This window comes from Glycine soja, chromosome 6 (genome assembly GCF_004193775.1).
Source record: "Glycine soja cultivar W05 chromosome 6, ASM419377v2, whole genome shotgun sequence".
Lineage (NCBI taxonomy): Eukaryota > Viridiplantae > Streptophyta > Magnoliopsida > Fabales > Fabaceae > Glycine > Glycine soja.
Window position 1 is genome coordinate 43,353,118 of NC_041007.1, and position 72,089 is coordinate 43,425,206.

A 72,089-nucleotide genomic window follows, 5' to 3' on the forward strand; every position below is an offset into this window, starting at 1 on the left:
TCATGCTTAAGCATGGAAATTTAGGGGATTAAGCACAAGATTTTGGGGCTTAAGCATAATATATTTTTGGGGCTTAAGCACTATATGTTTTGGGAGCTTAAGCACAAAATTTAAGTGAGCTTAATTTTTCCTTACATATTCTAATATCATTCTCCAAATGGAATCCAAATGTAATTAACTTTGTTTTATCTACCAGTATGAGATGTATAAAGTTGATTTTATGCTAACTTTGCCACAATTTTTTTTCCTGATATTAGCATTATCGACAATACATATTTTAAAATTATCAAGTAAGCTACTACTATTTTATGATGCAAATTATATACAACGAAATTATTCAGTTTCTTATTATCATTATTTGTCCTAAATTTTCTTATTCGTTATTCATTATTCTCTTAACTATATCTAAATTACTATAGTAAAAATTAAAAATAAAATAATTAAATTATATTTACTATTTATATTGTAAAATAATTTAATAGTTATTTAAGTATTTATTGTAAATAAAAGTTCTATTATCTGATAAGTATGTAACGATGTTGATAACATAGGGACAAATAATTTAATTTTTTTTTTAAGATATTTAAATTAAAATGTGATATTTTTATGAAATATGTAATTTTGATATAATACTAATTAATGCAAATAAAAAATGAAAATTTAAATAAAATGCTGACAAAAATTAATTAAAAACTATTTATTTGATATATTATAAATTGTTATTATTATTTAAAATTTTAATGTACACTCCTTTGAATTTTAAAAAATAATTTACACAAACACATTAAAAAATCATTCAAATGCTTATTTTATTGAATATTTTTTTTAAAAAAAAAACTTTAAACTAACGGCCTAGAACTAAAATTTAATAAGATAAGTGGACATCATTAGAAATATTTGATTAAAATTGGTTGAAATATTTAGACAAAAATATCAAGCTTTTAACTATTTATTAAGGGGAATAAATGCGTACATTAAAGAACTTGATCATTAATATATTTTCTTCTCACACGCCGAAGAGATACTAAATACTTTTTTTTTATTTCTATGAATTAAATTCGATATTAGGGTTTTATAAGAATTACGTATTATGTTCAATTAATTCGTGGAAATTAAAAACATTATCAAAGAATTTATAATAATTCACATATCATTATTTAACCAAATGAACTAGACCCTTGATATTTCCTTAGTAGATTATTGACAAATAATTTTGATTAATAAAATTATAAAATTAATTAAAAACTTTAATAAAAAATACTTTATAGTAAACTTACAAAATTAAAGAATTAATTAACGTTAACAAAACTTAAGTTTTTTTCAATTTCTAAATATAATTTTGTCATATAATTTTATAAGTGTTAATGTTTCAAATAAAAGAAGAAATATGCATGAGACTAAAATGTAATATATCTCATAGCATTGGTCAAATTTACTCTAAGAAAATAGGACTTTATAAAAAGGCGAATTTTATTTTTTATTTTGGAGTCGATTTTAAATTATTATCGAAAATGGAATAAGTTATAATAGGTGTTACCATGTTGAAAGTCGTAATATTTGTTATCACTTATTATTTTTTTAACTAAAGTCGTAAAATTTTTTAGCGACTTTGAAGTCACATTTTTTGTAAGTTGAAAACTTTTAGTTTTAGGATTTTTTTCTTGCATTTTTTTCAATTTTTAAAAAAAAATTGTAAATAATTTTATTTATTTAATTATTAAATAAATATTTTTAATTTTTACTTGTATTAGTTTTATTTAATATCTTATATATATATATATATTTATGGCTTTATTTAATATGTTATATATATTTTTTAAATATTTTATATAATTTTTTATTATTGTTCTATTTAATATATTTTTTATATTTAAAATTTAGATAATTTTTTAATAATATTATTGAATTTAAAGTTTTTAAATGAAATAAAAAATAAAAAATAATTAAATTTTAAAAAACTAAAATTTTAGAACAAGTAAATTTAAAAGTCCAAGACATTTAAATGAAAATTATGCATTTTTTTAATATAATTATAATAATTGTTCATATAAATAAATAAACAACTAATATAGTTTTTACTTTTTATGTTTCTCTTTAATTTGTAATTTTTATTTTATATTAATGTATTATATTATTTTTAATTTAACAATTATTTTTATTATTAAATTATTAGACGTTGTTAATAATAAATTTCTTTATACAAAATAAATAATATTATTTCTTAAATTATAACTTAATATTAGTATCAAAATATGTTAAAAAATTCTATAAAATATTTAAATAAAATAATATTAAAAAATATATAACATACTAAATAAAATAATTTAAAAAATATATACGAGATATTAAATAAAACTAATAACAAGTAAAATTAAACATATTTATTTAATAATTAAACAAATAAAATTATTTATAATTTTTATAAAAAATTGAAAACAAAAGAAAATATAAGTAAATAAAAAATTCAAACACTAAAAACTTTAAACATAAAAAATAAAAAATACGACTTCAAGTTCATAAATTAAAAAACTAAATTTAGGACTTCAAAATAATAAGTTAAAAAAATATATAAGAATTTAAAGTTATAAAAAAAATTAAACTCATAAATTTTTTATGATATTACGACTTTTAATACATATCTGGGACTTATCTTATTTTTTTATAATAATTTAAAATCAACCTAAATGAAAAAATTGAAAAAAATTTACACCCATTTCGTAGTCCCTGAGAAAATCGTATCTTTGCCTTTGGCGGCATGCGCCAGAAACATGCAATAGGCAATCTGATTCTGATTCGATGCAAAATTCCTTAAATCTCTTCTCTGAAAGAAAAAACACTCAATCGAAGCTCGTCTCTTATCTCATTCATCCAGGTTTCTTCTTCTCCTCCTCCTCTCTCTCTCTCTGATTCGCTCTTGTTTTTCTTCTCAATCTATCTGTTTTTTATTTTTTTTTATTTTGAGAAACTTTTTGCAATTCGGAAAGTTCATCGGTTTTCGGATAATTATTTGACAATTTGTTTTTTGCTTCGCTGGACTTCGTATGCATGGCTCGCGTTTTTTTTTTTTTTTGTGATTTTGAATTTCGAGTATGAAATTTGTTCCTTTTTTCGTTTTATGTTAATCTGAACTGTTAATTTTAGGGCACCAAAAATTGTTAATCTTTCAGGGCACAAATTGGCATTGCTTCCTCCTTCTCCAAAGAAATGGTGGTGTATTTTATTAGTTTTGTTGGTATCAAGTGAGACCAACTGTTTCTCAAGAATATTAACACCGAAGTAAACTATAGCAAATTCATGGACCTATCAAGCATGTACTCTGTATTGGTTTATTAAGATACCATTGAGTAAAGATGGTTTCTTGTTGATCTTTCTTGGGTGCTTGTAATGGTTCATTTTTCATATTGAAAAAATGTCAGTGCCCTTCATTTTCTTTTATTGACAAATATTAATTGTTGGTCTATTAGTTTTTTATATCATTAGGAATTGAACTTGTGACTTTTTTTCCTTTTTCTTTTTTCTTTTTTAATCACCCTATCATCTTTATATCTCCTTCATTATTAGCCTGTGTTAGGTAAAGAGGAACCTGAGGTATTCTATATTTCAGATCCTGTATCACCAAAAGATCTAGATCACCCGGAAATATCTGATTTTTGTTGTTAGATAAAGGGGTCTATGCCTATATATATATATTTCCTCCTCTCTAGAAAAACACACACAAGTATAGAAACAATTTGATTTCTTTCTCTCTAAATCTTTCTCTTCTTTTTCTTATTAAAACTTATTTTTGAGATGATCCTTTCGTTGTACATGATCGGAACCAACGAATTGTTGTATCTTGGAAGATGAGTGTAATTATATTTTCTTACTAGTAGAACGTTTTCTCTCTAAGGATAACGTTTGCGCGCGTCAACCTAGATTAATTAAAAATTTCTCCCTTAAATTATTTTCCTTTGTATTTATTATATGATATATTGCATTGTTGATTCATGTTATGTCAACTGAAGTTATTTTGCTATTGTTTTTGTTATTTAGTTTAAGACTTTGCATTTTTTTTCTCATTTATTTATTTTATTTTAATTTTATTTTTCTAACAGTTTTAGAGAGAAAATCTACTTTCTTTTTTAATAGTCTTTTCTTCACTAGCATTTTGTTTTATAAAAAATGTGTGTCATGATATGATTGAGTCCCTTTCAAGTAAGCATTAAAAATTAATGGATAAAAACACAATGCTCCATTAAAAATATTTTTATTATATTATTTCATTTCTTTAAATTTTAAATTAGTGGCAGATTGTTGACAAATATTTTCTTATAATTTGAAATTTAAAATTAAAATATATTTTCTTTATCAATTATGTTTTTTAAAGATAAGATGCTTTTAGAACTAGTTTCCGTGAAAAACTAAAATCATCCCACTACTTGCATTCCTATGTTAGGAAACTATCTTTTACTTGATCGAATTTCCTTGTGAACATTAGAAGTCTTTAAAATTAGGAAGTCCGTTGTTTGATTTTTAATTTCTATAGTTTAATGTTATTGTTATTACTGCAAGTATTTTGTTACTACACATTGGTGATTGGTTGCCAATATATATATAGCTCCTTGCTTAAAAAAAAAAATAAACATGTAAAAATACAACACACAAAACAATAAAATGAACACTTGGGTGAAACTTTATATTTTGCATGTCATATTCTTGATATGATACCTTATAATTTTTTTGAAAAAATCCCTTATGAGTTATGGGAAAAAAAGAATCACATGTGAAATATCTTAAATTGTAGGGGTGTCTTGCAAATGTTAGCATTCCTATTAATAAGAAAAGAAAAATTGGACCAAAACCAGCTGATTGTTTGTTGGATATTTTTTGTATAGTACTACTTATAGATTCTTGGTTGTTAATTTAGAAGTGTTTGAAATTTCTAATGATACTATAATGAAATCTAGAGATGTCGCTTTCTTTAAAAATGTTTTTCTTTGAAAAATAAATTGTCTAAATTTGTTTGTGATACTTCTTGTTCTAATTTATCATCTAGTAGTAATGTTAATAAGGACATTATGTTTGAACCTAGGAGGAGTAACAGATTTAAAAAAGTTAAGGATTTTGGTTCTAAATTTTGTTTTTTTCTACTTGAAGATGACCCTAAAACTGATGGTAAGACCATGAGGTCTATTGATTCACATTTTTGGAAAAGAAGCTATTAATGATGAAATGAGTTCTCTTAAAACTAATAAAATTTGGGAGTTCTTACTAATGTTCCCCCTAGTTGTAAAAATATAGGTTGTAAGTGGGTTTTTCGAAAGAAATTAAGAATGGATGGATATATAAAAAAATTTAAGGCAACACTTGTTGTGATTGGTTATAAACAAATAGAAGGTGCAAATTTTTTTTTATACATATTATCATGTTTCTAAAGTTACTACTATTAAAGTTTTAATTGCACTTGCTTGTATTTTTAATTTAGAAATTCATCGAATGGGTGTAAAAACTGTCTTTTTAAATGGTGAATTAGAATAAGAAATTTATATGAGCCAATCTGAAGGCTTTGGAGAACCGGGTAAGGAAAGAAAAGTTTGCAAACTTGTTAAATCTTTATATGGTTTGAAACAAACTCCAAAACAATGACACAAAAAGTTTGATCAAGTTGTTTTTTCATATGATTTTCAAATTAATAATAGTGATAAATATGTGTGTGTGGAAAAATTTGATGATAGTGAATATATCATTGTATGTTTGTACGTGGATGACATATTGATATTTGATAGTAATATGCATTTCATAAATGATGTGAAGTTTTTTTTGTCTAGCAATTTTGATATGAAGGACCTTGGTCCTGTAGATGTGATTTTGGGTATTAAGCTTATAAAGAAAAAATGATGACATGGTTTTAACCCAATCACACTATGTTGAAAAGTTATTGAAAAAGTTTAATTATTTTGATGTGAAACATGTTTCTACTCCTTATGACTCACTCATCAATGAAGTTAAAGAAAAATTTGAATAAAGGAATTTCTTCACATAAATATTATCAAATTATTGGTTTTCAGTTGCATTTGACAAACTTTTCTAAGTCTGACATTACGTATACAGTTGGTAGATTAGGAAACTATACTAATAATCTTGATCATTCTTATTGGATTACATTAGAAAGAGTTTTTAGATACTTAAAAGGAACCATTAATTATGATATTCATTATACATATTTTCTTCCAGTAATTTAGGGGTTTAGTGATACAAATTGGATTTCTGATTCTGATGAAACAAAATCGACAAGTGGTTATATTTTTTCTTTAGCTGATGGTGTAGTATCATGGAAATCTGCTAAATAAACTAGTATTTCATGTTTAATCATGGAAGAAAAAATTCTTATTTTAAATACTACTACTAGTGAAGCTAAGTTTCTTAAAAATTTGTTATGTGATTTGCCATTGTTGAATAAGCCTCTACCTCCAATTCCAATGCATTGTGATAGTCAATTTGATATTAGTTACTAGCAAAAATTTTAATGAAAAAAGAATATACTTAACATTGAGACATAAGTCTATCAGAAATTTGATTTTTCATGGTGTCATTTCTCTTGACTTTGTTAAGTCAGAAAATAATATTAGCTTATAAAAGAACTGATGGGTCAACAAGTACTTGAGTCCTCGAGGGGAATGAGACTAGAGCCTAGTATTTAGTGACAACAATGGACACCCGTCTCCGTGTGATTGGTGATCCTATGAATAGAATTCAACGGGTAACAACAAAATTGCTTGTTGACCAAAGTACACTAAAATAAAATTTTATGGAATTGCTCAGTTTCTCATTCCTATGACTAGGTGTATTATAAATTAAGGCAATATTAAGGTTGATGTATTTATATATGTGTATTTTTTGGTAAAAAAAAAATCCCTGAATGAATTCGATGACAATTATTGTGGGGGTGAAGGTCACAGACCACTATTTGAGGATTCACCTAGTGAGTGTGGTGGTGGGGCCGCCACTGTGAGATATGAGCTAATCTCTAAGTGACACCCGCGAAATAAAATACATGCGCAAGATCGTGTAACGTGTTACCACTGATTAGAACCTAAATGAACGTCAATATTGTAGGAGTTGTGTACTGAAATTCGGTTAAAAAATGTGCAATTCAAGACAATTAAGTCATTACATTTTTCTCGGGTGAAAGTTTACAAACACTATGTATAAGACTCAAACCCGGAAGATTCCTTATACCGAAATACAATATCACATGCTCTTTCTTTTACGTTTCTATACAAATTATTTTAAATTTTAAATTATGTTGGGGAATGTTAGTAAATATTTGTTTTATAATTTAAAATTTATAAAAATATATTACTCATTAATTATGTTTTTATAAAATAAATTATTTGTTTTAGAATGTAAAATTAGATTTCATTCCTATCTTTTCTGCTAAGATTTTGCTTTAATGAGTCAATTTTATGTATTTGTTACGTTTGGTTTGATATCAATTTCTAACGGTCAGATTTTTGTTGTTGCATAAGGGGGTCTATGCCTATATATATCACTTTTCCCCTCTCTAGAAAAACACACAAGCAGATAAACAATTTGATTTCTTTCTCTCTAAATTTTTTTCTTTATTTTCTTATAAAAACTTATTGTTGAGAGCAAGAGCATTTGTGTTTAAAAGGTTCGAGGATCCTTTCGTTGTATAACAACACATTATAATATCTTGAGAAAGGAGCACAATCAGATTTTCCTACAAGTGCAGTAGGAACGTTTTTTCTTTAAGAATAACGTTTGTACGCTTCAACCCAGACTAATTAAAAAAAATTCTTAATTTTTTTCTTTTGTACTTATTATATAATATATTGCATTATTGATTCATGTTATGTTAACTGAAGTTATTTTACTATTGTTATTTTTGTTATTTAGCTTAAGACTTTGCATCCTCTTCTCATTTATTTTATTTTTATTTTCTAACCATTTTACACCAGACAAGAGAAGTTTGTTTGATTGGCATAATTTCCACACCATAAGCATCATCACCCATGTACACTTTAATATTCATAACCTTTTGTCCTGAAAATGCAAGGGCATTAATATTCTCCAGATCTCTTTTTAACTCTAAATATGGGTCCTTTCTTGCAAAACAGTCCATCTTGACGGTTCAAATTAAAGATCATGCAAAGGCTACAATATAGTAAGTGACAACGCATGAATCACAAGTTTCATCGAAATTAAGATACACAACATACCAACAGCACACAAGAAATTGCTTTCACTTCAATTAGCGACATTCTTATGATTCTCATGGAAAATACATAACAAAAACTACATTTTTCATATAAAAGCAAACACAAATCCAAGAAACTACATTATATATATATATATATATATATATATATATATATATATATATATATATTATTATGAGGTTAAACAGTCGAAGTATATAAATATTTTTTAATCTGCAACAAGATCTATCTTGATGCCTCCAATTTGGACACGCCCTTTCCCATACCTCGGAACCAACGTCACCACAACACTATCATCATCTTCTGCTTCCAATTCTTCCAACAAATCTGTCAGTCCCAGCCTCAAACAAGTGATAATCTTCTTATTTTTGTGCTTATGCGAATGAGGCACAGTCACAAAGCTTCCTGCATACTCCGAATCTTCTGGCTGAATCTGCTTATCATCTTCATCATTAATAAGCACATCAAATTTCACTGGTATGTTGCTGTCATACTCAACCCCTTCAATCACAAGAACCTCCTCTTCCTCTTCCTTCTCCTTCTTGCTCCTCGACTTTTTTGGCCTCTTCACCACTATGCTCACAACTGAATCCAACACCAATGGGAACTGAACATTCCTCGAAGTCTCAGCAGCACGTGCTACACCAGTATTAAAATGTGGTCCTAGTGCTACCTTTTGAACCCTCGACCTACGCGGTGAAGGCTTAGATTTTAACCATGGAATTTCAACATCTTGGTAAACATATCCTAGCTTTCTTGTGTCAAGACAATCCTTGACCTTCACACGCACAAGGTTCTTATTCTCATCGTAGAAGAGGAGCCCAGATTCCAACCAATCTGAGTCGGTGAAATCCCTTCTCTTCCCACCAAGTGTTTTCCATATAGACCACATCCTATCAACATTGGAATGGTGAGAATAGAAAATAGGATCTCTTGCAGCAGAATAGAAATCCCCCATGTTCTCAATGTTTGGTTGATTTATATCACCTGTCCATAGATGAACCGGACCATGTGGAACGCCCTCTACTGAGCCACCGCCAGGGTCAGGCGCATCCCCGGCACGATAAGGATTTCCAAGGAACAAAGTAGGAGTTTTTCCATTAGACACAAGTTGCCTATACATTATGGTGAGGTTGGTGGAGATTCTTCCATTGGAAATAGGATTGTCAAGATTGAAGTCAAAGTCCACAAGTGTTGGAGGTTGGTGATTCGCATTGCGAAGAGGGTCATAAAGAGGTGATTTGGGGTCTGCATAAATGGAAGGAAGTTGCATGCCCTTAGGAGCATCCCAGTTCCAAAATGGAAGGGCAAATGTTGGATCATTGATCAAGCTCCCCAAAATTCTCTCATAGAAATAGAGGAACCATCGGTGGTAGGGAAAGAAGAGCCAAGAGCTGTGCACTTGGAGCTCAAGGCCAGGGAACCCAACTTGGTCATATGAACCAGTGCAATAAGCGCAGTGCACGTTTGCTTGTTGCATGAAATTGCGTGGATCGTTAGCTGGGAGTTTTTTCATGAGGTCAATGGCTTTTTTGTATTTGGCTAGATAATTTTTGTCAACTAAATGTGCAGCTGGTCTTACACGCAAAGGTTTGTTAGAAGGAGGAAACTTGAAATCTATGATGGTGGATGAAAATGGGGGGCAACAATTTGTGGGTTCTGCACCTTCAGGTAGGTCTGGTGGACCACATGTGGTTAGGTCTGGAGGAGATATTGGCGCAGCAAATGCAAAAGGGTTGTTGTTAAGAGTAGCAGCACCACAAAGCCCTCCTAGGCCAAGTAGAATGTTCCTCCTTTGTTCTATATGAATATCTGGTTTTTCTCCTTTGTTTTGGTTTCCACTATTACATGTCACTCTAGGAGTGTGATGGTGTTTTGATTTTCTATATTTAGTGGATTGGGATTGTGAAAATGGATGCAGGGAAGAAGGGAGAGTGGTAGACTTGGAAGGAACATTATACACTGCAGACACGAATGACTGAGGAGGGATACATGCCATTTTTTTTATCGTAAAAATTTAGACCTTTTTTACTCCTTTTATAAAGAACTCACGAAGAACTTTCTTTGAGTTTGCTCGTAGCAAATTTCTAACACGTGCAGAAACAGTTAAGTTCACAGTCACGGGATTCAAATTTGTAGATGATAGTAGTTGAATTTAAGATCAACGTGTGCAATTTAAACTCTAGTATTAATTTCTGTCTGATAAGTGATACCTACTTCATTGACATTTCCTTGGCACCCAATTAAAGTCAAAATATATACATATCCAAATCAGGAAGGTTTACACTAACGCTCAAGTATGTAATATCGTTGAAAACCCTCACATGATGACTTGAGAGAATAATATGCATTCATGAATTTAACTGCACCCTCCTTAGAAGTTAAAAATTCTTTTGCACCATTAATTGCATGTGCTGAATGTAATTTTCTGTTGATTAATTAGAATCACGATGTTTAAATTTTCTAAAATTTACTTTTATCTTGTAACTTCTTTTGAATATTTTTTTCTCTTTCTTTTTATTGCATCACATCTTATATCTATAATATTATTAATTAGAGGTGCTCATAACGTTTTTCCTTGGTTCCTCGGATGGGCAAACAGTGAAACTCCAGATTTTTTTAATTAGGAAGCCTGCGGATCTGGGAATTTACACCTTTTGTTATGAAGCAGTCTGTTATTTATTATCTCTGTATAAATTCTGTCATAGTTGGTTCGGTTCTTTGCCCATCAGAATTCGAGGGCCACATCCACAAATTAATTTTGGATTGGAGCAACCTGTTATTTGTTTGGTATACTACGATAATTATACAGTTATACAACCAATAATGAGTTTGGCTGGTGGATTTTCATCATATCTATCTATCTATGTACAACCAAATAACATTTCCTTGTTCATTCACTACCGAGATATTTACTGAATATTGAATAATCTTTAATTTGATCTTCTCTGTTAGTTGTATTAATGAAATATTAATGTTAGGTCGTACCGTGTAAGTTGGTTCTCTGGTTGTGTGGTGCATCTGAAAGTTAGGATGAATAGTTGACTTGGTAAAATTGGTTGATGGTGTAATTGTTATCATTAACCCTCAAGAGTTGACTAGGTAATTGGTTGATGGTGTTATTGTTATCATTAACTCGAAGCTGTTACAATAAATTTTAATCTGTTTATGAATCCAACCAATGCTAACATAGTACATACTCTTCAAATTTTATAATTTTCAAGAAAAAAATTATTAACACTTAATTATGTGTTATGTAAAGATTAACATAGACTAATGATAAAAAAATACCTAATAATTTTGTGTCTATGATTTATTTTGTATAGTGGCATGGTTATGGGTCAGTGCTTCTTCTATAGGTATGGGACAGAAGTTAATTTATTGCCTTGTCCGATTTCAGTTGCATGATGTCATTTTGCGCACTTTAGCACTATTTCCGAGGATGAGGAGCCAATTGTGTTGGATGGGTGGTTGCAGTTGATGTGGTTAGAACTAAAAAAGTGATTAATATATGGTGAGATTGTGTTGATGTTTTGTTAATTAATTGTTATTATACTATGTTCTATATCTCTCTTTTGATTACTTGGTAGAGACAATGTTTGCACCAAAATCTCTTAGTATTCTATCAGGAGTTAAGGATAGAGATTGCAACATAAATTATGGAAATAAATGGGAGAAATTAAGCAAATAAAAGTGTTTTAAAGCGTGGGAAGAGAAAAAGGAAGAATGATTTAGATGCTAGATGTTAAATACTCGAATTAGATTTGCAGTAGAAGAACTTGACATACAAGCTACTACTTAATTTCTGGCTACCTTTTTTTTTCTTTACTTGATTTTTGGAATTATATATATATATATATATATATATGTATGAGAAATTAATTTACACCCTTAACCAATTATTAAATTATTTTATAACTTATCAATTATACTACTATTATAAAAAAAAGTATAATCTTTTTAGATTCTATTTTTGTTTTCGAACACTTAAATAAAGGCAACATAAAGTTACAAAAGTTTCTTTATTTTTTTTTACGAAATCTCACAAATTGATATAAACTAAAATAACTACTAATTTTATTTTTATGTCTTTACAAAGTTTTCAAAGTCTAAAGTCAAGTGAGCTTCAGTGCGGAGTCTGCGGACTTTATGTGTGCGATTTTATTATTGTACGTCCTTATTGGAAGTGTGTCCAAACTCCAAACATACACAACAAAATTGAAAAGCAAAGTTATGAATATAAGTTTTTGCATAAAACATGACTTTGACGTGATTTTGATAGATTAATAGAGTCGTACACGTGCTAATTAAGTGTGGGTTTGATAATAATTGATTTTGAGTTTAGAATTAGTTTTAAATAAATTTTTACATATTTAATTTTATGTTTATAAATATTTTAGAATTAGAATTAATTTTTAGTTTGATAAATTTTGAGAAATTTTTATGTTGGGTTAAAAAAATTATATTAAATTTTAATTTTAACTTGATTTTATAATAAAAACATTCAAATATAAATTATATTATTTTTAAGTTAATTTAATCAAAATTAATTTATTCAAAATTAAATTTGTCAACCAGCTAATCGAAACACACATTGAGTAATTGGTATCAATCTATAGAACCATGCGTCAAGATGATCCTTTTCGATCATTTTTATTATTATTTCAAACTATTTGTGGTTTTGCAATACTAAACAAATTATTTATTACCTTTTTCCAGTTTTATCCTTTTTCTTTTTATTAAACTAATATCTTGTTTTTAAGAAATGAAATAATATTTCAGGAAAAGGGTAATTTAATTTGATATTATATTTTTTTCTAAGTTTTAAGGCAATACTATTTTTTTTTCTTCTATTTCTTATACAATAGTACAACACTCAAACGATAATTATTTTAAAATAGAGAAAGTAATGTTTTTTTATATTTAAAAAAGGGATAAAAACGCAACCAAGAATAAGTATTCGTGTGACTTGGTCCACTTGGAGATGAATGTGCCTACTTGGCTATGGCTCACACTAGCTATAGCATTATTCATCAGATAATCGCTGGCCATGAACTATTTTGTGGTGATTGTTGACTGAGGCTTCTCACTTTGTTTGTTTCTGTTTACCTTGTAAGAACCTTAACTAAACTCGTGCCAAAAAAATTTTGTTAGTACGAGTACCAAATTTCCATCATTCTATGAATAATCTAGGCACGCAATCTTATGTGGTCCAAAGCGTTACAAATGTACATTGTTTTAGAAAGATATTGGAAACTTTGCTAGAGTGGTTTTGACTTTTAAGTTTTAAGTTTATCAAATAGAACGGAAAAAAACCTGCTAACAAAATTGACTAACATTTCACTCATCACTCGGTAAACATTACTTGATTCACAATACACATTAAATTTATGAAAAAAAAAATTGAGTTCAATTTTCACACAATATATCCTCTGAGAAGAATAGTAATTTTAAGTATAATACCTTTGATTAAAGATTAGTTCCTTAAACAAAATAAATGATTCAAATTTATAAAAAAAAATATTTTAAAATTTAATAGTAAACTAAAAATCATAAGGTTTAAATATGTTAGTATTCTTTAAATATATCCGAATTTTATTTTTAATCTCATAATTTTTTTTATTTATACTTCCTAATATTTAAAAAGTTTCATTTTTTATCTCTATTATTAGGATTTCTCATGTAACTAATAATATGACATTAACTTTTAAAAGATATGATTTGTGTTGGTTCATAACCGTCAAATATTCATTTTAAATCTTAAATTATAATTTTGGCGATTAAAAACTAATCTAAAATAGAAAGATTTTAAAGAAAAAGTTGTGCGTCAACGCTAACCCTTCTTCCACGTGGTGCACCAATTCATATTTTTAAATAGCTAACGGTCACACCAGTTAACGAAAAAATCATAATAACAAGGATAAAAAATAAAAAATTCAAATATCAAAAAATAAAAATAATTTTTTTATTAGAGATAAGAAATTATATATATATATATATATATAAACACTAACGTCAAATCTTAATTAAAGAACACTGACAAAAAATAAAAATACTCTAGCACCCAATTTTTTTGTCGGCAAACACACATTATAAAAGTTATCTTCGTTGCCATCACTAATTGACATCTTTTATTAAAAGAAAACAAAAAATGAAAAGCTGCAAATCCAAATTGAACTTGGATAACTATAACCATTCTTAACTTTTTTGTAACAGTCAAAATGCAATATCTTCTCTGAAAACTGAATAGAGATTGTGTGATTCTGAAAAATTGGCATCTCCAAAGTCTTTGCAATGAAGTGAATTTTCTTCCATATACATAGGCCAAAATGTTCAAAATCAAACTAACCATTATCAGAACTTGACAAATTACTACAACAACATCACACCACCTTGGTAATCACACGTGACAAATCAACCGACAAGGCCACAGTTACTCAACACGTGTCCAGCATTATCTAGCTAGGATCAGCAAGAGATAATAAACTTATCTTCTTTGGACAAAATTCAAAGATAATGTTTTAAATATTTTCACAATGTTTTTCAATTAAAACTAATATTTTACTTTAATAATCAATTTTTATCGTTAATGTAAATTTTTACTATACATATTTTTTTTACCAGTCAAAATGAAAATTTAGTAAGAAACCTTTGTATTTATTATGCCTATTAGTAAGATAAAATTCTAAATCTGATTGAAAAGTAGCACATAAAATACTCTACAAATTGTATCTGAATTTTATCTATCATGATTTACATTTGGGCTGGCAAATGTTGTTTACTTCACACTAGTGGTCCATGATGTGCCAAGGATAACAGTGACAAACTTGATCCATATGTAGATGTAGTTAAAATGAGATGAAAAACTGGGCCCATGATTATCATATACTAAAATGGGCTAAATTCATAGAATATTTTGGTAGCCACAAAGGCAATCCATACGTGGCTGACCAATTAGCACTACTACTTTTTATGTGACTCTATATAATGCCTCCATCCAGTACCCTTTAATCTGCACTTTACAACCTTTTAAGCAACTCCTTTTGCTTTATTGATGTATTCTTCATTTTAAGCACCATCATCTTCCTATTTTGTTTTCCAATATTGCTGTTTGTTGTGGTAAATTTTTCTGTAGTTCATCATCATGCTAGAAGGCAAGGCTGTGATTGGTGAGACTGACATGCTTCAGACCATGCAGCAAGATGCTATGGATTTAGCATCCAAAGCACTCGATTTCTTTGATGTCACTGAAGCCATTAAGATTGCTCGATTTATAAAGAAGGTATTTTGATGGAAAAAAAAGTTGCTAAATTTAATATACCTTATTAAATACTTTAATTACTATTTTAAATGTTCTTTTATAATTTTGACATGATAAGTTTGTTAGCAATAAATACTTTTTTTTGTTTGAGTTTAATTTTAGAACTTAATGACTATGCCATGTTATCTAATCATAAATTATCATTTAAATTATTTTAAGATAATTGTTTTAAAAATCAACAAATTTACTATATATAATAAATTGTGATTGAATGATTGTGTTATCAATGCATAACTCATTTTTCTCTTAATTTTAATATATTGGCATTATAAAGTTTCTTACATAATCAATTAAAAATCAGTACTCTAAATATATTTGAAAATCAGTCCAGGCTAGTTTATTTAAACTTATATGTGAAAAAAGTGATAATCAATTAAAAATCAGTCTAAACATATTTGTTTAAACTTCCAATCAATCAATACTATGGTAAAAGTGAGCACTTTTATCAAACATATGTTAATTCATGATTGAATAACTACACTTCTAATTAAATTTGTATTTTATTTTCTCAATCGACTAATTACCCTAGAACATCAGTTAACATTTTCTGTTGTCCTTTCTGTGTTGTTATTGCAGGAATTTGACAGGATGCATGGACCTGGTTGGCAGTGTATTGTAGGCACTGATTTTGGTTCGTTTGTGACTCACTGTTGTGGCTGTTTCATCTATTTCTGCTTAGGCAACTTGGCAATTTTGCTATTCAGAGGCTCGGCTGCTCCAGAGGCACATGAAAATCGGTTCTCAGCACTAGATGCAGCCAAAGCATAATTTCATTGCCTAATTAATTTTCCCTCTCTTTTGACTTTTCTATATATATTTTTGTTCATTCCATGTAATGTAATGATAATGTAGAAAGAAATGGAAGGTTTTAGAGAAAAGCAAACTCACTGAGCTCTATAAATCATCTGCATAAACCAATTTCTTTAAATTTTAATTTTTTTAAAAATAAGTATTTTTTTAAAAAAAATATTTTTTAATAAACAGATAAGATTTGTTTCTTAAAACAAACAAAAAATTATTTTTTAAAAACAATTTAGACAAATACACTAAATAAAATAGTTACTTATTTTTATTGAAATAAACAATTTTTTTAATAAAGAAGTTTAAATAAATTAGTCCGAACTAAAATTAAACATTACCATAATTTTTTATTAGACATATATATTATTATTTAATATCTCTATCGATCTATTCCATTTAAAGATTAAGAACATGCTTGTAAATTCGGTGCAAAATAATTTTAAGGCAAAAACAATTCTGCCAAAGAATCAAGATTTGTTTTTTTCCATTCATTATATTTGCATTGAAATGCATATCGTAATAATTTCAACGGCAAATCAAACATGCACTAAATTATTTATTTTTATTTAAATAGATTGATTTGTTAAATCTAAAAAAACTTTTTGAATTACTTAATTTTTTTAACTAAATAGGTTTTAATAAAAATCTTTTACTTGATTTATTTACTAAAGAAGCCTAGTCTTACTTAGGTAGATATAGGCTAGGTCATAATAGACTCTTATGGAGCAACTTACTTATTTTTATGCTTAGTCTAAACCCAATTCAAAGCAAAACCTTTTATTAAAATTAAGAGAAAAATGCATTTTCAGTGCAACATAACCGAAGTCCTTATACTACTGGATGGATAAATTTGTTTCTCAAATTTTAAAAAATATATAAATTTAGACAACTTCTAGCCAATTTTTTTACACCGCTAGATTCATCTGACGTACACAGTATATGGTGGGTCAGTTGCACTATTTTTTTTTTTTCTTTTCCCCTTCCTCCTTCAATTTCAACTAGTAACCATCTCTGCAGTTCTCCGATCTGCCATCGATCACCGTTGCCAAAGGTGATTTCCAGTGGACGACAATAACACTCCCTTTCTTTCTCTTAGTATTTTTCCCCTTTCTCTTGTTGTTCTGCACCAATGTTAGGGAATGATACAAAGAAGGAGAAAGAGGGGGTGCCAATGGCAAGGCCCAACAGAAAGAGCACAAGGCCAGAATACCTCAAAGACTACTTGTAATGGCTAGAGCTGACCTGACAATCTTGTCCCCTGCTTGCTTGCCAATTCCATAGTGCAGAATCCATTTTGATATGAGCATATCTTGCAAATTCCAAATTTTGTTACTATAATAAGCTACATATACAACTTCCATGTAATAAGGCAAGGGGATATGAATGAAATTAGCAATTGCCTTTCCTTCTCTTCTCTTTATTTCCCTCCGGAGGCACTGGTTCCTCGAAAACCAAATTATCTTTATTCACTGCACCTAACATTTTTCCTTGGCCCATAAAAAATACCTTGTCCTCAAGGTGTTGGGGCTTCAAACAATGACTTCCAACATCAATACCAGGATCCCAAGGTCTATTTTGACGAGACTCCTCTGGGTCAACAACCGTCCATAATGCAAATACAGTTGGTTGGTGCTTGCATGCAACCATGGTATTCAGTTCCTATCTCAAACAACGTCATGTTTCTCCCTTCGAGAGTTTTGTCATTAGGAGTTGTTGCACGGCTATACGGAGCAACAATACCGAAGAGCTTGTTGCATGAAACAGTGGCGCGAGTGTGGCAGAGATTGGGGAGGTAGGCAGCAGGCATGGGAAGTGGAGTCGACAAGGGTGCAGGGAATGGTTGCACGGTTGTAGGACATGGAGGCACAGTCGGCATGGATGGCGGAGTCGGCATAGGTGACGAAATCGGCATGGGTGGCGGGGTTAGCATGAGTCGTAGAGTCGATATGACAACGGCTGGTATCAGTGCTTGTACAAGGACGGAAGATGAAAAATGCAGAGTGAGATTGCGAAGGCTCAGTCGCTGAAGAAGGTCATCGATGGTGGTGGTCAAGGTGTCAACGACAACGGCGAGGTTGATTTGACTAAAGTTTGGCCAAGGCGGCCTCGAGGCGATTCACGCCAGCAAGAGAAAGTTTGAGGTGGTTTGGCAGGTGCTGTGGGTTATAGTGGTTTGGTCTGGAATGGCAGCCATGGGCTCTCAACGAGAGCACCAAATGTTAGGTGCAGTGAGTCAAGATAATATAGTTTTCGAGGAACCAATGCTTCCAAAGGGAAATAAGGAGAAGAGAAGGAAAGGTAATTGCTAATTTCATTCATATCCCCTTGCCTTATTACATGGAAGTTGTATATATAGCTTATTACAATAACAAAATTTGGAATTTGCAGGATATGCTCATAACAGAATGGATTATGCACTATGGAATTGGCAGGAAAGCAGGGGACAAGATTGTCAGGTTAGCTCTAGCTGTTACAAGTAGTCTTTGAGGTATTTTGGCCTTGTGCTCTTTCTGTTGGGCCTTGCCATTGGCACCCCTTCTTTCTCCTTCTTTGTATCATTCCCTAACAACTACCGTCGGAGGAACCCCTTGCTGATATCAACAACCTCAACGCCTCTGATGTAACTTTCACCACCGCCCTGACGGAGCATCCCGCGGTGCCACCACTGCCATCATTCTCGCAGTGTCTTTGGCATCAAGTTCGCCGCCCCATCGGAGACACCACCAACCGTCGGAACCCATTGTTGTTGCAAGCTAATATTACAGATCTATAAAGGATTTTAAGAATGCAATTACGGAACAAAATAAATATGGCAAAATAAGGTTTTCCTCGTGGTGGGGTCATCGACGTTGGAGAACTACCAGCACTGGAGCACCATATCTGCACCAAATAGTGGCACTGTCGAAAATCACCATCGGCAGTGGCATGCGATAGAAAGTGATTGTGGAGGGAATTAGGGTGTAGTATAAAATTGTGAAGCTCAAATAAATCCAACTTTTCATAAAAATGATACATGATAGATCACTTGTAAAACTTGTCCACCAACCATTGTATATTTCATAAGTTAAAATTTTTTGGTTTAATTATCCATTTAATTTTTATGATTTTTAAATTTATTTCTTTTAATCTTTATAATTAATAAATAATCGTTAAATTTTAAGAACTAAAAAATTTATTTATTAAACTTAAAAACTAAAAAATTTATTTATTAATTATAAGAATTAAAATAAATAAGTTTAGAAATTATAAAAAATAAATGAACCGTTAAATCAAACCCATTTATATTCAAACAGGTTGTGTTTGAAAGTGTGGTAGGGTGTATATTGAGTTGTGTGCCGTTTTAACTAACAATTGGGTTGTGAAATTAATTGGTATCACGATATAAATAATTAAAAAAAAATTATAATATAATTAGAAAAAAGCTAGTGTTAAATTAAGAATGACACGGAATATAAGAAAAATTATTCAAAAAGGTTAGGCAATTTTCTTTTTCTTGATTTAAATATGGTTCAAATGAAGTTCCCTCTCACGGCAAAAGGAAGAATAAGAATAAGATGCTTCTAAGTTAGTGGGTTGGCTTGAATAGCGCAGTTTAAGCTTGTATTTGGGCTGTATGAAGCGTTCTTTTTTTTTTATCCATCTAAACTTTTTCTCTCCATAAAATTTCTAAATTACACCACTTTACAGGTTAAATTCCAAAATGCATGAGTTTTAAGTTTCATTGAGAAGTCGGGATTTATCACCACGACCTCTGAACGATGATTTTTTTAATTTAAATTTTATTTTTAAATTTGTTTTAATTTAAATTATTAAAAATATTTTAAATATTATATTATATAAAAATTATTTTTAATTAATTTTAAAAATAATTTCTAATTAAAATAATTTTTATTTGTTTAAGAAAATAATGTTATTAAGTATAATTATTTTTCTTATATTATTTAATTTATACAAGACTTAGTTGATAATAGACTTTGTTTGATAATATTTAATTTATATAAGACTTTTGAAGAAATTAAAATTCTCAAATAATAATTGAAAATAATAAAATGAATTTGAAACATAATAAAACAAAAATAACGCAATATAATGACAATAACAATTTTAACATGAAAATGATAAAAATAATCTTAGTTTGAAAAGTGTTAATGCAAGGGGCATGTCTTCTTCCAATAGTTGGATTATTGGTTTGTTAAAAATAGTTAAAAATTTTATTGGACAAAAATGCTTCCACTAGTTAGATTCTATTAACACCTTTAATATGTTTTCATTCGTTATCAAATCTATTATTTGATGCTCAATTAATTTTTCTGAATATTTTATATGGCTTGGCTGTCGAAAGAACCATTGTCTGACTAGTTGTGATTTGTGAATTTCATAAGGGGGAACCCCTATAAGTGCAACTTGCTTGATGATATCCTTGAGTTTTTCGATTGTACATCTCGAAGGAATTTAAAATCTTATTGGGTTTATTCTAGTGAAAGAGTAACCCAAAAAATCGCCTTGTCGTGGTATCTTTCATTTGTCGTTGTAATACAACATTACATTATGAGTAGGAGTGACAGTGGATCAAAGTAGGTTGAGTATACAATCGGTTATTCTATTGATGATACATAATAATTCTATAGGACCAACACATGAGTATTGCTCATTGCACATTAACATTGTGCAAACATCATCATTATTTTTCAATTGCAGAGAATGAAAAAAAGATTGTTGACCTGCATCTATGGATGGTTGTTGATAGTAGATTTCATCCACAAATTGGTCATTGGTTAGTCGAAGGATGTTGTGAATTCTATTGTTCAGTGTCTCAAAAGAACAATTTTCAGGAACTTGTGTTGGTATTGGAGTAGGACATTGAAAATAAATACCAGATTGATTGTGAATGATTGATCCATTTGGGAAAATGAATGCTAATCTTGAGTTAGAAATGGTCTGAATGTTTGTTTCTCCTAAGAATGTCATAGTATTGAGATTGAATATGGTTTGTGAAGGTATGTTGTGCGGAAGTGTGTGACTATATTGAGGGTGTTTTGTGTTATTTATAGTTGTTTGAAGCTTCACCCTGTTGATTTTTATTGACACATGTCATTATTGTAATTTCGCTTTTATCGATATAGTGCATAGCATTGTGAATTTTTGACTGTGATTTTACCCTATTACTTGGTGCACCAGACCATCCATTATCACTTTGAGAATTGAATGTAAATTGTGAGTTGTCAAATCAATGTCAATTTTGTTGGTAAAACATTTATTGTTTTTTCAGAGACTTGGGTAAATTATAAAGTGTTGTCGATTTCGATTGTGATATTACCCGACTACTTGGTGCACCAAACCACCCATTATCACTTTGAGAATTGAATGCAAATTTTGAGTTGTCAAATCAATGTCAATTTTGTTGATGAAACATCTATTGGTTTTTCAGAGACTTGGGTAAATTAGAAAGTGTTGTCAATTTTGACTATAATTTTACCATACTACTTGGTGCACCAGATCGCCCATTATCACTTTAAGACTTGAATTTAAATTATGAGTTGTCAAATCAATGTTAGTTTTGTTGGTGAAACATTTATTATTTTTTAAGAGACTTGGGTAAATTGCAAAGTGCTGTTAATTTTGATTGTGATTTTATCCTGTTATCTGGTGCACCAGATATCCATTATTATTACTTTCATACTTAAATTTAAATTATGAGTTGACAATTCAATGTCAATTTTGTTGATGAAGCATGTATTATTTTTTTAAGAGATGTGTGTAAATTGTAAAGTGTTAATTTTGAATTTGGTTTTACTCTGCTATGTTGTGCTTCATATGTCCATTAATATTATTTTCAGACTTGAATCTAAATTTGAATTGTCAATTCAATGTCAGTTTTTTTGTACATAATAAATAATTGATTAATTTACATAGACTTATAAAAATCAAGTGTCTGAGTTTTAGTGAGTTGTCATTTTTTTTACCAAATTGTCAACATAAACTGAAACAAATGATTTATTTCATTAGCTAAATTAAGTACCACAAATAACAAACATGAAACGAAATAGGCAATGTAAACTCACAATGACTTAATGTTAAAACACTGAACACCGACATGGCACACCATTGGATAACCTCAAAGCAGAAACAACACTCGTATCATCCCCAGATTACCAATTTCGTTTGAATATTGGTTCGTGAGAAGGAGACATGTTGTATCCTCCGGCCCAAAAGAGCAGTCACTATCACTACTATGGTATTTGATCCAACAACTCTTGTATTCATATAACAAGTCACCAACATTGGAGGTTAAGTCATGTTGGTTGTTTGGTGGGTTATCGTTGTCACAAATTGTCGCAAATAACTCTACGAATGGTAGTGTTGGGTTGTTGTAAAAAATGTTGAACATTTGTCGAACGTCAACATCATCTCCCAGAATAGAAGATGTGTACATATATGGTTGTCTTGACTCAAATATGGGACATGGTGTGGTTCAATGTTTATTTTTTGGTGAACAAGTTCAAGTAATTGTGTAAGGGTTATGACCTTGTTGACCATGAAACTTTTTGTGTTGTTACTGATGAAGGTGGTGCCCTCATTAGTGTTACAGATTTCTCCATTGTAGTAAACATAAACATATGCAGTTAGGTGACACATTGTTGTAGGGGTTGAGGTGAATATTTAAAAGTTCTACGAATGTTTTCAGCTGATATTGGTATTTATATAATTTTTTTTTATTACAAACAGGTGCTCACGATTTAGTCACATACACAAGTAAATGGCATGTGAGAAACATTTTTTCTACTCTTAATTTGAAGTCTTTTTTGATGAAACTGTTACACGATATATATATATATATATATATATATATATATATATATATATATATATATATATATATATATATATATATATATATATATATATATATATATATATATATATATATTTGGATTATTTGACGTGAGGACTATGAAATAAACTTCCCATAGAAGTTTTTAATGTATTTGACATAAATTTAAAAAAACTGCATAATATGACCACTTAAACATTGTTTTAAAGGTGATAAACATACCTTTTTTTTTTTTATTTTTTACTCTTAATTTGAGGTCTTTTTCGATGAAATTGTTACATGATATTTTTTTTTATTCTTTGATACAAGGACTATGAAATAAACTTCCCATGGAAGTTTTTTATGTATTGGATATAAATTTAAAAAATTGCATAAAATGACTACTTAAATATTGTTTTAAGGGTGGGAAACATTTTTTTTATTTTCTATTCTTAATTTGAGGTTTTTTTTATGAAACTGTTACACGATAATTTTTTTTGGATTCTTTGATGTGAGGACTATGAAATAAAGTTCCCATGGAATTTTTTTTTATGTATTGGACATAAATTTAAAAAATTGTATAAGATGACAACTTAAACATTATTTTAAGGGTGAAAAACATACCTTTTTTATTTTTAATTTGAGGTCTTTTTTGATGAAACTATTACACAATATATATTTTTTTTTGAATTTTTTAACATGAGGTATATGAAATAAAGTTCCAAAGGAAATTTTTAATGTATTGGACATGAATTTAAAAAATTTCATAAGATGACCACTTAAATATTATTTTAAGGGTAAGAAACATATATTTTTTTTACTCTTAATTTGAGGTCTTTTTGGATGAAACTGTTACATGATATTTTTTTTTTTGGATTCTTTGACGTGAGGACTATGAAATAAAGTTCTCACGGAAGTTTTTAATGTATTGGACATAAATTTAAAAAATTGCATGAGATGTCCACTTAAACATTGTTTTAAGGGTAGAAAACATTTTTTTTATTTTATTTTTTACTCGTAGTTTGAGGTCTCTCTTTGATGAAACCATAACATAGGTAGTTAAATATAGTTGATCCCATTATCACAATATTTTATACTTCAATGACTAAGACGATGACCAGTCCCATAGGGCGGTGGACGACGATTACGTTGCGGGTTTCTTCTTTCTTGTATGATTGGTTCTCCTTCATGATGACGATGTTGTTGTTCTGTGTCAGTTTATTTAGTGTGGGTTGCTACAACTAAAAACCTTTTTCCTTACTCTCCAAACGAATATGGTGCATCGAACTATTGTAAAGAAGCTAAATATGATGTTGCAGAATTTGGTGTATTCAAATCGACACCAAATTAATTGGTCATCCATTCATGGCTAGGTGCGCTAATTGACTCACCAATCTGACCAAAAGTTTGATGAACAGGTGAAGGAGTACAATGCATTGACTGAGGATGTGGAATTTCGAAATGTGTTTGTTCAACACTTGTATGTTTATTCTGACCTTATTCCTCAACCACAACCACAATCTCCACAGCCACAATTACTGTCTCCATAGTCATCGTGTCCACAACTACAACTACCGCCTCCACACCACAACAATGACCGTACAACAACCTGGACCTCAACGATCTAGTGTCTTCATACAATAACCTTGAAACGCAAGATGCCTTTGACATTTATACTCCATACATATAACTATTATCCAAAAATGATTCTTTTTCTGATGCCAAACAAACATTCTTTGACTAACAAAACCATCATTCATCATAATATTTTACGTCACCCTCACAACAACCACAAACACAAACATCAAACCAAAATTAACATCCCATCACTAGCGAAGATCCCATTATACGATTTCATGAGAAAAACATGGATGATTTTAGTGAGGATGAGACAGTTCTTTGATCACATCAATGACCAAAGCGATGACCAAAGTGAAGACGAGGGTGTTGGCAGACCAACATCACCTTTATCACCTCTGTTGCAATATCATCAACCTAGGTGTCCAATGGAGTTGAATCTTGACCACCTACCACACTACATTGATCGATACCATTTCATTTAGCAACAAGATAATGTACAACCACTAACCGGTGCACTCGAGGTTGGCATGATCTTTGATGAAAAAAGCACAATGTATTCGAACAGTCAGAGAATACAACATCAGAAAATCATTTTTATTGCAGAACAATATATCCTAACCAGAGAAGGCCAAACATCGTGTGTAAATCACATGAAAATGGTTGTACATGGAGCTTAGGTGCATCCAATTCAAAGAGACATAAGAAATGAATTATCAAGAGTATCAATGTCATCACACTTGTCTCGCGCCAATGCTCACACAAGATCATCGACAACTCGACAAACACGTCATAGCACAGATCATCCCACCAATTGTCTAAATAAACCCAACCGTCTCCATCAAGATGTTGATTGCAGAGATCAAAACATTCATGAATTATACTCCATCCTACAAAAAGACATTGTTAGAAAAGCAAAGAAGGTAAGAGATTATTCATGAAAATTGGGAAGAATCATATACCAAACCATCAAATCTTTTGGGAGTTTTGCAATCTTGTGTTCTCGGGATTGTGTGGTTGTTGCTCAAACAAAATCTGTGTTTGAGGGGAGAGAAATCATACCTAAAAAAAAAGCTTAAATGTGTGTTTTGGTCATTTGATCTATGCATATTGCAAATCCATAATACAAGTAGATGGTACATATCTTTACTAGAAGTATACTGCCACATTATTGATAGTTACTTATTACTCCTCAAATTAACATTTCTCTCATCTCATATCGACACCCCTTGATTATAAGTGCGTACAACAATCCAACTAACTTATGATGGGTTCAGGACACATCTCATTTCTTCTACCTGTGCCACATAGCACAAAATTTCCTTCGCGATAACTCAAATGGTAAACATTTGAAGAAATCACTCATGCTGGCTGGTGAGAATCTATTTTATTTCTTCTTTAAACTTTACTTTGAATCAAATCTAATAACATAATAGATTGATTGAATATTTACAGGATACATATACACACGGAGAAGATGCACTAGTGGTATCTTGAAGATATTCGTGTGAATAAGCCAAGAGTGCAGCTGAATGACTTACCCACAAAATATTGGGTACAATGCTTCTTCAATAAAGGAAAATGTTGGGGACATATGACTACAAATTTGTTTGAGTCAGTTAATTCCATGTCCAAGAACATAAGATATTTACCGGGGGTCATTGTTGGTTGAAGAGACTTACTAGCAAAATTTTTTGTTATTAAAGGCCGACAAACCTAGACAATGATCAACCCCGACTCGCAGTACTCGGAAGTCGTCTCCTAGGCAATGAAGAATAGTCAACAAGAATTAAATATGCACATTGTTAACGAATTTTACAGACACAACCAAATATTTATTGTAACAGATACCCAAGCCCCACTTCAAACACCTAGACCAGGGAGGGGTCATGTTACAATTCTAAAATTGTGATTGTGGTTAGGCTAACACTTACCGTGTTCTAACGTCTAGGATAACTCATTTGGTTTACTGCTACACGAATGTGGTGCCAAGAATATGAATATGAAAGAGATCAAGGGGGGTCCTGATCCAAGGAGAAGGAGGAGTGCAAAAGGTAGTCTGATTTCAATTCGCATTCCTATCGAGAGGAAAGAAGAAGAAAATGAACAAAAAAGTAATACAAAATATGGAATTGGCCAACAACAAGACCATAACAAAAATAATTGTCTGAACATACTTCATGCTTCTCTTAGACAAATGTTATTGTCAGGTATTTTATTTATAATGTAATGTAATGTTCTTTTATAAGTAAATTGTTAAACAAAAAGTATTATCATTTTTTAAAAAAATCTAATAACAAACAAATAAATTATATTTAGTAAAATAATAATATTATAAGTTTTAATTTTTTTATTAATTCAATAATAATATTAAAAAAATTCAGATTTAAAAAAAAAAATTAAAATGCTAACTAAAAAAAGTCTTAAATAAATTAAATATTATCACACAAAGTCTATTATCAACTAAGTCTTGTATAAGTTAAATAATATAAAAAAAATATATTTAATAACATCATTTTTTTTACCAAATAAAAATTATTTTAATAAAAAATCATTTTTTAGATCAATTTAAAACCTTTTTTATATAATATAATATTTAAAATATTTTTAATAATTTAAATTAAAATATAAATTTAAAAATAAAAATAAAATTTATATTAAGAAAAAACCACCATTCAAAAGTTAGGATGACAAATCTGATTTCTCAATGAAACTTAAAACTCATGTATTTTAAAATATAATCTGTAAAGTTACCATATAATTTAGGAATTTCATGAAGAAAAAAAGTCTAAATCGATGAAAAAAAGACCCTACTAGCAATCTATTTCAATTCACGAGAGAAAATTGCACACAAATAAGTTCTCAAAAAGGCAAGATCGACAATTAATCTTTCACTGCGTTCTAGAGATTTGGCGGGGAGGAACCATATCAAGGTAAGTGATCATGCATGTCACTGCTCAAAATCATTATTCTATATTGTGATACAGTATTTGATAAGAAAGTCGATTTGCGCAAACTACATATAAAAAATATGAGAAATAATAAATTAAATGAAATGAATAATAAAGAGAATGAAGGAAGGAAAGATGAAATTTGACCTTGAAGAGCTAATTTCAAAAATTAAAAAAGTAAATTAAATTTAAAAAATAAAATAGAGGATAAAAAAAACTAATTTAATCTTATAAAAAAGGCAAGTGCAAAGTTAAGGCAAATAATTAAATTTGTCCTTAAGTGTGTGATGATGATAAATTATTTTCAATAAAAGTTAAAAATTTAAATTTAGATATGTAAAAAGTATGATGAACGGGAGGAAGCACATTCAATGCATCATAGAGAGGGTAAAGTACGAGAAATTGGAGAAAGCCGACATTCAATGTAAAAAAAAAAAAACTACAAAGGGAGTGTAAATAGTAGCTCCCTAACGCACAATCGAATACAAACACTTCCCATAGAGGCGAAAGCGACCTTCTTTCTCTGCAGTTTTGGAGATTGAACACTGAACAGGAAAGGAGGCAATATTATCGTCGTTTTCTTCTTCTTCCACTACTTTTATCTCTCTCTCATTCAGGTACTTTTCACCTTCATTTATTTGATATCTGTTCATTCCTCACTTCTCAATTCAATGCATCCATTATTTTTTTTTTATTTGTTGTGTTTCGCGCATCTTCATTTACCTATGAATCCATGTTCTGTTCTTAGTGTTCTCTGAATGCTTTCATTGAAGATTACTAAAACCCTTATTTTCTTTTAGGATATTTTTTATTTTTAATTTGGATATTAGATCTTGTTGACGCACAGAACTGCTGAATGTATATGTAATATCGATGATTTTGATGTTTTATTTAAGAGAAATTTGGGAAACAAATTAAACCAAAGTTTGAATGCTTACATGTAATGTTGAAAAAAATTATAGGCATTGCTGATAATTGGGGATGATTGGAGACTGTTCTTGTGGCTTGGGCTGCATAATTATTGCTGATAATTTATCACAACGATTTTCATTGAACTAAGCAATGATTGTATTGTTTATAGATGGTTGATATTAATATATATTCCTAGTTTTAAGTTTTGTCTGCTTTCTGGAATTGAACAAATATTTTGTGTTCTTATCCACTTTAGAATTTAGAATAATAATTTTAATTGGATTTTCATTTGTGTTTTGGTGTATTCTAATTGTGAGTCGTGACTTAATCCAACACAGAATCAAATCTCAAATATTAGGAGTATCAACTTAAGCCTGACAAGAAATCTTATTCCTCTCACCTGTTGGCATTACCTACTTTATGATAAGAAATTCTAGTCTACGGTTACACAAGTGTGCTGAGTATAGACGAAGCTACTTAAAGACTGAGAGTCAACACATCATTGTTTTTTTAGATGTAATAATATTGTTGTAGAGTGTTTAAATTTATGCAGACTATTTTTATTTATTTAAGGCTAAAATATGTTTGTGAATCTTAATAAATACCCAAATTTTATGTTTGCTCCCTGGTATTTTTTTTTCCATTTGTTATTAGTCCCTTTGAAAAAGTCTAATAATAAATGAAAAAAATTTATCAGGGAGCAAACACAAAATTTGCTAATTTATCAGGAAATAAAAAAAGTATCAAAGACCAAAAATAAACTTATTGTTTTATTAGGGACTGAATATGAAGATATACTATCAGGGAGCAAACATAAAATTTAGGTATTTATCAGGGATTGAAAACATATTTTGGCCTTTATTTATTGATGATTATATTCAATAATCTATTAGCTTAGTCTACACAAAGTTAGAGTGTAGGTCTATAGTAGAATTTGTACCCTATGACAGAGTGTTTCCACTTTACAGGGTAGTGAGGTGGTTGTTCATGGCTCTTTCCTCCAAACATCCACACCTGTTCAACCATATTAGGACTTTTGTGAATGCGAAGGTCAAATGGGTCCGAGATCCATATCTTGATAATGCAGTCCTGAAAGAGAAAGATCTTAAACAGACAATTTCCCTCAAGAACCAAATCATTTCATCTCCTTCCAAATCCCTCTCCATCTATGCTGCTTCTCAACTTAAAGCTTCTCTCTACCTTCCCACTACAGCTACCAAATTCATTGACAAATATCATTGCATTTTCACACAATTCCAACCTGGTCCTGGTCTTCCTCCAGTTGTCAAGCTCACTCCTCAAGCCTTGTCCCTCCACAAAGAAGAAATGGCTGTTTATAAAACTCCCATTAATCGTGAAGACACTGTTCAGAGGCTCGCAAGGCTTCTAATGCTTGCTGGCATGGCAAAATTGCCTCTTTATGTAATTGAGAAGCTAAAATGGGATATGGGACTTCCTCATGATTATGTGACAACCCTTTTGGCTGATTACCCTGATTATTTTGATGTTTGTGTTGTGGAAGATCCATCATCTGGAAAAGAAATGCTTGCTTTAGAGCTTGTTTCATGGAGAAAAGAGCTTTCTGTGTCTGAGTTAGAAAAGAGGGCGATGAGCTTGGGCTATAGTGGAGATAAAAGAAGGCATGATATTGCATTTCCCATATTTTTGCCAAAAGGTTTTGATTTAGAGAAGAGGGTGAAGACTTGGGTTGAGACTTGGCAAAAGTTGCCTTATGTTTCTCCATATGAAGATGCTTTTCATCTTGACTCAAATAGTGACCAAGCAGAGAAGTGGACAGTGGCAATTTTGCATGAGTTGCTTTCTCTTCTTGTGTCAAAGAAGACAGAGAGAGACAATTTGCTCTGTTTTGGAGAGTGTTTGGGGTTGGCCTTGAGATTTAAGAAGGCTTTGGTTCATCATCCTGGTATATTTTACCTTTCCAATAAGATTAGAACTCAGACTGTTGTACTTAGAGAGGCTTATAGAAAGGATTTTTTGGTTAAGAATCATCCATTGGTGGGTATGAGATATTGGTACATTAATCTTATGCACAAAACATAGAAGCACCAAGACCAAGCTGATTTGGTGGATGATCATGAGGTTAACAAGCTGATCAGTGATTTGATAGATGATCATGAAGTTGAAGCTTAGTTATTGAACCTGTAATTTCCATTCAAACTATCTCACACATCAATCAAGTTGGATTTTCAAAATTTTGATTGTTAAAATGTTTACTTCAAAAAATATCGGTTGCTGGTTCAAGTGCTAAATTGCTAATGTATGAAATTAATTTCCATAATATAAATGCATTTTTTTATTATGTAATAATGTCTTGTAAATGTGTAGTAGTTGGTAGTGGCACTAATGCTACTGGAGTTATCAATCAGACAATCGCAGGAGAGTGGAGTGGACATCTGCCATTCCTTGGCTAGCTAAAGTGTTATGTGAGCTGCAGCCACAATGGTGGTTGATTGCTGACCAAATTGTGGCTGTCAGGGATACAATTTTTCACAAGGACAAAATCTGTGTTTTAACATGCTGAATTTTGATCATGCATGGTTGATTGAGGGACTTATTTGTCACCTTCACCCATTGCATACATCTGAAGCATGCCGTGGTTAGTTCCTCGTGTTTTATTTCACACAGATGGTGCTACATTATAACTACTCACTTTTAGAGCTAATATAAGTTTGTTTTTATAATTTGTCTGAAATTTGCATTATTCTCACAAGTTTTAAGTTATATAATTTTTCTTTTTTGGTGGCTTAACTATATAATCTGTGAATGGAAAATTTTGCCTCATTTCTTTCATCTTTTGCTTATCTATATATGATTTCCTATTGCTAAAGCACTGTTCTAAGTTCATTTTGTATTCTGTGTAGCTGAAGTGCATGTGATTGCAGGACATTAGTTTCTTCCTCTTTTTTTGCTCGGTGTTTGTATTCAAGTGAACGTGCTTCAGGCATGAAAATATTCAGTGGATGGCATCGTTTTGTTTTTGGTCTTGCTTTGATTTTCCTCCTTACTCATCTGTTTTCTGGTGAGTAAGCCCCTCTTTTTGTAAGTATATTTCTGCATTTGATTGTGGCATATAGGAGTGTTTACAGAAGTTGTGTGTGATTATCATACACACACTGATTTATTTATAATCATAGGTTCAAAATAATTAAGGAAATAAACAAAAAGAAAACCCTACATATCCGTACAGATATACCTAATTTCCCTATTTACATTCAATCAGACCAAATCATATATTTAACAGTGCAGAACAAGTTAACTTATTTGTTTTTATCAGTCAGGGAACTGCACACAAACTCAAAAATGGAGGAACCCCCCCGCAAGCAACTAAACAAGAAATTGGATCATCTGGTTCTTGGTCCTGCAGCTGGACAAGGCTTGTCAAATCGTTTGCAATGTCAAGGTTCTTTTTATAAAAGTTATTTGAATTATGTTCCTGATTCTTGAAACGTTTTTGCTCAGAATAATATGATTTGGAATAGGGTTGTCTCAGAATCTTTTGTTGTATCAAATAACGCTACTGACAATCTGACATAAACCTACCACTCACTGATTTTTGAAAAAATGGTAACTTCCTTCAAGAATGTTAGTAACATTGGGAAATTTAGGTCATTTAGCATTCACAAATGTTAATAGATATTAGTGTTTTTTTTTTCAGCAAAACAAATTACTTTTTTTCTCTCAAAAACCTTGTATTAGATATAATCTCACGCATAATTTAAGACGCTAGAGACTAGTCGATCTTATATATTTTATTTAGTTTTGTTTATCTAATCAAGGAAAAAAATCCAAATTATACAATGAACTTGTGAAGAATGTGTATGGCAGAAAGATCTAAGATTGCATATTTATGGTAATTTCCTCAAACCCTAGTAGCGCTATGATAGAAATTGGATAATAATGATTGAATTTTATAGAAACACTCTGCAGGAATTATTCTTTCCAAAACAGAGACAAAATTACAACAATTAAAATCAGAATATTCACTCAAACAAGCCAAGATTTTGAGAGCTTGGTCCTCTCCCTCCCAAGGTCTAAACCACACATGTTCAGGACAACCAGAATATGATTCTGTTTTTGCTCCTTCCCTTGCTCATTTTAATTTATGGTTCCCACCAACTCCATTTATTAAAGGCAAAAAGGAAAAACAGATGCTTCATAATTCATAGAATCACAGAAATTGTAAAATGCCTTATAATAAGGACCACAAAGAGCATGATGAAGGAAGTAACTACTCCCGTCCCGATAGAAAATGATCTCTTGACTTGAACAAATGTCTCAGAGTCAAGAGGGACATCGAAATGACGCAAGAATAGAGTAATTAGATGAGGATAAGGAAGGGGTGCATTTGATTGCAATGCCTTTTGCATGCGATATCTAACAAGGTGGGCCCAGTCGATTTGACGACCGGCAAGTAAAACCCACATGACAACCAAGTCTTCCTCAGAAACCTGAGCAAGGTTAGATGACCGAGGAAGAAGGATATGCACAATCAGATAGTGCATGATGTCGCATTCAAATGCCAATGATCCGACAAGTAATATACCGGTCATATCCGCTTGATTGGTGCAAACCAACCTGCAGGCATCATGACTGGAGAAATCAAACTTTCAGTCCTCATCAATGGTGCCCTCAAATGGTACACCATCACTAGACAATTGGGTTAACTCAAAGAAAACGGATTCATCAATAACCATTTTAATCCCATATACCTCGGAAACTAGAGTACCCTCCTGAATTTCTAAATTTGAATAAAAAGCTCTAACTAATTCAGGATAGAAAGGAAGTTTCATAGACATGAATTGGATTAACCCAGTGTTCTGAAATGCTTGAAAACAGTCAAACATTTCATCATCAAAGAACTTCAAGTCAAGAAACTTAGGGTCTAGTATAGAACGAGAGGAGAAAAAGGAAGTGTACCGGATACGTTGTTCTTTCGAAGAAAACAACGTGGAAGATGAAATGGAGGGAGGAATTGGTGTTGTCTGCGCTCTAGAGGCTCCGTGGCTTCGAGTTCTGGTGGCCGCGGATGAGGTCGAAACGCCCTTTCTTTTCTATGATGATTCTGCCATTTTAGGAGTTTTTTTGAAATTTTTGATCGGTAGAGATAAAAGAGAATAAAAAATAATGAAGAATGGGCTTTGTGGGAGGTGATTTGGTTAAGAAATGAGAAAGTTATACGAATTTTAAGTTTTAGGGGTACGGAGTGTCGCGGAGAAGAAGAAATGCGACTCTGCGTTTCTGTCTAAACTTCGTATTTATAGGAAGAGATGAGTTGTAATCGATTACAACTTTCTTGAAATTGATTACGTAATCGATTACACAGTTCTTGTAATCGATTACTAGAACCAAGTCTGTTCTACTGTAATCAATTACACATAGTAGTAATCGATTACCAGAGAACTAAACACTAAATACTAAGTATCAAATAACAATCATCAACACATATCATGGTAATTCTTTACTTAATTCAATTATTTTAGCATATCAACAAAATTTAATCATATCAAATTATACATAATCAATTTAAGCATAATCAACTAAAAATTCAATCAATAATGTATATTCAATTTTTTTTTTTTAAACTAAATATAATTAATTAATCATAGTAAATTTTAATATAATCAAACAATTATTTTCTATTAGCCACAATAATAACTTAACTGAAAATACTAATCATACCTTAATTCATAGAGATAGTTTAGATGTTACCTCTTTTGAGATTTTACCGATAGTGTTGTCAAGTAGATGTTTTAAGAGACAATCTACATTTTTGAGAGTCATCCTCCTCACTTTCATAGTTCTTTGTTAAGAGGTTGATCTCTTCTTTCTCAGAGCCTTCAGATGAATCATTATCGTCCCAAGCAATGTAGGCTTTCTTAGCCTTTATCCATAATTTTTCTTTTCAGTTTTCTCAGTCCATTGCTCATTTGTTGGACAATTTGCCTTTATATGTCCAGGTTGATTGCACTTGTAACACCTTAGGGTTGGAGAAGTCTCTTGTGATCCCTTATTTTGATTGAAATTTTGAGGTCTATGATTTCTTCTTGTTTTGATAAATTTGTGAAATCTTTTCACAAATAGAGAGAAGTCTTCTTCATCATCCGAGTCCTCGTTGTCAATATCTTCTTGGAAGGAGGATGAGGCTTTAAGTGCTATTCCCCTTTTTCTTTTGTCACTATCTTCATTTTGATTGAGTCTTTGCAATTCCATCTCATGTTCCTACAACTTTCCAAATAATGTGACAAGAGACATACTAGATAGATCTTTAGATTTCCTTTGGCTGCCATTCTCTATTTAGACATCTTAGAACTTTATTTATTAAATCCTCATTTGGAAATGTTTTTTCTAGTGATGCAAGATGATTAACTATGTGAGTGAATCTTTTCTGCATATCTTGTATGTTTTCATTTGTTTTCATCCTAAAAAGTTCATATTCATGGGTTAGAGTATTAATCCTAGATCTCTTAATATCAGTTGTGCCCTCATGTGTGAGTTGAAGTGTGTCCCACATCTCCTTGGCATTTGTAGAGTTTGAGACTCTAAAATATTCATTTATTCCTAGGGCAGAAGTAATGATGTTTTTGGCTTTAAGATTATATTGAACTCTTCTTCTATCTTCTCCAGACCATTAATCTCTAGGGTTTTCTGTTGTTGTGCTTCCATCTACTTGGTTCTCTCCCTCCCAAGTTCTAAACCACACATCTTCAGGATAACTAGAATATGATTCTGTTTTTCCTTCTTATTCTACACATACCCATAACTGCCTAATTAAAATAACTTCCTAATAAACTGCTTCTAATGATAGTAACTGCTGTCCTATTAAAACTAACTGCTAACTATTCCTAATAAACTGTTCCTAATAATAGTAACTGCTGTCCTATTAAAACTAACTGCTATTGACAGCACATAACAATTATTTCCCCCCCCCCCCCTTCTCTTATAAACATTCTTTATAAGAGGTCTAACACTCTAATAGTCAACATCAATTTACTCCCTCTGGTCCTTTTCATAAGGTAACACTAGAAGGTTTTGGTGGTCCTTATTATAAGGCATTTTACAATTTCTGTGATTCTATGAATTATGAAGCATCTGTTTTTCCTTTTTGCCTTTAATAAATGGAGTTGGAGGAGCATGTTTACAAAATTAAAATGTTGATAGTGATATTAAGTTCATTGATAAGGGTAAAATTGGCATGTTTTACTTTTTAAAAAAAATCAAGAACATGGATGAACTTTAACTACTTCTATTGGTTTGTGTAATTCATTTAATTCATTTAAAAATTGTTAATTACAGAGTTGTTTATGTTATGCACATGTTATTTGGGATTGTCTGAAATTGTTTTCTCTATTTGGGTTGCTTTCCTTTTATTATTTGATACTGACTTACTTCTGAACTTAGTTTAACAAAATGAAATTTTTTACACCCAACACAAATATTTTACAATGTTGACATGTCATGAATTGGGTATTATTAACGTGTAAGTTATTTTTATACTTCACATTGGACTTCTAATATAGATGATATGCCCAAAACTTTTTGGCATAATAAGTTTGTAGGATTACCTTAGTCTGCCTTTAATTTTATTTTGGAGGTATTTATTTCTGCATGTTTGCAGTTTCCTCTCACTAGTTCATGTATGTTTATCACCAAAATAAAGATGTCTGTGAGGATTCTTTTGTTTCCATAATTTTCATGAGGTTTTTCATTTCCTCGTAATTTTCATGTTCATTTTTTTTTCAATTGATTTATATAATGCATTTACAAATTCCGAATTCACAGGGACAAAAGCACTTAATAGGATCCATTCTTCTAACAGCAGATCAGGCGTAGATGGAAGTATCACATTTGTCACTGTCTTCACCATTTATAATTCTTCTCTCAATGATGTAGACGATAAATCATCAAATACAGTTGTTGGCAATGCTTCATATAATAAGTTTGGCAGGTCCACGGCTTTGTTGAATGTCTTCATTAACTTCATTCAGGTAAATGTTAAATAAAAGTTGTAGGTTTGTCTTACTGAAAAGAGCATATTATTGCCTCTGATTATTGTGTATGAGAAATGTTAGCAACAGACTTTTTACAATTGGTTCAAATTTATTTGAAATCACAAAATTTTGCGGGTCCAACTTATTCAATGAGCTCTCCTCAAGATTTTGTACTTTTCAATTAATTTTAACCAATATTAGACAGTGTGTTAGAGAATATGTTGCTAGCAGTCTTATAGTTTATATTGTTTCTTTACTTTGTAGACATAAGTGTGTTGTCTTTGTCTATGATTTTAGACTTTTGGAGATTTTCAACATGAAATAGTAGAATATTCTTGTCTTCATGAGTTTTTCACCTTTTTTCCTACCTTGACACTAGTTTTTCTACCAATGTACCCAAATGTCATACATCCTTGTCTACATTTGGCTAATGATAAATTTCAACTGGTAAGCAAACAAGGATATCTTGAGTGATTTAATAGTAAATATACCTCTGGTATTGACAAAGTACAAACTGCACTGAATTTGCATCATTCGCCATAGGCCTTAGAATAAATTTCTCTCACCATTGGGAAAAAGAGAATATACCATAAGAATGTAGACCATAGCATGAAGTCTATATTTGAAATTGACTTTTGTCTATGATAGAAAAGCAGCAATGAGTTGTTAAATCTCACTAAATTAGTAAAATTATAGCAGTGACTTTGTCTGAAACATTTACATGTTTTTAAGAAAACTTGCTTAATATTACGAAGTATATCGGTAATATCTGCAAGTTGAAAATTTTCTCCTTCTGAAATTACTGAGAATATGTTATATATCTGTGTAGGTTAGAAAGGTGACAACTGAAGTGTAAGTTGCCTGAATTGCACTATACCCTTATTAACCATTGGATTCTACACCCCAAATAGAATCCATCAGTCAATAAAATTTCACCCAGTTGTCTGATATTACTTCTGTCCATCGATCAAATTACTATTATATGTGGTGTATACCTAAATGGAGCTTGAATCAGTCAGTTAGAGAAATAACATTTAGTAACTGTTATTATTACTCGAGTTACTTCAACAGGTGGACGCCAATTAGGGGGTTAAGGATGTTACTGAGAGGAAGAGGGTATAACTAGGGAAATAGACATCTTTTGGATGTTAGATGGTTAGCAAAGGAGAGGCTGGGCTATTGAGGATGGTCAATTGGCAAACTTGTTTACTAAATCCCTCAGGATATCAGGATGAATAAATTGTTTGACACATGACACATGCTCTAGCTTGGGAGGGAGAGTTAAAAGGCACATGTTGATGAGTTGCTAATATTTATTATGATTGTTTCTTTTTGTATCAACATGGTGTAAATATAATTAGAGTTGTGTGTGTTCTGTTTTAGTTGTACAATTACCCTATATTACAAATAATTCATATTGCTTTTGTCCTAGAGCTCGTTTTCTGACAATAATACCACACAGGCATCATTCATTTAACAACGTGGTTAATGTATGCAGGTCACAATGCCCCAGAGCAAAGTGATTATTCTGACCGATCCAGTGTCTGACCTTTCAGTGCTACGAAATGGGGTATCTCTGTACCCTATAGAAGGTGAATATTCACGAGACAAGTTGATGCTCCAAAGGATCAGGTCTTACATTGTAAGATTACATTGCATCCACAGTAGATAGAAGATTTTGATTATGAAAAATAATTTCTGATCCCTCATCAGTTACTAAATTTAGCAGAGCAGAATGTTTTTCTTGCTCTTCTATTATCTTTCCATCAATTTATACTACAGCTTCCTTTTCCCTCAACAATGCGCACCATAAGAGATCCGAGGTGCTTGCTAGTTTTCTATCTTTGTCTGATATTATTTTTACCGTATTGAGCTAGTAGTGCTTTTTTTTTTTTTTATCATTATAGGTGATGGTGTTTAGAATTTTAAAATTTTAATTCTTTAAACTAAATAACCTTATGTTTTCCTTCTTTACAGACCTTTTTAGAAACAAGGCTCCAGAATCTTTCTCAGAAGCCAAAAAATATCACTCATTACATCTTCACTGATTCTGATATAGCAGTGGTTGATGATTTACGGCAGATTTTTCGTGACCATCCTAATTTTCATGTGGCTCTGACCTTTAGGAACAATAAGGCTCAACCTTTGAATTCAGGATTCATTGCAGTAAGGGGTACCCCGGAAGCAATTTTAAGGTGATGGTCTGCACGCTCTGTAGTTTTTGTTTAACTGCAATTGTGTCATATAGGCACTATAAAAAAAATAGTGGAATGATTGTGTAATTGACTAGTCTCTATGCAGCTTCCACGTAGTGTTACGCATCATGCATGGACTTACCTTTGTTTAGATCACATACTTAACCTGTAGCTGCAAGTCCACAGCTAATTGCTTGGCATGCTCATTTCAGATTTCTGAGAAGAAAACCAATTTACTTTTGGTATTTAATTTTCATTGTTCTTAGTGTAAACAAGTTTTACAGTAAAGAAACACTTTATTTTGATCCCTGTGTTCCAGTGTCATTCTGAATCCTACTGACATTGTTATACTTGGAGGAAAGCAATGAGGAATTTTTAATTATTGTTCTTGCAAATTACAAGATGTGTAACACTATCCTACATAGATACCATGCAAATATCTTTGTTATGCTTCTCTGCTCATCTGTAAGCTTGCATTGGCAGTGTTATTTTTTTTGTGGCGGGTGTGTGCGTGTTCTATTTTGTGGATTCTGTTTCTCCAATGATCATCTGAAAATTAAATCCTTTTCAATTTCCATTTTTTGAATTTAATTAGAGAATCTATGCAGGGCAAAGCTTTTCCTACAAGAGGTCTTGAAAGTTTACAGCACAAAATATAGAAATGCTTCCCGCATGCTGGGTGATCAATTAGCTCTTGCTTGGGTAGTGAAGTCAAAACCTCATTTTGATGCCAGCAGGTTTGGCAAAGCACTTGCTTTCTCTGAAGATATTGGGGGTACCTCAGTAGTGTTCTTACCTTGTTCTTTGTACAATTGGACTCCACCTGAGGGTGCTGGTCAATTTCATGGCATGCCATTGGATGCTAAGGTATAATGCAGACTTATTACAGAAGTATTTCTGTCTGATCCTTCGCTGGATGCTTTAAGTTAGAATTTTGGAAATTTTCTTAATATAATGTTCCTTTAGCTTTAGTCCAATATTTTAAACTTACAACAACCTTATTTGTGTCTGATCCTCAGCTAAATGCTTGAAGTTAGAATTTGGGAAATCTTTTAAAGATGATATACTATTGTTTTAGTTTTAACATGCCATTTGATCCTGGTTTATTTTTGGGATGCAGGTTGTTCATTTTAAAGGATCAAGAAAACGTCTAATGCTCGAATCTTGGAACTTTTATTCCTCATCTCTTGAGGTTTCAGACATGTTATGTCTCATTTTGGGAAGTGGGAGAACCAAATATGATTTTTGAGAATTTTAATCCTGAAATGGTTCACTTATCATATATATATATATATATATATGCAGCAGCTTGTGGCATTAACGGCTCCATATCTTAGTACAGAAAAAACTCAGCCATAACCTTTTTTTGATTGGCAATATGGTATTGACAGCTGCAAACTAAAGGGCAGGAACTGGACCCTTGGATGAGTTGATTTATTCTTCTACTTTGGGAGAGTTCTTTTCAGAAGGTGCAATTTACCCGTTCCACCATATGAAGAGCATGTGGAATGTGATGTTATTGTTTTGAAATGGTACAGTGGTATGTACATTGTTGTGCAGTTTGAAAGGATATTTAATGAGTCTGAATTGCTTCCAAATGACCCATCTGGTTGGATTTGATTGACCGACCATTAATATTATAGGTCACTTAACGTGGTTGAACCACCCATCCATTGTTGAACTCACAATGAAGGTCGCTTGTTTCCATCAGCATGTGATATTGGAACAGCAAGGGCAACTGAAAAATTAGTATACTTAATAACATAATGTTATAATTAGATAGATAGACAGACAGACAGACAGACAGAGAGATAGATAGAGAGATAAAGAGAGGAAATTCACTTCCTCGTGAGTAAGTCTAAGAAGTTACTCTTAATATGAACCTTCTATTTTATTTTGCACCAATGGTTAAGATTAATCTGCTAGCTCCCCTCACGTGACTTCTCAAACCTACCAGATATTCTTGTTTTGCTATTTCTTCCTCACGAGTAGACCAGTAGCTCCCTCCGTTTACCTCATCGCAAAGAGCAAACATGGTGAATTAATAAATTAATTTGAAATTGGGTGATCCAATAAATCATGGGCAAAGTTGCCAAGAAAACAATAACTCCTTGAAAATATGGTGAAGAAAAGATATCTGCACAATTCTTAAGGATAGCTTCAATGTCCTTAACAGTAACCCAACACTGATGGTTACAAATAGCACAAGAACCACTCAGAATTCCAACTTAAGGCTTTGAGTACTGAGCAAACTGATCAGACCCATTGTTTGTTCAATGTTCAAGGTGTCTAACATTGTTTCCAGCTACAAGTCTTCTTTATATAGAGCTCCTGAGAAGGTATTCGTTGTGAGATAGAGAGCTTCATCATACTTCCTGTTCTGATTCTTTATACGTTTTTTCAGGTAACATGTATCGATCAAAGCGATTAGATAGAAAAGGTTTCATATTACTATGTGCAATAAATGATAGTAGAATAGGAATGGCTTCTAGTCCAACTAAGAAGCAAAATTTTAAGTGAAACTGATACATTCTTCTTGTGAGTAACTTGGCCTATATGATAATTTATCCATACTGGTAAATTATCTTGAAAGAGACACATTGGTATTTTATTTATAAAAATGATCAATCATTCTTGAATATATATCTTTTGGCTTATGGACATATCTGTATACTTACACATAACTTCGTAGATGTCCAAATATAATAATATTTATCATCAAAACTTTATGATATCTTTGAGAATCTTTGAGAAGTTAGATGTTTCATAAGTCTTTGGTTCCAATATTTGTCATATCACCTAAAAAAAATTAAATTAGTTAATTATTAAAATTATTGGAAAAAGATTATTTACGATCATCAAATTACAAATCGTCATATATAATAAATTTATTAATTTTTACAAAATTATATTAAATGTCATATTAATGGAAATCTATGATTAAATTATAATATCAAATTATTCTACATTATCCATGAATCACAATTAAAATCTAAAATTAGTTAGACCATAAACTAACTAATTATGTAAAGCAATTATTTTGACTAATTATTTTGGTTACTCATTTTGACTAAATATTTTAAATAATTATTTTTAATTAAATATTTTGAAAAAATATTTTAATTAATTATTTTAACTTGTTATTCTGACTTATTATTTTAATTAATTTTTTGACTAAATTTTTAAAAATATTTTTTCCTAATTATTTAAATTAGTGATTTTAATTAACTATAGTTTTTTCAAATCTGATATTTTTATTTTTTAAAATTAAAATTTAAAAATATAATTAATAAATACATAAGAACAAATGAATAAATTTATGAATCCAAATACTCATTAATGATACTATTAAAATCCATTATCCAATTCTCACAATAAAAAATAATAATTTTTCATTGAAAACTCATTATATTTTATATTAAATGTTTTATTAAATAAATAAATTAATTAAAAAGGAATTATCTAGAGTTTCCTTATTTTTTGGGCGGGAAAAATGAGCCAAAAGTTACTTTAAGAACATGTATTAGATTAAGATTTTAAAAGACTTTTTTATATAAAAAATATATTGTGGTATTCAATCAGAATATTTAAATGATATAAATAAGTCTTGTGGTATCCAATTAAGAATTTTAAAATTTTTTAATGAGGGCAACAAAATTTCACTTCATCGTATTTAATATTAATTACGCTTTTTTACAACTTATAAAAAGTCTTTTGGTATTAAAAAAATATAAAAATTTTAATGAATTATTTTTTAAGAAAAATTTTGATGGATTTTATAAGATATTTTAGTATAAAATATCTATCAAACAATCTCATCAAACCCTTGAGATTTTGTTAGACTCTTTTTTTTTTCCTATTATTTATCAGACTTTCTTTTCTCTCATTATACATACCTTCTTCTTCTCTCTTTAATATTATTCAAGATGCGCGTATTATATGTTTTTGTCATTCTTTTAGAGTAAAAAAATGTCAAATGTACTTCTCTCATCTGCACTTTTTCGTTTGTTTTCTAAATTAATGTTTCTCTTATGTGCTAAAATTAATCATGTTTTCCTTATGTCGATTATGTTCATCACTTGTTCAACTTAATATTTTTGTGATTATTACCCTTAATTTTGTTATCCATATAAGTCAGTAACTCTCCTACAAATTTTTCATCCTCACCACTCCCTTTTACCCTATTTAAACATGTCATTGGATTTATCATGAAATAATTGTAGTAATTAAAAAAAAAATTAATATATATTTTAAATCTATTGTTCAAATCCAGTAGTGAGAGTGAGAAAATAATATTGCAAGAAGGGTTAGTATAAGACATAAAATTAAAACCAATTTAACTATTAAAATATTAAGAAAAACATATTGATTTTACTTTTTTTATCCAAATTTCATCATTTCTTATTTTTTTCACTAACTCTTGTAACAAAAATTCATAAAATCCTTTCAAATCTTATAAATCTATAAAATAAAGTCCTTTCAAATCCTTTAAATTCTTATAATATAAATTCAATAAAATTCAAATTATCATAAAAGTCTTGTAAAGAAATATGATAAGTCATAATATTCCTATGTAATCTTTAAAATCCATCATACTTTTGCTAAAATAATCTTTTATCTTTATCATCCAATACACTCCCTAAAATATCATGTATGATTTTTTCTTTTCAATCTCTATTAAAAGGAAAAAACGTGTCCAAATTTTTTAAGGAAGAATGGATACCATCACAAAGGTTCGACCTGAAGAGTGTCTCTCAACCATTATTTCCTTCAGATCTCCTAAGGATGCATATGCAGAATATATCTTGTGTCTCCATCCTTTAAAGCAATTGCAGATTCAGATGCTGTGTGGGAAAACTTTCTTCCTTCCATCTGATTACAAAGAAATCATAAATCAGTCTTCAACACCAAACCTGAATTTGTTGTCCAAAATTTTTTTTACTCACACCTTAGCGACCATCATGTTCTTTGTCAATGGAAATATGGTAAGACTATATCACTCAAGTCAAATTAAGGTGATTTTAATCGGGGAAGGATCCAGAAGTGGATCAAAAATAATTTAAATAAAAAATTATAATAAACTAACAACTTAAACGTATTCTACTTTTTATTTAAATCATTCGTATCATAAAATTCATCAATAATATAATATGTATTAAATTTTTTTAGTAATTCTTCTTTCGATGTATCTAATTAAATAATCTGTTAGAAACTTACCTTTCATCTTTTTTTGGAGCCTATTTTTGACAATTTTTATAAAAAAAAATGATTTCTTAGTTGTGATAGTTGAATAAAAATACTTTAAAAATTCTAAACTAAACACCATATACATTTTAAATTTATGTAACAAAATATATTCTAATTTCTAAACATTTAAAAAACACACACCTACAATACCATATAACAACAATAAATCATGAATTTTGGATGTAAAACAAATGTAAAATAATGTATAAACTAAAATAAAGAGATTCATTAATATGTTTATCTTAAATCTATTTTTTTATCATCTTAATAAAAAATAAATAGTAAATAAATAGTGGGCACAAGAATGAAGAAAAAGTTAATATTACCTTGTTTTTCTCCAAACAAAGATTACAGATACGCACTCACAATGTTGAATATATTGGGCAAATTCAGCCGAAATCTAAGAATGAAAAAAAGAAGAAAAAATGATAATTGCAATATGAAATATGAAAAAAAAAGTCTCAAACGCTGTAGCTTGCCTAAAGAAATTGCAGCAAAGTAATGACATAATAAAGTTAGGAGCGTTAGGTATTAGTGTACGTAAGGAAGTTGACAAAACAAGAGTGTGTGAAAAACAAAAGTTGTGACAAATGAAAAAGTAAGACTTTGTGAGAAGTAATAACAAATAATTGACAGAGAAAGTGTGTAACTGCGTAAACATTTTACGTTGTCTTCTCCAAAAATTTATGAAATTATGGCTTAGCCTTGTCAATGCCCAATCGATCTCATCATCACTTCATGTTTCTCTACTCATTCACATATAATTTGAAATAATAAAATTGGTTTTGATGTGCAGATTTTATCTCTAGAGAGAGCTACGGGCAAAAAGTGCATCATGGTAAGTAGAAAGGGACTTAAAATCGCGGGGGGTGATACACCTTGTTATTGCTTTCTTCTCTCCTATTGCCTTGATATAAAGAATTTCATGATTTAATTTGTTATGTTAATTTTAAAAATATCATAACTTATTTTAGTCTGTGTAAATTTTTTATTTATTTCTAATTCATATATTGAACATAATAATGTGATTTTAATCTCTTGTTACATAATTAGACATTATGTTCGTCAATTACTATTTTTTTATTCATAAAAATTAAAATAATTAAAAATACATAATAATTCACACACTTTGTTTAATCAACTGAGATAAATTCTTGATATATGTTTACATAACTAGACATTATGTTTGTCAATTGCTATAGGTTAGTTCTTGAAAAGCAAACTTCTATGGTTTTGGTCTAGAAAGTGTATATCAATACAATTTGTCTCTGAAAATGTTAATTAATGGCCAAGAATTTTATCCGAGCAGAGCTTTATTTATTTATTTATTTTTGGTTTTGGGCGCATCCAAAGGCCAGGAAAGGAACAACTACAAAGAAACCAGTATGGGAGTAACATTTCCCGTACTATCAAATAAAAGCTAATTGCCTGAAAAAGCTAGAAATTGCTCTTTAATAATCAGATCTTCCTCCATGGAACATGCTAAATCAGCAATAGCTAGCACTAGTACATTGATTAGCTCAGTTGTTGATTGAATAGAATGTAAAAATATTGTAAATCCCTAATATCGAGTTTAATTTTTATGAATAAAAAAAACCAGCACATTGGTTAGCTTTCCTGAAAATGCTAAAAAAGTTGACCGTTGATTGTACGTTGAGCCAAAAGCTGTCTAATTCCTACAATAAGTCTCATCCCCATTACACAACCCTGCTTACCTCCCTTTATGCTAGCAACAACCGCTTTGGAATCAACCTGCACTTCCAAACACGAGCACCCTTCAATAAAAGCCAGCTTTAGGCCTTCATACACCCCCCAAAGCTCAGCTACAAAGGCATAGCAGATCCCAATCTTCTTAGCAAAGCCACCTCTCTAATTCCCCCTAACATCCCTCAAAAGACCCCACAACCTGCCTTCAAATTCTGACCCTGCACAGAACCATCAGTATTAAGCACTATGAAGCAAAAACTCTACTTAGGACACAGACACAATACGGATATAGACACTTTAACATGACTAATGTCTACGGACACACATACACTTCAATATGACTAATGTCTAAAATCTAAGACATGGAAATACCACATGCACATAAATATAGAGACTCTAATGAAAGGAAATATAAGTAACATATAATAAAATATCTAAATTGATGATATATTTATTTTTTTTAAAACCAATTTTTTTATGTTTTTTGAAGTGTATGAAATGTGTAAAGACAACAACTTAAGCGTTCAATTGAACAAAAATAATTTTTAAATTAGATACTTAATAAGAAGTGTCGAACAAGTATCTTGTTGTAGTAAAATTGATTTTTAAGGCAGAAAAATCGATTTTTAGACCAACAAAATCGATTTCCTTTAATTTTTAGGCCACAAAACCAATTTTTTAGATGCAAAAAATCGATTATCTTTGACAAAAAAAAATATTATTTCTCTTATATCAATCAACACAACATATTATTTTATTTCTCCTTTTTCAAATTATCTTCTATTTCCATCTATCTCATTTCTTTCCTCTAAACGAAACACACGCTCTAAGTTTCCTAAAAATTGAAGACTTACATGATATTTTTATCAATTTTTTTTAATTATTTAACACATTAATAAGAGTAACAAATATTTTAACTTTAGTAAAAAAAAATTAAACTTGGAAAAGTAAAATTTTCACCTATCTGATGAAAAACTTTTCATGGAAAAGTTGTTAAAAAACATTTTCGGGAAACATTTTTTTAATTATTGGCTATCACTACTAATGCTATCACTATGCCACCACTACTAATGCCACCTCTGTCATTACCACCACCACACCACTCCCACTACACCATCGATGCCATCGCCATAATTGATTGTCACCATCAACACCACTATCACCACCCTTATCGTCATAGTCACCACCGTCAATACCAACATCACCATCACCACTAACATTGCCACCACCAACACCACACCATTAGTACTATCGTCATTATCACTACTACCTCCATCATCATCACCACCAATATAATATCATTGTAACCATCACCATCACCACCACTTGGTGCTACCACCATCACTATCACCATCGTAACCACTGACATCAACATCATCATTAATATTGCTATCACCACCACTATCAATGTCATCACTATCCCCATTGTCACCACCACCACCATCACCACTAACATTGTTACCACTACCATCATCATTAATACCACCTCATTACTATCACCACCAACATTGCCACTACACATTGTCACTGACACCATCATCTACATTGCCACCACTACTAATATTTCTATCGTTGTCACTACGGTTGACATCACCACTATTACTATTCTCGTCATCACAAAAAAACACTCTTAAACTAATTTTAATACGATATGAAACTTTTAAAATGAGTTTACTTGAAATTAATTATATTTTAAAAATTATTATAATTTTTTTTGAAACTAAAACTAAAAAAGTCATTGTTATTTTTAAAATCTTCAAAACTTAAAATTAAGAACCACCCTAAACAGACGCTAAGTTGGTAATATCCATAACATGGTATGGAGCAAGATAAAAGCAAGTAGTAGCTAAAGCTTCTCACTGCAATTAAAGTTAATTAGAACACTTTCAAAGCTCTAAAGTTGTCAATTCAGTTGAGAACAAATAAAAAAATTTAAAAAATTATAACAATAATTAGAATAACCTAAATGAGAATAAGAGATTTACCCCTAAAATTAGTTGCAATATGTCCCCACAGAAAAGAAAATGGAAATTCATAATCACTATTCAAGCATAGGTAATTAAGGGCAAAATTGGTGATGGAAATATCACTTACATACTTGTATGAATGTATTGGCTGGTTTATACAGGTCTAGGGTTTGCTTGTATGGGATGGAAGGTTGAAGGAGGTCCATAGAGGCAAAAACATTGAATTAGTTAATTATTAAAATTATGAGAAAAGACTATACACTGAACATCCAATTACAAATTAAGCATTGTGTATAATAAATTTGTTAATTTTTTTAAAAATATCTTAAAAGTCATAAAATATGATTTATGATTGGATGAAAGTGTAAAATTATTTTATCCCGTTAGTATATCACCCTTAAACTCTAAAATTAATTAGACAATAGACAATTAATGATTTAAATTAATTATTTAAAGTATTTATTTATTACATTAATTATCTAAATTAATTATTTTGACTAATTATTTGAATAATTTATGTTGACTACTTATTTTAAACAATTATTTTGACTAAAATATCTTAAATAATAATTTTAATTAAATATTTTGACAAACTATTTAATTAATTATTTCATATAATTACTTTAACTTATTATTATGACTTATTATTTTGAATAATTATTTTAATTAATTTTTTGACTGATTTTTAATTAATATTTTACTCTAATTATTTAAATTATTTATTTTAATTAAGTAATTTTTTTAAAATTAATATTTTATTTTTTTAAAATAAAAATTACAAATATAATAAATAAATGTATAATAACAAATTAATAAATTCATGAATTCAAATACTCATCAAATAAACCATTAAAACTCGTTATCCTTCCCACTATAAAAAATAATAAATGTGCATTGAAAACCAATTATACTTTATATTAAATGTTTCATACTTTCATTAATTAATATGGTTTAAAATTCAGTAAAAAAATTAAAAATTAAGAAGGAATTATCTAGAGTGCCCTTACTTTGAGCGGGAAAAAATGCGCCAAAACCTACTATAAAATTCCATCTATGATTGTTTTCCTTTCAATTACTATTAAAAAAAATTAAAAGGAAAAAAGTGTCCAAATTTTTTAAGGAACAGTAGTATCAGCGAGTGTGTCTAGAGAATAATGGATACCATCACAAAGGTTCTGCCTGAAGAGTGTGTCGCAACTATTATTTCCTTGACATCTCCTAAGGATGCATGCCAATTATCTCTCGTGTCCCCATCCTTTAAAGAAATTGCAGATTCAGATGCTGTGTGGGCAAACTTTCTTCCATCTGATTGTGAAGATATCATAGATCAATCTTCAACACCAACCCTGAATTTGTTGTCCAAAAAACAAATTTACGCATACCTATGTGACTATCATGTTCTTTTTGACAATGGGAATATGGTAAGACTATCTTTCAAGTCAAAAGGTGATTTTAATTTGTCATTGTCTCATGATTTGTAGAAATTGGGATTCAGATAGAGGAATTTGGGAATTTAATTGGGATTGAGGGGAAATTAGATTTTGTATTTTGTAGGTTATGAAATTATGGCTTAGCCATGTCAATGCTCAATCTCATCACTTGAGGTTTCTCTACAAATTCCTATATCATTTGAAATGATAAAATTGGTTTGGATGTGCAGACTTTATCTCTGGAGAAAGCTACGGGCAAGAAATGCATCATCGTAAGTGCAAAGGGATTTAAAATATCGTGGGGTGATAAACCTTGTTATTGGTACTGGGAATCTACACCAGAGTCCAGGTTTTCTTTCTTTCTCTCCTAATGCTTTGATTTAAAGAATTTCATGATTTCTTATGTTAATGGGATTATATAATAATAATAATAATAATAATAATAATAATAATAATAATAATAATAATAATAATAATAATAATAATGCTCTGTTTCAGAATTTTAATCGCCTTAAATTGTTTTATCTAGAAAAAAAGATAAAAAAGAATAATAATTTTATAAAATTAACTTTATATTATTATTAATTTATTTATAGGTTTTCCTTTCAATCACTAATTATTCCATAAGATATTTAAGTAAAAATATAATTAATGTTATATTAAAAATTAAAAGAATAATTATTTTGAGATAATTATTTTTCTTATTCTGACATTTATAATAAGACTGATTTTTTTTTTTAATTTTACGTATATTTTGTTATTCATTTCCAATCCCTATAGTTAACACATAATGATGTGATTTTAATCTCTCGTTACATAACTAGACATTATGTTCATCAATTGCTATTGGTTGGTTCTTGAAAGGCAAACTTCTATGGTTTTGGTCTTGAAAGTGTGTATATCAACACAATTTGTCGTCTCTGAAAATGTTAACGGCTAAGAATTTTCTACGAGCAATGATTCTTGAACACCTCACTTTTCTATAATTCATACTTAGAATTTCTTTGTATTATACATGTACTTTTCTCTATTTTATCTTTTTCTCACATGGTCTCAATTAAATTTGGGTATCCAAAAATCAATTTTGATTTTATCCTATAAAATTAATTGTCAACTTTTAAACAATTTCATCCGTTATAAAGGATTAATCTGCATAGATAAATAGCTTCCAGGGACAAATTGTTACATTATATTCAAACTATTCAGTATGGCCAAATTATATATTAATTCTTGTTTGTTTTCACTCAAGAGCAAGTATTATTATGCATATGCAGATTTTCTGAAGTAGCAATGCTCAAATATTTGTGGTGGCTAGAAATTTTGGGAAGTTTAGAAGCTAAATTTTTGTCAGCAAATACAACCTACGGTGTATACTTCATCTTTAATTTTGAAAATCACGGATCAGAGTTCATATATTTAAATCAAAACTCGCAACCTAGAACTTATGGGGATTTGGTTGTGTGCGAAGGAAATATAAACGGATATCGTAAAAGAGTTTGCCTAGACCCTCCTGGTGAGGAAGTGCATGAGAGAGAAGATGGATGGATGGAAGTCGAGATGGGAGAGTTTTTCAGTGGAGATCATGAAGATAACTTGGTGGATTTTAAGCTACGGGATATCAACTCACAACTTACACACTTTCTTGTAGTTGAAGGAGTAGAGTTCAGGCCCAAAAACATGTGAAATGGAGAATCTTTCTGTATGTGTTTGAACTAGAGTTTGTGGATTTTATTGAGTGAAAGTGGGTTATTGAGTGAAAGGATTTATATTTAGAAACATTTATATATATGAAAGTTTTTTTTTTAATAAGGTAAACAATAAAGTATGTTTTTTAGTTCTTAATTTTTTTTAAATTTATGATTTTCGTTTTGAACTTCTTGGCTATGAATCTTAGTCTTTAAACTTTTATGCGGTCAACTATTTTAGTTTTTTTTTTGTCTATTTTAAATATTAATTGATGACCTGACGTTTGTTTTTTTAGTATTTTATTTTGTTACATTTTAAAAGGCCTTAAACTTATTTTAGGGTTAAAAGGAAAAAAAATTCACTAACTTCTAAATTCTAACAAAAACATGGCAATCAATATCTAGGATGAACCACTTAATTAAATATTTGTGGTCTATTATGGACCAACAATTTTTTTACCATTATTTATGTTAATAAAATATTAAATGACCAAGGTTAAACTTTTTATTATTCTTCAGTAATGTATGTTTTTGCTTTTTTTTATCATATTATCTTCTTCTGTTCTCTAGTCACTATTGTATGCGTTGTGTGCCAGCAGTGGCGTTACATTTCTTTACTTCCCCTTCTTCTCATCTTTCGCCCTCTTCTTCCCTTCTCCTACGCCCCAACACTCCTCCCTCTCCAAACCCTAACCCTAACCCTTCGTGTCTATTGAAAGAATCCCAAAACCCAACTTCTCTTCTTGGCACCTCCACCTTGTCCAACATCCACTTCGTGCAACGCATAAGCATGCAAGGATTTTCTTCTTCAGCATCCAACAAATGAAGGGGAAAATAAAAAAGAGAAAGCATCAACAAAATGCCCACTCCATATTTCGTTGCGATTAGAAGGTCATGTGATGTCCATATTAGAGGTTTACATTTGTGCTGAAATTTATTTGGTCTGTCTACAATACCCGTTAAATCACAAACATATCAATTAATAACGTCTTTCTGTGATGGTGGTTTCGTGGGTCCTCGAAGGACTCGTCAGTGACGAACTTGAAAGGGTAGAGCTAGATGTGAGGTTCAAGTGTATGGTTGTTGGTTATAGGTTCCTTGCGAACATAGTGCGCTAGAATCGGGATCCATGGATGGAGATACCTTACTTTCATCTTAATTGGATATTGCGGTTATTTCCTTTTTGTTTCTTGATTTATTCACTTTTTACTTGCGTTTCTTGATTTGTAATTTCTGATCTGATATGTAATTTCTTAAGCTTTTTCTCTATTTCCATGAATCCTTATTATCTGATTTGTAATTTCTGGATGTTGAATTTTATTCACTTCTTGATTGTGTCTCTGAATTCTGGAATTGATTTGCTTGGCTCCAAGTTCTTACTTTAATTTGGCTCCAAGATTTTAATTAAAATCTTGGTCCGTAAACAATTTTGAGGATATGAAGATTGAAAGTTTGAATGAGTTTTTTTTTAATCTAGGTTCTTGTAGTTTGTGGTGGTTATAAAATGCCACAAATTTATAATTCTTTGAAAATTACATTATTTAAGTAATTTTTGATGATTTTAGTAGTAAAAAATATAATAAAATAAAATAAAATAAAAATTAAACAAACGTATAATCACTTATTAACTTAACAAGCAAAATAATAATTTATATTTATGTTGTTGGCTGGTCATAAATATTGAGTAACCATGCCACTAGTGCATTGCAGGGTTATTTTGGCACTGAGATATATGTACAGTTTTATTTTGGTTGTAACCGGTGGCATCCCTGATGTCTTTTCATTTTATATATATATATATATATATATATATATATATATATATATATATATATATATATATATATATAAAGATATTTTTTTGTTGGTAAAAGGGAGAGCGAGATAGCGCTTTAGATAACTAACTGAAATATGGAAAGTAAGTTGCCAAGAAAAATCACATGTGACAAAAATATTATGCGAAATTACCAAGTCAAAGTAGAAAGATTTGTGAAAAGGGTTTTTCAAAACTATTCTATTTTGTTTGTAAAAAAAATTAATTTTCAATACTACTAAAAAAATACTTTTTTACATCATTGATTCTACGACAATTCTAAAGGACCGTCTTAATAAGTGTGGCGGTGACATAATTGTAATTAAGAGAAACACAACGACGTCGTTTCTGGAAACCCATCGTCGAAGCACAAGTGATTAACATACAAAGACGGTCTTGTCTCGAGAACCGTCTTTGTATCGTTAATTGCTGCACGTGGCGCACACGTGATTTTTCTTTCGTGTTTTTGCATTCGTGCCTGTTGAGACATTATCACTTCTCCCATTTACTATGCGCCCTAGCAGCCCCTTCTATCCTGTGCCATCCGTTCTACCATTTGTCGTGCTGTGCGCTTCGAGGTTTGTCCATTCTTTTGTTTTCTGCCTGAGCTCCAATGAGGTCTTGAAGGACAACAATGCCGTCGATGCAACTTCCGTTACCACTCTTTACCTCACTCACAAAGCTCTTTCCGATGTCAGCTTCAAGTCAAATACCCTTTTGTTTTCTGTTTCCCTTTACACTTTTAACCACCAAAAATACTTACTTTTTAACTTTGGAAATTACCCAGATAACGTGCTTGACCGTGAACTTGGAAAAGCTTGACCTCAAGCTCAACAATCTCACTTCACTTGAGGTACTTTTTCCTTTTTTTTTTATAAAAAAAATGATTTCGATTTTTAAAAGTATAATTATTGGCTTTTGTGATTGATTTGTTGTGCACGCTGCTACACCAGGGATTGAGATCATGTGTTAATTTAAATTGGTTATCCGTTGTAGAAAAGAAATTAGAAAGCTTGGAAGGAATTCAAGGACTTACTAAGCTCACTGTAAATACCTCTGGGTTTTATTTTGTTACTTTTTAGTTCTAGTTTAATTGTTAATCCAATCCTATTTATGTGTACTATATGTTTGAGTGGCTTAGTAAAATACTAGTAGTAAATTGCATATCAACTTGAATGGTGTATGTGTTGTTGATAGATTTTAGCTTGTTTGGTGCTCTTACTGATGTGTTAGTTGTAAGAACAATTGTACATATGTTTTCCTTTTAACAGCTAACGCATGCGGAAAATTTCTTTTTTATTTCTAGAATTCCACGTTTTGATATCTTGGCTCTCCCTAGGACTACTAGGTTATTCAAATTGCATTGTAAAAGCATTGTTGTACAACTGTAGGAATAACATCTTGAAGAGTCTTATCTTGAGAATGATATGATTTTTACCTCAACTTCCAAGTATTATGACACCCCATTTGAAACAGAAAATAGATATAACAGTATTTGAGAGACCCTTCGCCCTCCTTCACTCTTAACTTATTTTTTCCAACCAGTTCCCTTGATTGCTTCTCTTGCAATCTATTTTATCAACATGCCCTTCTTGAGCCTTAGATTCTCTGTGCTCCTACCTAATATGCACCTTAGTAATAGGTGGCTTCCTAATATATTCCTATAAGAATCTTATAGGGAGTTAAAACCAAATAAGGAGCTAAACTTTTCCATGTAGATGAGCACATATAGGTCCATTAAACATTTGGGACTTCAGGTAAGTAATTACTAAATGAATATGGTGAATTCATGTTTAGTTAGAATAAATGAAGATTGAATAAGCAAAACTGACTGTAAGAATTGATGCTGGTAAAAGATATGCCAATATGATGGAGAATATTAGACATGCATACCCTTTCCAGAAGAAATTGTTCTTCTATTGGTAATCGTGAGTTTATGTTACATCTTCCACTGATTATTTCCACAAGGAGGATGCCAAAGCTGTAAATGTCTGCTTTTCTTGTTAGCTTCCCCCTTATCGCATACTCTGGTGTCAAATAACCTCTGAAAAAAAACCATGCATTGATGCATCAGCAAATTTTTGATATAAAATAAGTGATTAAATACTGTTACATTCTTATGAAAACAGAAAAAGAGAAGCATTCCTTTTTACCAAGTAAGAAGGGAAAAATATAAAGTAAATATTCATATATAACATTTCCTTTTGGCAATTACATCACTTGGTTGTAGTTTATGTGTATCTTGTATAAGTGTTATTTATATCCTTGGTGAAAAAGGAAAACAGAGGCATGTCCAAGAGTTCAAATCTCTAGTATGACACCAAGAGTTAAGACAACCTAAGGGGTTAAAAAGGAAAACAGAGGCATTTCCTTTTCAGCAAAACAAAAGATCACTGCATAGGAATGCAGGATACCCCAAAAAATTATAGGCAATCTAAGGGGTTAAGACTTTAAGATTTAAGACACCAAGAAGAGTATGAAATGAATCCTTTTTTTATATACAAAAACCATTGTCAAGAAATTTTATTGTCTTGGAATTTTCGATGAATTTCCTGAGGGAAATGACTTTGTGTCTTGGAACACTTTGGTGGGTGAGTGTGTTTCTATTTCTCAGCTTTGTTTGGTTTTTGGTTTGTTCCTAAAGATGTGTTGGGTTGGGCTTGAAGCCAGTGTTTCCACTGTCTTGAGTCTCTTGTCAGCTACTGGTTACATAGGGAACTTTGGTGTGGGGAAGTCTTTCCATGGATATTGCATCTAAATTGGATTTAGTTCTAATTTGAATGTCATTACTGCATTGATTAATTTGTATGCAAAGGTAGGTTATATCTTTTTGGCACACCAAGTTTTTGATCGCGTTGCCAAGAAGGATGTTGTCTTGTGGAACTATTTAATAGGGAATTATGCAAGAAATGGAATGGTTGGAGAAGCACTGGCTTCATTTGAGCAAATGAGTGTTTGAGGAATGAAGCCTAATTCTTCTACCTTCTCAGGGCTGCTCTCTGCTTGCCCTACGTCTGGAGCAATACAAGTAATTCGTCATGTTTCTAGTTTATTGAAGTGCAGAAACTAAAACTGGATGCGGTTCTTGGAACGACTCTTGTTGATGTGTGTGCTAAATGTGGCTTTCTAGATGAGGCTATGGACATATTTGATAGGATGGAAGATAAAGATGTGAAATCTTGGACTGCCATGATTTCGGGCCTCGGAGTTCATGGGCAGCCAAATAATGCCATTAGGCTTTTCAATAGGATGGAAAAGGAGGGGTTTAAACCAAATGAACTCACGTTTTTGGCAATTCTGACTGCTTGTAGTCATGGAGGGCTTGTGGTTGAGGGGATGTAAGTTTTTAAGATCATGGTTCATGAATATGTGTTTTCACCACAGGTTGAGCATTATGGATGTCTTATTGATCTCTTGGGTCGAGCAGGAATGCTATATGAAACACATAAACTAATTGATAGCTTCACAATAAAGGGTGATGCTACTGCATGGCATACATTGCTTTCTGCTTGTAGAATCTATAGAGATGTTAAATTAGGAAAGTGCGTTAAAGATGTGCTAAAGAGCATTTATGCAGAGCATCCTACAAATTCCCTCCTCATTTCTAGCACGTATGCAGTCGTTGGAAGAATCGTCGATTTTACAAGAATGCAAGAAATGAAGCAAAGGAATACCAAGTTTAAGTGGACATTATTACATGATAAAATAGATTGAAGGCTTCAACTAGGGTGCAAACACTACCCAAATAGGATTTGAAAAGGGTGTTTTATCTGATTCATTTGTAGTGATAGCTAGTTTAATAGATTATGAACAATTTTGGATGAATTGATAAAAAGACAAATTAGAAGTATTTCATATGTATGTAAATTCAAATGAATCTTGGAGGGCTTCCATACCTGTCTCAAGAGTGGTACTTGTAATTTATGATTTTTGTCGTTGTTCCTAGTCATATTATATTAGCTAGTATTTGTTTGTTTTCATATGGGAAACAAATGTACATATTATATTAGCTAGTATTTGCTATTTTCTTGTGAAATTTCTGTTTCTGCTACAATTCTGTGCTTTACTCTTTTATTGCTACAAAGGTTAGCTATCATGGATTGATATACTTGTCCAATCTCTTTGCATTAAGCTAATACATCTAGTACACTTTGTAGAAGCACACTATGTGATCAAGTCAGACACCTTTATTATAGGATTAGATCAAATGGACGACTTGCATATACTAGTATTTCGACATCAACAACCAATTCAATCCATCAGGTTGGTTTTCTATTTTGTGTTCTAGTTGAGGATTTGGATTCTGCCATTCAATGACCTCACATGATGGAATCATTTGATGAAAGATAAACACAATGCCTTACGTTTCCCTAAATCCCTGACACTGAGTCCCACATTCTTTCATGCACAGAAAGTTATGTCTATATGACTGTCTGCCATCAAATGACCTGGTCATGTTATGGCTTCAAACTAGAGAATGCATATCCTCTAGTTGGATGCACTTAATGCTTAGATTTATGTATTTTCAACATACTAATTTTTGTTTGTATGGTGTCTAGCAGCTCTTAAATGGTGCTCAGAACAAGGTTCCTGCATATTTGGGTGGTATTTTTGTCTGTGTCTCTTTTGTGGTTGCATTGGTGTCTCTGGGACATAGTTGGATGCTCTCTTGATTGTTCCTCTACAAGTGATGCCATGGATTGGATTGCTTTTGATGTATGAATGGGCAATCACAGCTTTCTTGGTTGCATTTTTGTCTGCATAGTTGGATGCTCTCTTGATTGTTCCTCGGCAAGTGATGTCATGGACTGAATTGCTTTTGATGTAAGAATGGGCAATCACAACTTTCTTTATATTATTTGGAGGTTATATCCATTTGATTTATCAGTGGGGAAAACTAGTCGGATCACGAGTAGCATCATCCTTGTCACAACTTGGGTTTGATTATGATTCAGAAAAACGTATGTTCTCAAGAGTAAAACTTCTTTTGTGGTTGTTTTTCATTTAATTGTGATGGTGAGATACTTTTTTTTATATATAAATTGAATCTATATTATCTATATTTATAGGTCATCAGCGATAGATATCATCTTGTGATGTTGCTACATGGTACTTTGTTTTAGGGATGGCCTTGTTGGGCATTGTAGCTCCATCGTTGCCTTGTCTTTTTGGAATTACTGCCTTGTTTTTAAGGTAATTTATGCTCTAATATATTATGGCAAGTCTAGTTAAAATACTTGTAATTTTTTTTTCTTTTTGGGGAAGCTTATATCTTTGTTCCCAATGGCATGTCTTTTTATTTAATATTGACTAGTGGGCAAAAATGAAATGTCAAAATTCAACAATAACCCTCTTTGTGTAAATAAAAAAAAGTAGGTCCTATTTTTTTTTTTTTTTAAAAAAAATGGAAATCTACATCAATTCTGAGAGGACCGATGTAGAATGGTAACCATTCTAAGATGGTCACGTGTCAAAGACCATCTTAGAATGCAATGCATCTACATCGGTCCTTCATAAATGACCGTCGTAGAATGAAATGCATTCTAAGGTGGTCGTTGGGACATGATCGTCTTAGAATGCTAAGCATTCTACATCTGTCCATTAGACGAGACCGTCATAATATACCCAGCATTTCTACATCACTTGTTGAGCGACATCGTCTTAGATTGCCTAGCATTCTACGACGGTCTTCTAGGAAAGACCGATGTAGAATGATGACTATTCTATGACAGTCTCGTTTGAAGGACCAATGTAGAATGCTCAATATTCAAAGATGGTCTTTGGCAACCATCCTAGAATTGGCTTCCCCTTTTTACGACGTCTCCTACGACGATAGTCGTAAACCGATGTCGAATGCTTCAAATAACTGATGTAGAATCTTGATTCAGTAGTAGTGCAAACTTATGTTTTCATGTTCATATAAAATTTTTTGTTGTCATTTAGTTATTTTTATTGAAAGGAATGTTTCACACTTCTTTATATGTAGTATATTTTCATCATATATCAATTCACATATTTCAATTTTATTACCAAAATTAATGTTAATCATATGAAATGAAACAACAAAACCTTTAACATACAACCAAAAAGAAAAATAGGTAGCATGTTCAGTATGAAGTAAATATATATTTAACTTTTAACCCATATAAAGGTAATAAATTTCAAGAATCTCATGAAATTGAAAAATCGAATTAATCATTAAACATATTCATTTAATACTATATATAGATAGTCTCATTCTCAATTACATTATTCATTAGATCTCAAACATCTAAGTACTCATTCTAATTAATTACAAGGGCATGAATGCATGTGCCAACTCTTACATAACAATATGCCTTATCGTATGATTACAATAGTATATTGTAATTTCCTTCACATTTAGATAATATATATTGTGATCCAACTTTTACATCGTAATTCTAGCAATAACGGTTTGTTTTACATCAGGCACACACGCAAGAACCATTATGACAAATTGCATTTCCTTCACATTTAAGCAAAATAGAGTTGCTTTCATCATTTTCATGATATTTACCAAGACCTGTCGTTTTCGGTATGCTCTTGAAACCATGACCGACAAAAAGATGTACAAATTCAGCAATGATGGTTCTTTCCTAGAACTATATGTGTTTTCATAAACTCAACCATGAATATTACAAGCATTTAAAGCAAGAAAGACAACCACAAAAGCTATCTTGACTATAGTCATCCCGTGTCTTGTTTTAGTGTGGTGTTTTTTAGGTTTAGAGTTAAACAATCATTTTTTCCTTCTGCTTATACAATCTTTTCTCGTAAATGGAAATTTGATATCTATTTATATCATTTTTCCTATTTTAAAAATACATTTGTAATTGTTTCATCTCTGGATTTATATATTAAATAAATATATTTTGATTAAAATAAGAAATTCAAATTAAGGTAATGAAAAAATATTAACATTATATTTAATTACTAATACATATTTTCTCATGTTCAAATAATATTAAGTGAGAGAAAGATTGACAACATAAAACTTAAGGTCTCAAGTGGAGATGATTGCGAGTTTGCAATTTTTTATTTTAAAATGAATTTTCAAAATGGAAATAGATTCAGCTAAAATTATTATGAGTTGATTTTTTTTCTTTTCAAAACAGATTTCACTTTATTTCAAAAATAATAAAAATAAATTTCTTCTTTCTTGTTTGTATTTTCAATTAGAGAGTTTTATGAGGGTTATCATAGAAGGAGGGGACAAAACACATTTCCAAAGTGCATCTCCAAAGCCCGGAGGAAGCTGGACCATGGCAAAATCTGGTCATTGCGAAACATCTCCTGAAACCAACTTAAGGCCGATCCATCCAAATAAAAGGAAGCCACCTGGAGACACTCGTCGTTAGGAGTTTCATAGTAATCAAAGAATTGAGAAATTTTTAATATCCAGGACATGGAGTTAGAACCATTGAAATGGGGAACCTCAAGCTTCATACGAGGTGGAGTCTTTCGCGAAGAATGGTTGGGGGAGGCAGTTTCGAGGGAGGCAAGTCGAGAAATGACCTCGTCGAGTTTGGAGTGGGGGGAGCTCTGCGCGGAGATGAGGGCGCTATGGTTTTGGATCAAAATGGTGATGGCTTCCTCAAGCAGCAACAATGACATCTTTAAATACCTCAACCACCAATGACGATGGCATGCTGAAATTCGTCGGTAAGAGCTTAGGTCACCACTACTTCACGACATATGCACCTTCATTGTCCTCCGACGTCGAAAAGCCACAACCATTGTTCATTCATCCATCACTAATGAAGCCAAATCTTAGATTGGCTCCACGTGTGTGAGAAACATCCTCGACACAATTGTCGCATTCCTCCTAGTCACACGTGCGAAACATTATTTTGTAGCATCTTTATGGTTCTGGTTATGTGTTTGGGATTTTGGGTAGATTGTTTCAATTTGGGAGTTTGGTGGAGTTTTCTTTTACATTGAGGAGAAGGCATTGGATTAGGATTTTGAAATATTATTTTAACATAAAAAAGTCTTATGAGTTTGATAATTTGAATTTTAATGGATTTATATCTTAAGAATTTAAAGAATTTTAAAGCATTTTATAGATTTATATGAATTGAAAGGATTTTGTGAATTTTTAAAAAAATATTCAAAATTGCAAGAGTTAATGAAAAAATAATAAGAAATGATGAGGTTTGAATAAAAAAATTAAAACCAATATAATTTTTCTTAATCTTTTAATAGCTAAATTGATTCTAAATTTATGTCTTCCTATGCTAATTCTTTTTGCAATAACATTTTTTCATTCTTACTTTTAGATTTAAACAATATAGATTTAAAATTTTATATTGTTCTAATTTTTTTAGTTACTATAATTATTTCATGATAAATTTAATGATACGTATAAATGAGATGCACATATATAGTAGAAGAGAGTAGGGAGAGTGGAAAATTGGTAGGGGGTTACCGAGTTATCTGGATGACAAAATTAAGGATAATAGTCACAAAAATAGTGCGTCGACCAAGTTATGAGGATAGTCCGTATAAGGAAAACATACTTAGTTTTATCACATAAAACAAATATTAATTTAATTTAGAAAATAAAAAAAAGTGTAGAGGGAAGAAATATATTTAACATTTTTTTATTCCAAAAGAAAATAAGAAATATATATGACACATTATCTTGAAGAATATTAATGAGAGAAAAGGATATCCATAATGAGAGAAAAAAAGTCGAATAACTAATGAAAAAAGAAAAGGAAAAAAATTCTAACAAAATATCAAGAAGGGTTTGAATGATACTATTTGATAAATATTTTATACTAAAAATTTCATGAAATCTATTAAAATTCTTCTTAAAAAACAAAACATCCAAATTTTTATATTTTTGAATACCAAAAGATTTTTTTATAAATTATAATAAAATCTTAATTAAATATCATCGAATTTTGTTGTCTTCCTTAAAAAATCTTAAAAGTTATAATTAAATATCACAAAATTTATTTATACTATTTAAAAATATTACAAATTTTATTTTATAAAATAAATTTTTTAAAATCCTAATTCAATAGCCCTTCTAAATTTACAGTGAACACCACTGCCCGCACCAGCGTGCACGTACTACACCATTGCTGGATAAAGATTTTTCGAAATTGTTAGATTCAATGGTTTTTATAAGCGTAACCTTGCTGTTAGTAGCACCAAATAACTGCAATATATTTGAGTGATTCTGCTGATAATTATGCAGCTGAAATATTACTGTTAATAGCACCAAACCATTTAGTTTTAAATCCTCTTATATGTCTATATTTAGTTGTAATCTTTGTAATAACGGTAAGGAAGAATTATAGAGAATAACTAAATAGTACATTATCTTCTATAGATTGGTATCAAATCAATGTTAAAGAGCGAGATTTAACGGGTAAATTGGATTAGGATTTCAAATAATTTTTTTTAGAATTTTTTTAAAAAAATATTGCAATATTTAATTAGGATTTTTAAATATTATAAATAAACTTTGTTTTCATTCAATGACTATAAAAAAAATTAAAAGGAAAAAAGTATCCAAATTTTTTAACGAACAATAATATCAGCTAATGTGTCTAGAGAATAATGGATACCATCACAAAGGTTCTGCCTGAAGAGTGTGTCGCAACTATTATTTCCTTGACATCTGCTAAGGATGCATGCCAATTATCTCCCGTGTCCCCATCCCTTAAAGCAATTGCAGATTCAGATGCTGTGTGGGCAAACTTTCTTCCATCTGATTGTGAAGATATCATAGATCAATCTTCAACACCAACCCTGAATTTGTTGTCCAAAAAACAAATTTACGCACACCTATGTGACTATCATGTTCTTTTTGACAATGGGAATATGGTAAGACTATCTTTCAAGTCAAAAGGTGATTTTAATTTGTCATTGTCTCATGATTTGTCGCGTGCATGTTTTGTAGAAATTGGGATTCAGATAGAGGAATTTGGGAATTTAATTGGGATTGAGGGAAAATTAGATTTTGTATTTTGTAGATTATGAAATTATGGCTTAGCCATGTCAATGCTCAATCTCATCACTTCAGGTTTCTCTATTCATTCCTATATCATTTGAAATGATAAAATTGGTTTGGATGTGCAGACTTTATCTCTAGAGAAAGCTACGGGCAAGAAATGCATCATGGTAAGTGCAAAGGGATTTAAAATATCGTCGGGTGATAAACCTTGTTATTGGTACTGGGAGTCTACACCAAAGTCCAGGTTTTCTTTATTTCTCTCCTACTGCTTTGATTTAAAGAATTTCATGATTTCTCATGTTAATGCGATCATAATAATAATAATAATGTAATGTTTAGACATGCTTTTTGGTATTTAAAAATATCATATTTCCTGTTCCAGAATATTAATCGTCTTAAATTATTTTATCTAGACAAAAAAGATAATAAAGAATAATAATTTTATAAAATTAACTTTATATTATTATTTTATTTATAGGTTTTGCTTTCAATCACTAATATTATTGCATAAGATATTTAAGTAAAAATATAATTAATGTTATATTAAAAATTAAAAGAATAATTATTTTGAGATAATTTTTTTATTATGACATTTATAATAAGACTGAAAAAATAACTTTTTTTTTTTCTAATTTTACGTATATTTTTTTTTATTTCCAATCCCTATAGTTAACGCATATAATGATGTGATTTTAATCTCTCGTTACATAACTAGACATTATGTTCATCTATTGCTATTGGTTGGTTCTTGAAAGGCAAACTTCTATGGTTTTCACTACTAGAAATATTGTATTTTACGACGCACATTCTACGTCGGTCATACATTACCCGACGTAGTAATGTACACGGTGGCATTTCCGTAAATATATAAGTTTTATATACGGCGCCTTTCGTATACGACGACGTTTCACTTAAACGCCGCGTTTGTAGCTTTGGTGGAACTAATCTAAGACGGTGTGTTTGAAGACACCGTCGTAGTTGTGGTCAGAGACAAAGACGGTGTTACGTGTGCACCGTCTTTAATTTTGTTCTTTAAATACTCCTTGTTTCACGATGATTCAACACTCTCGCGTCCTCGAAAAAGCTATACCAAAACCCTAATGCGCATGCGCTCTGTTGCCTGAAGTCATCCCAGCGACGACTCCGTCGTGCCCACCGTGACATTGCCTTTTCGACCACCAAGAGCAAAACCCTAGCCATTGTTCTGACCACCACCACATATCCGATCTCGTGCCCTTTGGAGTGGTGTCGTGACCTTGCTTGTGTGAAGGTAAGCATGTCGAAGTTTTTGAGTTCTTGTTTCATAATATAAGACTTTTAAAATGTGATTATCGACTTCTTGAGTTGCCCTAACAATGTCATCGTTGAATATGCGAAAAGGATTTGAAGGCCAAAGGGTTTAGTTAAGTCAGAGTACTAACGAAGTTGATGTTGTTGGTTGTTTTGGTTTCGCGTTTTTGTTATCTGGATTGGTGCACTTCGAGCATAGGTTGTTGGATTTATTACATATGCAATTGTGGTTTCGATTATTTTCTTCCATTATTACATATGCGAAGCATGAATCAAATGAGAAGCATGAATCAAATGTGCCAAAATGTTCTGGAAATTTGGGTGTTAAAAACTCTTACAGTGTAATTGGGTTTTGTTTGGCAATTTTTGTGCAAAATTTATGTTTGTTTGTTTCTTTACCTCTCTTTGCTTATAATTTATGATTCAAATTAATACATAAGATCAGTTTTCTCATCTTCATTTTTTCATAGCAGATAAAGAGGGAAATATCCACCTTGAAGCTGCTGAAGCATCCGAACGTGGTTAGATTATAAGAGGTAACATCCTAACCTGTTTTTTGTTTTTTTTTTGTTGACCATGTGTTTTTTCTTTTTCTTTTTCTTGTTTACGTGTAAAAGTGCAGTTAATGCAGTTTAAAATCATTGATTTTATAAGTATTTCCATTTTTTATGTGTTGTTTTGGCATTTCTCTACTTAGTCAGAAAAAGTTAGCTTCGCTTTTATTTTCTTTGTGGAAACATGTGTTACTTGGTTATCGGATCAACAATGTATATAGGTTTTTCACTCATTTACATAGTCAGCAAATTGGAGTAATTAAGCTTTTTCTCAAACTAAGAGTCCAATAACTGCTATTCGAGTTGGATAATTATTTGCGTTGTGTACTTTGGGTTTGAATTATTTTTGTTACATTTTTCAGAGGAACTTAGATCAATTGGAAGACTTACTCAACAAGGTTAAATTGAAGACCATAAGGACTGAACCACCTTCTGCATCTATTGCTGGCACAAGGTACTTTTTGATTATTAATTTTGATTGTGCGTTTACAAATGATTAAAAAAAAAAATTCTTATGGGGTGTTATTGGTTGGTAAGTTGGTGTATCTTTGGTGTTTCTGTAGATTCTGTAGTTGCTGCGTTACAATTTGTGGCTCCCTCTGCAAAGGGATTCTTTTTGTAAAATCATTTTGACTTAGATCCTATTTGAATGTTTCAACACGACCCACAGTAGGATATCAGATCATTATGGTGTATTTAGGAGCAGATTATCATATTTATACTAATAAGTATATCCAAATGCAAATGTTTTTTTTTTGTTTTTTGTGTTTATATTATAATTATTGAGTCAGTATGTTGTTTCCTTTTAGAAACAAATGACAGCCACTCAGAGAATAGTATACATTACTCTCTTTCATCTCTTTTCATTCCTCACACTTTCATCCATTTTCATTCATGTATACCAAACCCATTGTAAAAGTTTGATAGGTCCTGCATTTAAAGTCAAATCAAAATTCAATCCTTAAGAAATAAGGTTGTTGTCTTAAATAGAGAAAAGTAGGACAGTAATATCCACTCCAGGAATAACATAAAATTCGTAATCTTGAATAGTTCCCCAAAATTTAGAATCCTAGTTAGCATAAAGTGCTATCTGTCAGCCTATTGAGATCAAAAGTTTGATTCTGAAAAATGATAGCATTTCTGAGCCTCCAAATTTATACTGTAGCTGCTATCCACCACATTGTCCTTCTTGTGTTAGAAACCTTTGAAGTTGCTGAGGAGTAGTGTTGGATAAAATTATCCAAAGGCCTACAGTGAAACACCTTGTCTTCCTTTACCCAAGAAAGTTATTCCCACCATATAGCCATAGTTTTGCCACAGGTGAAAAATAGATGGGATGCGGATTCGGGTTGATTGTGACAGAAGGGACATAAATCATTATCTACCTGAATCTGCCTCTTGATCAAGTTGTCCTTCGTGGGAAGTCTGTCCCATAATAACCTCCAAACAAAAGAAAGGGCTTTAGGAGGAAGTTTGATCTCCCAAAGTTTCTTGAATCCCAGGTACAGACCTTGAATGTACCATCTCAGATTTAATAACTTGATAACCAAATTTAGTTGACAAAATCCCAGAGGATTCAGCTCCCCAAACCCAGGTATCATTGAGATTGTTGTTAACTCTGATTTGGTGGATGTGATCAATGAAAATAGAGGCTAGCTGCACCTCATTATCAAACAAGTGTCTTCTCCAAACCATATTCCAGACCCATCCATTCTCTGTCCAAGATCCCACCTCTGCCACCCTTAAATCTCTTTGGGAAGAAATACTGAATAACTCATGGAATTGATCCTTTAGAGGAACTCCTTCATCACCCCAAGGATCTTCCCAAAAGAGGAATTTGTCACCTCTCCCCAGCTTCCACCTGATTTGATTATCAGCACTGACCACATTTTGCTGTTGAAAGATGGCCCTTAAATCAGCCCACCAAGTAGAGAAATACTGCTTTCGAGGACCATACTCCAATCCCCTCCAGCCATTGTACATAGAGATCAGAATTCTGGTCCAAAGCTGGTCTGGTTGGTGGAACATCAGCCACTTCCATTTGAACAACAGAGCCTTGTTAAGACTTGGAAGATCTCTAATCCCCAACCCTCCCATATGCTTAGGAGAGCAGCACTGGCTCCAAGAAATCCAAGCAATCTTCCTACTATCTGGTTTTCCCCCCCATAGGAATTCTTTGGAATTCAACTTACTAGTGTGTTTGGATTAGATTGATGGTGAAAAAAATCAATTAAATTTTCATGATAAAGATAAAGTGATAAATAGTTGTTTCTGTTTTTTTTATGGTATGGCCATTATTTTGTGGGATAAAATGGATTGTTGTGTTTTATCCCAACACAATATATACATTGCGGCGGTTTAAAAATTAAAATACTGATTGGCTATAAACGTCACAAAGCATACAGTTGTGGTTTATTTGGTCTTAGCATTTATTGGCGGCTATAATTTGCCACAATGTTTTTTCTATTATTTTTTACCCCTTTTTGAATTTTAATGATCTAAATTAAAACAAAAAAATTTCTAAACATCTTGTCTTCAACAACATTGGAACAGCTCTGAGCTCTCTCTGGTCCTCAATTTGTGCTTTTTATCCTCCAGTTGCAACACCCTAACTCGCTAAGTCACACGCAGCACCGTGATTTTCTGCAGGTTCTCATCCTTAAACCTTAATTTCGTCCCTTGATTAAATTAATAGTTATATATATATATATATATATATATATATATATATATATATATATATATATATATTTACATCTTAAAAACTATAAACCCTAATCTATACTATCTGTCAAATGACCAGACCAAAGACCCCTAATTTAATCGCAGGTCGTCATTCCTGCCAGCAGAACACAGAGGCCAGCATCGTGTGTTGTTCAATCTAAGGTACCTTCTGCCTGCGTTCGTTCTATCAGTTATAGTTTCATTGTTTATTGCATTTGAGGTGGACATGAACTCCCCTGTTATGATATGTTTCCTACTTTGTAACTGTTAACTGTCATTTCTGTCATTAAGTTTCTAAATACTGAAATAACAATACCTGCACAATCAATGAGTGTGTTCTCATAAATTGACTTAAAAGAGTTGAAGCCAAGAAAGTGGCAAGGCGTTCTGATTCATTGGAACAATTTTTCTGTGAAATGACGCGTCTTTTGTTTTGAATTCAAATTGTTTACATTTTATATAACATTAAATTGCACTAACTCCCCTTAAAAGTTTTTGATATTGCACAAAACCCTTGGTTTTTTAACGTTTACAGTTGCTTTCTTACAAGGGTACATGGTGTAATGATTTTCAATCAATTAATGGTATAGTGTAATGTACAAGGATATTAGTGTCATGTTTTGCAAATAATTAATAGGGTTAGTGTACGAGTAGAAAAAATAGGGATATCAGGGGGAATTTCCGTGACATTTACTGTAATTTACTCTTCATTGATATAATTTGTTTTTTTTGGAAAGCAAATATATATATATATATATATATATATATATATATATATATATATATATATATATATATATTGTTTAAAAAAGTACCACAGGTACTACAAGATACATAGTAGACCTGTAAAACATGAAACAAAAACCACCCTACAAAAACCATTGTCAATCTTGGAACCAATTTCTTGACCATCCTCCCCTTTATTAACATTTCTATTATTGTTCTCAGCAGCAGCTTGTTCATACAATTCAATTAGTTTACTATTATCCTCAATCAAGGCTTTAAGTTTCATCTTGAGTTCATCATTCTCCTTTGCCAGCATAATTGCTGTCTCATGAGCCTCTGCTTCTCTTTTTTTTTTTTGAACAGCCAAAAATAATATTATATATATAAGAAGCATAGTACCAGAGGTACTACAGGAAAACAAAGGGTAGCATCCCCTAAAACACAGAAAAATAACCAACAGCCACCAAAATCAATAAAACCCATCCCTACAAATGACACATTAAATGAATGACAAAGACATATAAGAGGACCATTGGTGAAAAGGAACAGTAAAATCCTTTTCCCATCCCCTCAACCAAGACCAAGTGAGATAAATAGATCTGTCCATCAATTTAGATATGTCAAAAGACTGGTTGTTGAAAACCATGTCGTTTCTAAGGCTCCAAATGGATTTGGTAGCTGCAATCCACCAAATCTTCCTCCTTCTGTTAGAATTCCTCGATCCAGCCAATGAACAATGCTGAAGAAAGTTGTCCATAGGCTTGCTGTGCAAAACTCTATCTTCCTTCACCCATGAGTTGAATTCCCACCATAATGGCATAACTTTATAACAAGTGAAGAAAAGGTGAGAAGTAGATTCCACTTGGCTTTGGCAGAAAGGGCATAGATCGTTTTGGAGGACAATCTGTCTACTGATTAAATTATCCTTAGAAGGAAGCCTATCCCAGAGTAATCTCCAGGCAAAGGATAAAGCTGCAGGGGGGATTTTGATTTCCCATAGCTGTCTAAAGCCACTGTTTGGCTGATGGAGAGGCTGCTCAGATTTGAGACAGTTGTAAGCAGAATTTGTAGAGAACATTTCCGTTGGTTGAGCTCCCCACACCCAGTCATCCTTCAAGTCTGCAACAGGACTTATAGCTGAGGTCTGGTCAATAAAAGCTGTGGCTTCCCCCAATTCACTATCAAAAAGATGTCTTCTCCAAGAAAATTTCCACTCCCAGCCATTTTCTCCAAAAATCCCCATGCTTGCCACTGTCTGAAGTTTTTGAGAAGATACCTCATATAAATCTGGGTATTTTTCTCTAAGAACAGAGCCATCACCCACCCAAGAGTCTTCCCAAAATAAGATTTGATCAAACATTAAAATTTAATAAAATTAAAAATTAAAAAAATCAAATAATACTTTTTTATGTTATTATTTTCCCTTTTTATACATATCTTTTAAATTTATATTCTTTATTACATTTTAAATATGAAAATGAGTTGTAACAAAAAAATGGTTAATTAACATTTAAGATAAAAAAAATATTAGTAAAAAGATAAGTTTTAAAGATTAATTGAAATGCAATTAAAGTTCAAGGTGCCTATTTATGAAAAAGTTAAAGTTTAAATATCAATCATAATAATTTTAAAGTTCATGTTGTCTATTTGAAAGAAAAAGTATAATTTAAGTATTAATTAAGACAAAATTAAAGTTGAGGCTGTCTATTTGAAAAAAATAAAATTAAAGGGACTTAATTCTCCTTTCCCATTTTAAAATTATAAATCAATGTTATGGGGAATATAAACTCTAACCCCATTTGATTGGGAGAAAAAAAATAGATAGAAGTGAAGTTATTTTCATGAGATCTACTAGAAAACACTTTTTTTCCCAAATTGGAATGAAATGGAGCAGAATAATTAATCTCTATTTCATTTTTATTTTTTAGTTTTTATTATTATATAAAAAATTAAAAAAAATTATGTTATTTGATTTTCTTTTTCACTCATCAAAATAAGTAGAGAGAAATTTCTCTACTCCCCCTCCCTATTTCTATTAATCTAAATAATATACTTTATTTCTCTTTTATTTGTATCATTGTTATTTCTCCTTTAATTTACCTATTTTCAATTCTCATAATTAAGCAAATCAAATAATATGAATTGGCAGGTAAAAATGTGAGTAATGTAGTAGTTTTATTACCTCAGCATCAAACTTCGCGTGCCCAGTGAGGTTAGGACTGCAGAAACTACGTTGATATGACTGACAATTATATAAATCTTTGTCCCACCCTGAACTTGATCTTATCATCATTTTACTATTGAAGAGTGCTGTCGGGTGTAATCTACACAGAATAACATTAAAGATATATCAAAATTTTATCCATGTTTTAATACATGCGTTATAGTTAATTTCCCCACTGGCTAGTTTTCTTTTCTTTACCTTGAAGAGCCATGAGCACTGATTTCATAAGGTGTTTGTTCCATAAACACAGATGATGGCAAATAATTTCTATTATCATTCCCAAAGTGTCGTGGGGCATTAAGTCTTCCGTACATATAAAAAATACTATGCCTTCCTTGCAGTGACCTATTCTGAGTTTGCTTCACCTTGCTGCCTAGATCTCCACAAATATCTCTACTCCAGGATTTTAGTCTATGTTTTAGGTTCTGAAGTTTGCATTTTAGAGCATACCCTCCCCAACCCAAAGGTTGGTTTTGTATAGCCTGTCGTAGATAAAACATATCAAGTCAGAGAGAATGTGACAGACAAATGGACTAGTAAGTTGAATAAATTTTTTTTTTTAAAAAAATAAGAGTACAAACAAGTGTGATCTAGACCTGAATATTGAGAAACTCATTTTCCTCCCTAACCAAAGACTGCCATCGTGATTTTCAACTTGACTCCTAAAGACAAATATTAATAAGAATTAAATAGTTGAATAAGTCATATTCACAGAAAATTTAAAATGCAAGCACAAAAAATTACAAACAACTATAAATGTAAGATAATTAAGCAGAAAGACATTCTATCTTTTTACACATTGGATATCTAAATAATTACTAGGGCCTCCTTATTCAATGACTGGCCATATGACAATGATTGACATATGGACTGAGCTTCTAGAATATCCACAATGTGATAATAGTGGTAAATGAAGAAAAATAGATGATTTAGAGTTTCCACCCTGACCATTTCTAAAAAGTGGTAAATGAAGAACATGAAGAACATGAAGAAACAAAATGTATAGTCTAAACTGCATTCCATGTCTACCACTACCTACTACTTCTTGAGCGCCAGTATTTTTCATGTTAGATTTAAAACACACTAATTGAGATGGGCCTGTTTTTCCATTTTCATGAGATTCAATATATGTCCACCAATATTTATACTGGAAAGCTTAATTTAGCAAGATTTGATGACAACACCAAACTGGTAAATTATGTTGATTTCAGAAACTTAGATAAAGACTCATGAAATTTATACAGTGGGTCACTGAAAAGTGACTGCTAATCTGAAAAGCTAATAAATGGGCACAATCAAAATCAGATTCTAGGTTCTAGCTTACATCTATGTTGAAGTAAGCTATTGTGACATTCACTGCTTCAAACATGAATATGGATGCAGGAAATACTATATCATTCTTACCTGTTTGGAGATGAGATTACCATCATTATGTACATCTTCGATCATCAAATCAGAATTTTTTTTCTAACATTCGCAAAAGACAAAGAGGTCAAGATAGGAGTTTGCAGTGCCTTTTATTCTAGACACAAGAAAAAATTATTACACTATAAAAAGTGAAAACCTGAACCTTTACCAGATCTGTTTCATGCATAAATTTCCAATCTAGTGCTTCCAACAACTACACATACAAGTGAAAGGAAAAAATAAAAATCAACATGAGAGGGATTGACTGAAAATTTTACAAAGTACAAAAGCATCCATTCATACCTTATTTTCCAATACCATGATTTGTTCACTCATCCGTTCTCGTTCACCTTCCATACAAAATGACTTTAACCTGTTTTGAAGATACATAAGCATTAGCAACATGACATTATGGAAAACATGTATATGACAAAAAAGTCACTGGTAATCTAGCTAGCACTAATTTGTTGGAGAACTTGGACTGGTTGGTTGACTAGTTTCTTTTGAGTTTGACAATACCATAA

At 31.1% G+C, this 72,089-nt stretch overlaps 8 protein-coding genes and 1 long non-coding RNA gene across 15 annotated transcripts in view; 5 read left to right on the forward strand and 4 right to left on the reverse strand.

Annotated features, from left to right (window-relative positions):
* Positions 1-8,219: 8,219 nt before the first annotated feature.
* Positions 8,220-10,241, reverse strand: LOC114417060 (polyphenol oxidase, chloroplastic-like). Its single transcript, XM_028382151.1, has one exon. It carries the CDS (start codon positions 10,219-10,221, stop codon positions 8,431-8,433), a length of 1,791 nt encoding a protein of 596 aa, XP_028237952.1. The 5' UTR covers positions 10,222-10,241; the 3' UTR covers positions 8,220-8,430.
* A 4,929-nt stretch (positions 10,242-15,170) lies between these two features.
* LOC114417061 (dynein light chain 2, cytoplasmic-like) lies at positions 15,171-16,426 on the forward strand. Its single transcript, XM_028382152.1, has 2 exons — positions 15,171-15,504; positions 16,120-16,426. Exons 1-2 carry the CDS (start codon positions 15,367-15,369, stop codon positions 16,309-16,311), a joined length of 330 nt encoding a protein of 109 aa, XP_028237953.1. The 5' UTR covers positions 15,171-15,366; the 3' UTR covers positions 16,312-16,426.
* Positions 16,427-28,166: 11,740 nt separating this feature from the next.
* Positions 28,167-30,840, forward strand: LOC114417063 (protein WHAT'S THIS FACTOR 9, mitochondrial-like). Its single transcript, XM_028382161.1, has 2 exons — positions 28,167-28,301; positions 29,565-30,840. The coding sequence occupies exon 2, from the start codon at positions 29,584-29,586 to the stop codon at positions 30,655-30,657; it is 1,074 nt and encodes a 357-aa protein (XP_028237962.1). The 5' UTR covers positions 28,167-28,301; positions 29,565-29,583; the 3' UTR covers positions 30,658-30,840.
* LOC114417062 lies at positions 28,172-41,437 on the forward strand. Of its 7 annotated transcripts, XM_028382156.1 has the most exons (9): positions 28,188-28,301; positions 30,984-31,213; positions 31,479-31,636; positions 31,892-32,017; positions 36,397-36,602; positions 38,104-38,247; positions 38,583-38,800; positions 39,409-39,667; positions 39,921-41,437. In XM_028382156.1, exons 3-9 carry the CDS (start codon positions 31,561-31,563, stop codon positions 40,047-40,049), a joined length of 1,158 nt encoding a protein of 385 aa, XP_028237957.1. In that variant the 5' UTR covers positions 28,188-28,301; positions 30,984-31,213; positions 31,479-31,560; the 3' UTR covers positions 40,050-41,437. The 7 variants fall into 7 exon arrangements, with proteins under 7 accessions (XP_028237955.1, XP_028237960.1, XP_028237957.1 ...); XM_028382154.1 differs by lacking the exon at positions 30,984-31,213 and having other exon boundaries at positions 28,172-28,301; XM_028382159.1 differs by lacking the exon at positions 30,984-31,213 and having other exon boundaries at positions 28,172-28,301; positions 31,896-32,017.
* Positions 41,438-48,810: 7,373 nt separating this feature from the next.
* On the forward strand, positions 48,811-50,929 carry LOC114414211 (putative F-box protein PP2-B12). Its single transcript, XM_028378520.1, has 3 exons — positions 48,811-49,142; positions 49,382-49,500; positions 50,426-50,929. The coding sequence occupies exons 1-3, from the start codon at positions 48,876-48,878 to the stop codon at positions 50,832-50,834; spliced, it is 795 nt and encodes a 264-aa protein (XP_028234321.1). The 5' UTR covers positions 48,811-48,875; the 3' UTR covers positions 50,835-50,929.
* A 2,003-nt stretch (positions 50,930-52,932) lies between these two features.
* On the forward strand, positions 52,933-57,909 carry LOC114414212. The gene is made up of 3 exons (XM_028378521.1): positions 52,933-53,342; positions 53,437-53,502; positions 57,212-57,909. The coding sequence occupies exons 1-3, from the start codon at positions 53,160-53,162 to the stop codon at positions 57,320-57,322; spliced, it is 360 nt and encodes a 119-aa protein (XP_028234322.1). The 5' UTR covers positions 52,933-53,159; the 3' UTR covers positions 57,323-57,909.
* A 10,524-nt stretch (positions 57,910-68,433) lies between these two features.
* On the reverse strand, positions 68,434-69,012 carry LOC114416317. The gene has a single exon (XM_028381184.1). The coding sequence runs from the start codon at positions 69,010-69,012 to the stop codon at positions 68,434-68,436; it is 579 nt and encodes a 192-aa protein (XP_028236985.1).
* Positions 69,013-70,173: 1,161 nt separating this feature from the next.
* LOC114417064 lies at positions 70,174-71,779 on the reverse strand. The gene is made up of 5 exons (XR_003667714.1): positions 71,735-71,779; positions 71,563-71,625; positions 70,755-70,820; positions 70,357-70,640; positions 70,174-70,258 (listed from the first exon to the last, which is right to left on the reverse strand). It is a non-coding gene; the product is annotated as an uncharacterized LOC114417064 (long non-coding RNA).
* An 83-nt stretch (positions 71,780-71,862) lies between these two features.
* LOC114416318 (kinesin-like protein KIN-12E) overlaps positions 71,863-72,089 on the reverse strand; it is a 1,318-nt gene continuing 1,091 nt past the window's right edge. Inside the window, exon 4 of the mRNA XM_028381185.1 lies at positions 71,863-71,938. Within this exon, the coding sequence (XP_028236986.1) occupies positions 71,863-71,938 (76 nt within the window). The remainder of the gene's footprint in view (positions 71,939-72,089) is intronic.

What these genes read in the sequence shown, in the direction of transcription:
- LOC114417060 (XM_028382151.1), bottom strand. Translation starts at nt 10,221, where the DNA reads ATGGCATGTATCCCTCCTCAGTCATTCGTGTCTGCAGTGTATAATGTT.
- LOC114417061 (XM_028382152.1), top strand. Translation starts at nt 15,367, where the DNA reads ATGCTAGAAGGCAAGGCTGTGATTGGTGAGACTGACATGCTTCAGACC. An exon ending in TTGCTCGATTTATAAAGAAG is followed by an intron (nt 15,505 to 16,119) that starts GTATTTTGATGG and finishes TTGTTATTGCAG; the next exon opens with GAATTTGACAGGATGCATGG.
- LOC114417063 (XM_028382161.1), top strand. Translation starts at nt 29,584, where the DNA reads ATGGCTCTTTCCTCCAAACATCCACACCTGTTCAACCATATTAGGACT.
- LOC114417062 (XM_028382154.1), top strand. Translation starts at nt 31,561, where the DNA reads ATGAAAATATTCAGTGGATGGCATCGTTTTGTTTTTGGTCTTGCTTTG. An exon ending in CCTTACTCATCTGTTTTCTG is followed by an intron (nt 31,637 to 31,891) that starts GTGAGTAAGCCC and finishes TGTTTTTATCAG; the next exon opens with TCAGGGAACTGCACACAAAC. An exon ending in AAAGGATCAGGTCTTACATT is followed by an intron (nt 38,248 to 38,582) that starts GTAAGATTACAT and finishes CCTTCTTTACAG; the next exon opens with ACCTTTTTAGAAACAAGGCT.
- LOC114414211 (XM_028378520.1), top strand. Translation starts at nt 48,876, where the DNA reads ATGGATACCATCACAAAGGTTCTGCCTGAAGAGTGTGTCGCAACTATT. An exon ending in TTTTTGACAATGGGAATATG is followed by an intron (nt 49,143 to 49,381) that starts GTAAGACTATCT and finishes TTGGATGTGCAG; the next exon opens with ACTTTATCTCTGGAGAAAGC. An exon ending in GAATCTACACCAGAGTCCAG is followed by an intron (nt 49,501 to 50,425) that starts GTTTTCTTTCTT and finishes ATGCATATGCAG; the next exon opens with ATTTTCTGAAGTAGCAATGC.
- LOC114414212 (XM_028378521.1), top strand. Translation starts at nt 53,160, where the DNA reads ATGCGCCCTAGCAGCCCCTTCTATCCTGTGCCATCCGTTCTACCATTT. An exon ending in CTCACAAAGCTCTTTCCGAT is followed by an intron (nt 53,343 to 53,436) that starts GTCAGCTTCAAG and finishes GAAATTACCCAG; the next exon opens with ATAACGTGCTTGACCGTGAA. An exon ending in ACAATCTCACTTCACTTGAG is followed by an intron (nt 53,503 to 57,211) that starts GTACTTTTTCCT and finishes GGTGTCTAGCAG; the next exon opens with CTCTTAAATGGTGCTCAGAA.
- LOC114416317 (XM_028381184.1), bottom strand. Translation starts at nt 69,012, where the DNA reads ATGTTCTCTACAAATTCTGCTTACAACTGTCTCAAATCTGAGCAGCCT.